The sequence below is a fragment of the Arachis duranensis genome, chromosome 8, assembly GCF_000817695.3.
Source record: "Arachis duranensis cultivar V14167 chromosome 8, aradu.V14167.gnm2.J7QH, whole genome shotgun sequence".
NCBI classification, from domain to species: domain Eukaryota; kingdom Viridiplantae; phylum Streptophyta; class Magnoliopsida; order Fabales; family Fabaceae; genus Arachis; species Arachis duranensis.
In genome coordinates, this window is record NC_029779.3 from 16,673,439 (window position 1) to 16,743,675 (window position 70,237).

The 70,237-nt window shown below is 34.4% G+C and overlaps 7 protein-coding genes across 9 annotated transcripts; 4 read left to right on the plus strand and 3 right to left on the minus strand.

Moving 5' to 3' along the window:
* The first annotated feature begins 2,816 nt into the window (after nt 1-2,816).
* Nucleotides 2,817-3,847, plus strand: LOC107461164 (abscisic acid receptor PYL2). Its single transcript, XM_016079629.3, has one exon. The coding sequence runs from the start codon at nt 3,018-3,020 to the stop codon at nt 3,636-3,638; it is 621 nt and encodes a 206-aa protein (XP_015935115.1). The 5' UTR covers nt 2,817-3,017; the 3' UTR covers nt 3,639-3,847.
* Nucleotides 3,848-24,101: 20,254 nt separating this feature from the next.
* LOC107461187 (ferrochelatase-2, chloroplastic) lies at nt 24,102-27,623 on the minus strand. Its single transcript, XM_016079657.3, has 9 exons — nt 27,320-27,623; nt 26,444-26,774; nt 26,169-26,312; nt 25,906-26,007; nt 25,611-25,714; nt 25,404-25,530; nt 25,087-25,239; nt 24,888-24,988; nt 24,102-24,772 (listed from the first exon to the last, which is right to left on the minus strand). Exons 1-9 carry the CDS (start codon nt 27,394-27,396, stop codon nt 24,463-24,465), a joined length of 1,449 nt encoding a protein of 482 aa, XP_015935143.1. The 5' UTR covers nt 27,397-27,623; the 3' UTR covers nt 24,102-24,462.
* A 207-nt stretch (nt 27,624-27,830) lies between these two features.
* On the plus strand, nt 27,831-29,533 carry LOC107461188 (uncharacterized). The gene is made up of 3 exons (XM_016079658.3): nt 27,831-28,192; nt 28,485-28,646; nt 28,820-29,533. Exons 1-3 carry the CDS (start codon nt 27,923-27,925, stop codon nt 29,174-29,176), a joined length of 789 nt encoding a protein of 262 aa, XP_015935144.1. The 5' UTR covers nt 27,831-27,922; the 3' UTR covers nt 29,177-29,533.
* A 958-nt stretch (nt 29,534-30,491) lies between these two features.
* LOC107461141 (protein PARTING DANCERS-like) lies at nt 30,492-33,216 on the minus strand. Of its 3 annotated transcripts, none has more exons than XM_052253563.1 (8): nt 33,029-33,216; nt 31,885-32,006; nt 31,716-31,804; nt 31,519-31,614; nt 31,323-31,417; nt 31,208-31,248; nt 31,012-31,095; nt 30,492-30,652 (listed from the first exon to the last, which is right to left on the minus strand). In XM_052253563.1, the coding sequence occupies exons 1-8, from the start codon at nt 33,084-33,086 to the stop codon at nt 30,605-30,607; spliced, it is 633 nt and encodes a 210-aa protein (XP_052109523.1). In that variant the 5' UTR covers nt 33,087-33,216; the 3' UTR covers nt 30,492-30,604. The 3 variants fall into 3 exon arrangements, with proteins under 3 accessions (XP_052109523.1, XP_052109522.1, XP_020984625.1); XM_052253562.1 differs by having other exon boundaries at nt 30,492-30,662; XM_021128966.2 differs by having other exon boundaries at nt 30,492-30,701.
* Nucleotides 33,217-40,935: 7,719 nt separating this feature from the next.
* LOC107461223 (probable protein phosphatase 2C 72) lies at nt 40,936-42,691 on the plus strand. Its single transcript, XM_016079703.3, has 5 exons — nt 40,936-41,197; nt 41,307-41,615; nt 41,705-41,819; nt 41,967-42,190; nt 42,347-42,691. The coding sequence occupies exons 1-5, from the start codon at nt 41,009-41,011 to the stop codon at nt 42,560-42,562; spliced, it is 1,053 nt and encodes a 350-aa protein (XP_015935189.1). The 5' UTR covers nt 40,936-41,008; the 3' UTR covers nt 42,563-42,691.
* Nucleotides 42,692-42,695: 4 nt separating this feature from the next.
* On the minus strand, nt 42,696-46,062 carry LOC107461224 (uncharacterized). Its single transcript, XM_016079704.3, has 5 exons — nt 46,013-46,062; nt 45,534-45,804; nt 45,130-45,235; nt 43,487-43,630; nt 42,696-43,329 (listed from the first exon to the last, which is right to left on the minus strand). Exons 2-5 carry the CDS (start codon nt 45,788-45,790, stop codon nt 43,066-43,068), a joined length of 771 nt encoding a protein of 256 aa, XP_015935190.1. The 5' UTR covers nt 45,791-45,804; nt 46,013-46,062; the 3' UTR covers nt 42,696-43,065.
* A 6,282-nt stretch (nt 46,063-52,344) lies between these two features.
* On the plus strand, nt 52,345-56,930 carry LOC107461196 (vacuolar-processing enzyme). The gene is made up of 9 exons (XM_016079665.3): nt 52,345-52,704; nt 53,300-53,464; nt 53,543-53,699; nt 54,169-54,254; nt 54,353-54,552; nt 54,924-54,972; nt 55,186-55,398; nt 56,116-56,322; nt 56,413-56,930. Exons 1-9 carry the CDS (start codon nt 52,495-52,497, stop codon nt 56,593-56,595), a joined length of 1,470 nt encoding a protein of 489 aa, XP_015935151.1. The 5' UTR covers nt 52,345-52,494; the 3' UTR covers nt 56,596-56,930.
* Nucleotides 56,931-70,237: the final 13,307 nt, after the last annotated feature.

A 70,237-nucleotide genomic window follows, 5' to 3' on the forward strand; every position in this document is an offset into this window, starting at 1 on the left:
ATTGTTGTTTTAAAATTGAACTAACTAACGTACCCGTGGGAAGAAGTGGTTTTGAGCTTCCTTTTATATTATATGGAGGATTGGGGTGAGCGATAACGAATAAGGAGTGGGAGAGAAGCTATCACCATTAAAAAGAATTAGAGTACGTTTTCTAGTAGATTGATTTGAAAAAAAAAATTAGAATTAAATTTTTAATATTTATCAAATTATACATTCACCATTTTTAAATTATTTTTTAATTACAAAATAATTTAACTATAGTTAACATATTATTCAATCATAAAATAACATATCATAGAAAATCATTTATATATTACTTTAAAAAGATACAGAAAAATTTATCTAAAATTAATAATAAAAAATATACTTAATATTTTTATTAAAATTTGGCTAGTATTTAATTAGTAAAAAAAAGTGAATAATATATTTATTTATTTATACATAAATATACCGTTAATAACTTAATGGCTTATTTTTAATATGCACACAAGTTGTTTGTTAAGTTGTCTTGTTTGTACCTCGGACATAATACTCATTTTATATCTATCTAATACTTGCATCTTCTATATCCAACTGTGTTTTAATTAAAAAAATTGAAATTAGTATTATTGTGTGTTTGGTGTCGCATGATGTTGTGTGTCTACAGGGGCGGAGCTAGAAAAAATATTGGAGGGGGGCAAAAAATATTTACACAATAAAATAAGACTAAAATAAAATTTTAAGGGGGGGCTAAACTGAAATTTATATATAATTTACATGTAAAAAATTAAAATTAGGGGGGCCATTGCCCCCTTTGCTTGTACCTAGCTCCGCCCCTGTGTGTCTAGGATAGTGTCCCGGCTAAAAAATGAAAATTATGGAAATGTAACTAGATCCAAAGACTTTTAACACTTGAGACAAAAGTTACGTGACGTCAGAGCAACTTTAGCCTGCATGGCCTTTATCTGGCACCATACATAGTGTAGCTCAAAGTTTTGGTGCATGTATCTTTTTTTTTCGTGGACTGCAAATTAGGTGTATGATAAGATGAATACAGCCCAAAACTTGTGATAGACAAAAGTTTCGACCTAGCGAGAAATTGTCCGCAGCCGTTTCCTCCATTTTTAGAGAGCATAGAGCTAAGGAAAATGCTTTGAGGAGAGCTGTTCTGTTTGTTTTAAAATTAGGAAGATGAATATCAGTTGAGATTGATGAAGGACCGAGTCTTTTTTTTTTTTTTGTGTTTTTGTCAGATATGTTGTACAATCTCCAATCCTAAATACCACAACACGCGTATTAAAAGGCATAAGATCTTACCAATTGAACTAGGTTTCAGCTGCAGCATGCAGGACCGAGTCTGATTAGGACTATTAATATTAGTAGCTGGGTTAGGGTGTTGGGTGTGGGTTGGATTTATCCGAGCCATACCATGTCAAAAACAAAAAATTAAGGCTGCGTTTATTTTTAAAAACAGGATAGGATAAGACACTGAAAATAGGACAGGACAAGACATTGATATATAGAGACACAAAATTTTGTGTTCTTATATTCTGTTTAGTGATAAACTAGAACAAATTATGAAAATTCAATTTATTCTCATTTTTTTTCATTCAAAAAATTTAAAATGAAAAATATAACAATAAAAAATATAATTATGAAAAATTAACAAGAACAATGAAAGAAAAAATAAAAAATAAGTTGTGTCCCTTGTTAGTTTCGTCGCGTCCTTCCTATTGGGATAGACACAAAATACACTAATTCAGTGTCTCTGCACATAATATCTAAGGGATTAATTTGAACTTTAAGCCCAGATTTAGTTTATTAACATATGCGCCACTACACAGGCTGTACCAGTGAATAAGATTGAGAGTGTTCATATATTGCTATCTTTTACCAAAACGGGTGTAAATTATAGGCCCTAATGGGAATTGTAATTTGGTGCGTAGTGGTAAGTGGTAACTGGAATATAATGAGGCGACTCAGATATCAATGTGAAAGCATCAATGACAAAATCTTGTCCAACTTTGATTGGAAGAAGCAAAGGTTGTCTCATTTGTAAACTTCAAAACAAGGCTCATGTCTCTGTCTCCTCCTCATCGCAGGATTTCCTCCAATCCTAAATTTGGAACGTTTTGACTTTGGCTTTTTTGTTGGATGAGCTTTGTTTAGTTTATGGTTTAGAGTTTTGATTAAGATATAAATGGTTTAAGTAGAAAGAAACGAAGATAAAGACAAACACAAAACAATGCAACTCAGTCCTCCAATGAAGGGCTATTACTACTATGTCAGTGACAGTGTCGGTTTTGAATTTTGAATAACGTTGGAACCAAATATGTCACGCAAATATATCTTAATTAAGAAGAAATAAAGGTGCACATTATATACGTGTTGCAAGAGGATCGTATTATTATCTTGGTTCTAAGTTCTAGGTTCTAACACACATATTAATATTTAGTTAACACTTGAAAACAGTCAAAAGCAAGAGAATCTATCAAAGTATGATGGATTTGACCATCATCATCAAAATGACATTATCACATGATTATTCATATAACAGTCAATATATCACAGGCAAAGAAAAAGAAAATAATAATTACAGAGGCAACAAGCAAGCTAAGAAATAATGGTGGGTCAAGGGTCAAGGGAGATAGAGTCATGAGAAGAAGAGTTTCGAGTTTAGATGAGCAAGCATAGACAAGTTTGTTAGAGAAATCACATGATCCACGAATCTCCAGTTTATGTTTTTTCTTTTCAACAATTGCGACCACTCCTCTCAAAATTGCGTTCCCATATATAGAGCACATACATATCTATCCAAAAAATATTAAAAATAAAAACTCTAATCAAACGCACTTGTGGTAAGGTAGGGTACACTCCAAGCGTGTGTGTTCATGTGATTCTTCTTCACTATATATTATTATTCGTCATCTCTTTTTATATCCATATATATAAATAAATATGAACACAACAAATTGAACTTCGTTCTTACCTCCTCCATTACCCTCGAAACCAAAACAAGAAACAACTAAAGAATTAAAATGGCATCATCATCTTCTTCTTCTTCTTCATCATCATCAGCAGCTGCAGCACAACATGCTCCTCTTCTGCAGGGTCTAACACCAGAGGAACACGCAGAACTTGCACAAATCATCAACACATACCACAAGTTCGACCCTTCTCCGAACACCTGCAGCTCCATTATAACGCAGCGGATCGACGCACCAGCGCAGAGGGTGTGGCCACTCGTTCGAAGCTTCGAGAACCCTCAGAAGTACAAGCACTTCATCAAGAGCTGCAACATGATGAAGGGAGACGGCGGCGTCGGCAGCGTCCGCGAGGTCACCGTTGTTTCAGGCCTTCCGGCATCCACGAGCACCGAGAGGCTGGAGATTCTAGACGACGAGAAGCACCTTCTGAGCTTCCGCGTGGTCGGCGGCGAGCACCGTCTTCAAAACTATCGATCAGTGACTTCGGTGAATGAGTTCAAGGAGAAGAATGATGAGAAGGTTTACACGATAGTGTTGGAGTCTTATGTGGTGGACATACCCGAAGGGAACACTGGTGAGGATACTAAGATGTTTGTGGACACTGTGGTGAAGCTCAATCTTCAGAAGCTTGGGGTGGTAGCCACTTCTACTACACTGCATGCACATCAATGATTCTTAATCGCGTGAAAACTTAGATACAATCAACTTCACTTAAAATTAATAACCGAAAGTTATTATATGAAAATTTAATAAAATAAATTAAATCATCTAACAGCTCTCACGTATTAATTTTAAGTGAAGTCAACTTAAATTTTTACATTTTAAATTATTATTAGGATCGAAGAGTATTAGACTCATATATATCATCTTTCTTTTATCTTATAAAGACTTATATTAATTAATTAATTATTTTTTAGTTCACTGCTAATTAATAATCATTGCTTTATTTTGCATTTAGCAATGCAAGCTTAATTAATAATATATATTCTTGTTCCAACCTTCTATTGTTTTGTCCTCTCTCATCTTCTTCCTCATACAATATATCGAAAACATGATCATGATGATGATAATCATAACTTGTATAACTTGCTGGAATAACGTTGGAATTATTTCATTTGTACGCCTAGTATGGTTGTAAATTTTTTTAGATTTAATTATTCTATTAGTCTTTATAATTTTATAAAATTTACTATTAAATTTTTATATTTTTTTTAATTGAATCTCTACATTATTTTTAATTTTATAATTAGACTTTTTTTTGTGTCAAAAATATTAAAATTAATAGAATATTTCTCTTAAAGAACATGTGGTTAAACATTCAAAAAATATGTGATCAATGATCTAATTATATTTTTAATTGTGGGTGTCTTTAATTTACAAAAAAATATTTCGTTAATTTTAACATTTTTTACATTAACATTAATCTAATTACAAAATTAAAAATAGTGTAAAGATTCAATTAAAAAAATATAAAAATTTAATTGTAAATTTTGTAAATTATAAAACCAACAAAAGTAATTAATTTTTTTTTACTAGATTGTGTGGTGTCCGAGATTTCCATATCAACTAGCCAGTTATCATGGGCAAATTTTTACCATTAATAAACTCATCATTAGACACATAATAGAGTTTAACTTATTAACTAATAATTTTCATTTTCAAATTTTGGTGCTATGTGGTGGGAATGTTTATTTTAATACATAATACATACATACCCTAAGCTACTGGTACTAAAGTTATTTTTTATATAAATTTGATTAGTTACTTATTGTTTAATTAATTAGTAAATTAAAGGTGACTCCTATAGTCATCACCTTATAAAATTGAATGTATTAATAGTTTACAAAAAGTTATCATGAATTGAATATGATGGACACGACATATTTTGTTCAGTAGAAATAGCAACACAGCACGTCGAATTCGAATATAGAATGAATTATGTTAGGCGAAGAAGTTGAATAAATGTTATAAATATTAATGAGCTCTGATATATATAGGTACTCCAGTATAATTCATATATGAAACATTTGAAGTAATAATTAGTGCTCCAATGCAATTAATATATACATTCGTAATTAGTCTCTTATTCTTTATTATTGATGCTTAATTCAACCAATTACACGAGTTTGCTAACCAAAGAAAATCAACTAAAAATAGTCATAATTTATTTTATTTAGTATTTATTAATTGTTGTGACAATTAATGAATACTAAATAAGATAAGTTCTGACTGTTTTTTTTATCTCTCTAATATTATCCTATTTTTAAGTGAAGTTAATTATTAAAAATTATTAAATAATAATTTAATTGAATATAATAACTTTAAATGATCAATTTTATATAAAAATAATTACATGTTATATGTATATTAAAATTAGTTATTAAAATCAGCTACTAGTATAAAATATATGTCAGGAATATAAATACATCTTAAAAATAAATTAAATCGTATATGTATATAAATATATTGGTGATTGATTTTAGTCACCGATTCTGTTGCCGAATAGCATCTTTGTTGAATGAATTAATAAAGAAGCTGTTTCGAAGTTGTCTTAATTACTGAGATGACGATGCTGAATAGTGTTATGCATGGTTGAGAATATGCTTGACAATTTGACATCATGCATGCGAATTTTTTGGGGCTTTGGCTTTCGTGTACTCAAATATGGAAAAAGAGGGAGCCATACATGGAAAAACGGCAAATAAACGATAAATAGATGGTGAGATTTCAGCTTGGTAGCATTAGGAAGTATGAATAATATTAAATAAACAATTTAATGAGAGATTGATTGGTGGAAAAAGGTGGCTGGTAGTTGAGTTTAACACCTTTTCGTGCGGCTTACATGTTAACCCTGAATTCAACGGCAAGGACAGAAAAAGTGAGAAGCCCTTGTGATCATCACTTGTGACCAACCTTCATCAACATGTGACTATCAACTATCATCCGTATATCATATCTCTGTCACCCACATCAAAGTTCTAATACAACCGCGATTATATATACTATATAGTTGACTGATAATAGGATCTTTTACATAAAAAAGTTAAGAAAAAGACAAAACCATATTAAAAAAAAAACTAATTTTGGTTACGTTTAAATTTGTGTCTTATTTGATCATATATAAGTCATGATTACGCACAATGATTTCTAGGTGAAGCAAACAAACGATTTACAATAAAGATAGGATGGTAAATTACGATTGTATCAAGGAAAAGGAAAAAGAAAAGTATATGAACCAACTCTATGAAATAACTTAATTAATTATAAATATAGTAATTAATTTTATTTATTTATAATTTAAAATATTGATTATTAAATGTTTCATCATATTTAAATTAGGAGGAGATACGTTTAGTATCATTGCAATGTGAATTACAGAAACTGATTCAATTAACTTCCATCTTTTCACCTTCATTTTCTCTCCAAATACTTAAAATATGATAAATCAGAAAACAGATTCAGAATCATCCAATTTACAAAGAAAAGAAATATCCTAATGCCTAACATAAACACCATCCACGTAAAGGTTTTAGATTCACCTAGAGACATTTGACTAGTTTTTTGCTGGAACCATCTTGGTTCCCTAGTATTATTGCAAGGAAAATACTATTTGTACACTAAAATCAGTTACTAAAATCAATCACCAATGTATTTATGTATAAATACATGTGTGGTTTAATTTATTTTCAATGTGTATTTCTATTCTAGCATGTATTTTATACTAGTGACTAACTTTGGTGGCTGATTTTGATATACACGTAGCATAACTCTTGTATCAATGATTTAAATGTAAATGAAAAAAGATAAATCATGGTTATCAAGTCAATCATAAACAATCTACCTATTTACTTTAAGTTTGTATAAGATGCCGAATATAGTTGCGAAAAAGATAATCTCATTGTAAAGGAGGTTCTTTTGAAAAAAGAAAGATGGATGATCTGGACTGGCTCTTGTAAAGTGGGAGATATGGTACAAGTATCGAAGAAGCTAGGAGGTTTGGGAGTAGGAGATGTGGTGGTTCGTGATACCACTTTACTGTTTAAATGGTGGTGGAGATTCTCTAAAGAAGACTGTCCGTTATGGAAGAATGTTGTGTGCTCGTGCAATAACTTGAATCCTAGCCAGCTGCTGTCAACTCAAATGTTACCAGTAAAAGGGAGTCCGTAAAGAGAGATATGTCAACTGCAGATAAATGAGCAACATGTGAAACAGAAGATGATTGATGGACTTGCTATAGAGGTAGGAGATGGAAGATTAACCATATTTTGAGGGGATACATGGCTACAAGCGGAAAAGCTGAAAGACTCCTTTTCGAGACTTTTCTTAATTTCAAACAAAAAAGAATATGTAATTGAGGATTGTGATTTTTGGAATAGGTTAGAGTGGGTTTGGAACTTCCAATGGAAGAGAAAATTCCGCCAATGGGAGGCAGAAAGCTTGAATCAACTGCTTGAGGTCTTGCAATCTGTAAGATTGATAGTAGAAGTATAAGATAGATTGGTGTGAAAATTTGACAAGGAAGGCATTTATTCTACTAACTCATTTGTGTAGATTTTGCAGGAAGAGACTCTGAAGGATGACATTGTTGGTTACAGATTCGCAAATGAAATTTGGAAAGGACTTGTCCCGCCTCATGTCGAGTTGTTTATGTGGTTTGTGCTAGTAGGTCAAGTTAATACTAAGGATCGACTTAGTAGATTGGGTATCATTGAACAGAGGGATACTGTCTGTGTATTGTGCAACAAAAACGTTGAAACTGTACAACACTTGTTTGTTACGTGTGAGTTTTCTTGGTTGGTGTGGTGTGCTTGGATTACTCATTTTGGTCGTCATTGGACTATCTCGAATACTATCAAAGAACACTGAGAGTTGGAGGACTTTGCTTTTGAGAGAAGAGTTGCGCAAAAAATAGTTAGTTAGTTTCTTTTCAGTTATATGAAATGTCTGGCTACATAAGAATGATGTCATATTCTAGAATAAGACAACAGATGTGAGGAATTGTGTTGCTAGCACCTTTGACTGTTCAATAAAGTGGTGTGATAGTTTATCGATGTTGTTGATAATTATGCCGGAAATGACATAGAAGTTGTTTTAGTTTTATATACTTTATTTCATTGCTTGTTGTTTATATGCTCCACTTTATGTGTTGAGTTTCTACTTTTTTCAAACAAAAAAAAAGAGATAAATCATGGTTCTTATATTCATGATTTGTGTGGAATATTTTCTTATTCATGATTTACAACCAATTTTTTTTCACCAAATTCGTAGTTTTCTTCGTGACTCAATTTTCGCAACCAACTAAATGATGCGTGAGCATCTTATCTATCTTTTCCTAGTGAATTTGCATCTAATTTGTTGAGTTTAATTAAGAATTAATTATATTTTAGCCACTATGGATGCTATTTTGAGTTTTGGGCAATTTTATTTATTTAAGGTAGCATTCGGAGGGATTTGATGAAGTTTCTGCAGAGAAAAAGAAGAAACCAAGGAGATGACCAGCGAAGACCGACGCGGACGCATGGCTCACACGACCGCGCGGAATGGAGAAATCGCAATGATGCGTTCGCGTCAGGAATCTGCACAAATGATGCGAGCGCATGGATGACGCGGACACGTCACATGCGCGATCTGCAATAATACAGAAAACGCTGGTTACGATTTCTGGGCTGTTTTTGATCCAGTTTTCAGCCCAGAAAACACAGATTAGAAGCTGCAGAATGGACAAAGCAGGTGGTCCCCACCCATCAGCTGAAGACTTGTTAATTAATTCGAATTTAAATTCAAATCTTATCTTTTAGGAAAAGATTATTATTTTTAGTTTTAGATAATTAGATTTTAAATTTATTAGGATTAGTAATATAATAGGACTCTGTACATTTAGACAGGGACACACAGAGAGACACTTTTACCAGAACCCTTATTTTTCTTCTCTGAACCATGAGCAACTAATCCTCCATTGTTAAGGTTAGGAGCTCTGTCTATTTGTATGGATTTATTCGTTTGATCTTTCGAATTTAATCCATGTTTAGATTTATATTTTAATAATTGTTTTCACTTTTTATTTTATAAATATGGGTGGAACGGAAGTATGACCCATGTTCTAATTGAGTTCTTGTGAAACTTGGAAAAGCTTTTTACTTGAACAACAGCTTGAAAACATATTATACTGAATTTTTAATTGTTTGTATTTAATGGGATACGTGACATATAATCCTCTTAATTGTGGATAATTAGGATTCTTTTGGCATATAAACTAGAAATTGATCATCACCCTCTAATTGGAATTAATTGACCAAGGAATTGGCAATTAATGAATTTTAGAGGAGACTAGGAAGGTCTAAGGAATTAAGGTCTAGTCACATATAGTTTGCCATGAAATTAAATCTTGCATGATTAAAATAGTTAGTAAGAAAAATAAATCCGAAAAAATAGACAACTTTGAAACCTTAACTGCTTTCTCAAATATTTTATTTCCAACTCATTGCTGCTTGCTTTCTGAAATTCTTAAAGTACTATTTAATGCTCTTTGAATATCTCAAAACTATTTTCTACTTGCCTAACTAATCCTATCAAAAGCTCTTGTTGATTGATCCATCAATCCTCGTGGGATCGACCCTTACTCACGTAAGGTATTACTTGGTACGACCCGGTGCACTTGCCGGTTAGTAGTGTGGGTTGTGAAATTCCGCACCACTAAACCTATAACATTTAAATAATAGTTTATATACAAATAAAAAGAGCATGGAGGTAACCAAATCATATAATTATATATTTATTTTAATTTATTTAAATAAAAATTTATTAATAATTATTCCGACGAGGAATAACTCCGAGCGAGGTATAACTTGTCATTATCGGGATATGCCTTTCGTTCTTCTCTTTCCTGAATAGGCGTGCTGTGAACTTCTCAGAATTTCAAACCGTATGTAAAGTTTGTAAAAAGAACTCTGACGCTCAAGTCAGTACTTATCTTTAGAATATTCTAAGTACACTAAGAGTGTCAGGATAGTTCTCCTATTAGTGATCTTGATATCCTAGCGTATCTCCCTATTTATTGTTATTAATGATAACCGACTTATGGTTATCTCACCCGAGATTTGGGTGGGCGCTACAAAAGTGTGAGACGGTTATTTGATGAGATCATCAGGTTTAGATATTTCAAATGAGATTTTGAGGTATAACGTTATGTTGCCCAAATTTTTAGGGATAAACAGTCCACAAGCTTAACTTGCTCTCCTTTTTATGTAAACAAGTTGAGCTTTTGTCTGAATAATATTTTAACGTTATACTTTGGAATGAAGTTGTCCTGTTAATCTCCAAGCTCAACACACAGTCGTTTTGTTAGTAGGGGAAAAGCTTTGGTTTTCCAGCTAGAATAATACGAAAAATGATTGTTTGAAATAGTGTGATGTAATAACTATTGTTGCACAATTACTTCGAGGAAATTACTGCTATTTATTGGAATAGTAAGTGAACAGTCTATAATCAAACGGTTACTAATTGAGTGTAGGAAAGATCGTGTGCTAGTGCTTATGTTGGTCTCTTTATTACTCTCTATTCGGATTTTGAAAAATGACACAATTATCTACATCATCTAGTCAAGCAATAAAAGAAATGAGTTCAAAAGGTTAGTAGTTTTCTTTTTATTTGTTTGCTTGTTGCGTTCTGCTGATGGCTAGAAAAAAGATTGTAGAAGTGAAGGATAATTTTTATGAGTGGGTGTATGTGGATGTAAAGTGCCATGCTTTCTTTTCAAGAATGCAGAAACTTTGTCCGAACTCAGTGCTGTGAAATGGTAAGAGATGGTATGTCTGTTAGTATGGAATTTCTCCCTTGTAATGGTGAAGAGAGGGTTTGCAAAAAAAAGAGGGAATTGGGCTTATTTTTATTCGTATACTTGGTATTAACAGAGTTGAAAGTTATGTTTTCTTTTTCAAAATTTGAGTGCAATGTTTAGACACAAATAAATTATGCACCTTCGCAATTACATCTAAATTCACGGGCTTTCCTTCGAGCCAATGAATGTCTGATGGAGTTTCTCGAACTTCCTCCTTCATTGAACATATTTTTTCTTTATTCCAATCTAAAGGCATGCGAAAAGGTCTCTGGGTGAACCTTATTAGTCACACAGGCCAGTCACTATTTGTTTTGTACAAGTCTTCTTTTAAAGACTTCAAAAAAATGCTTGTGAAAAATTTGCTCATCGGAGACTGAGTATCCCTTCTTTCTAGATGAGGAATTAGGTGAGAATTTTTTTTCTATACTGGTATCCAGAACCCATGCAAATATTAGATGCTGATATGAGAAGTGGTGAAGAAAAGTATTTTATGTATAGCTATATTGTTTTTATATTGATTTAATGTGAACCATTGTCTACGTAGGTGATTGGTACAAGATTGTTATGTATGGGTCGGACAACAGAATTACTGGGAGCTAAGGAGAGAAAGGAAATAGAAAGAGTGCCAAAAATAGAGAAATCTTTGAAAGAAATGGATGAGGTTATTGTCGATGTGAAAGCAAAAATGAAGAGCAAAGAAGAAGAAGTGGTGAAGTTACAAGATCAGATCACATTTCGCACGATCAAATTAGAGAGGCTGATAATGAAAAAGTAAAAATGACCTCCATGATTCATGAGCCCAAAAATGAGGTTTTAGAGATGTTTTCCAATGGCTTTGATCGTGCTGTGAGTCAAGTGGTGGTCTTCTCGCCCGAGTTTGATGTCGACAATATTGATGTTACCAAGATTGTAGTAAATGGAAAACTTATTGATGATGAAGCTGGGGGAGATGAAAACATGGCAGCTGGTGAAAAAGATAGTTGATATTTCATTTGTGTTAATTTGTATGTTATTGTATTGTCATAGTATGAAACCTTTTTGTGAATATGTTGATGTGTTGTTGGATGATTGCTGATCTTGAGTATTGGTGTTGTATGATATAATACCCTTATTATCAGAATGCCACGCTTCCTGCTGCGCGACTCTGATAGCGAGGAGTATCACGATGACTTCATATATTTAATAATAAAATAAGAGCCTTTGACTTGAAACCGTATCTTTGAAAAATCTGAAAAATATTTTATCTTGAAAACAAACAAGCACATACATATAAACAAAACTTCTTACATATGTAGCTTATAAATATAGTATACATACAAAGCATACAACTCCTATCCTTCTTACAAGATTATAATAATAAAGGAGAGAAAAATCTATAACATATGTATACAAACAGAAATAACATATCTAAGAACTTAGCAAAAACTTCGCAACCTTCCTCGTCCGTCCTGAAAAGAGAAGTCTGTAGAGGGTGAGAACATCGTCCTCGCTGGTTTTCAGTAGAGGGTTTAAGAATTGTTATAAAAGGATACATATAAAAAAGAATAATGAATTTTGAAAACAGAGATCTTCATTCGTCTTATGAATCCTTTTTAAACCACAGCGATTGATAGTATAAGAAAAACCAACTTCGTATCTTTTCTTATAAAAAGTTCAAATCTCGACAATTCGCATAACATTTCAATACATACAAAAGGGTTAATCATTCTAAAAACTCACCAATCACAGCCTCTGGCCCAAACATAACCAATCGCGGCCTCTGGCCCAATATATAATCAAATATCGGCCTTCGGCCCAAATCAAATCAAATTACCATCACCAATATCATCAATCCACCACCAAATACTCAAAATAGAAAATGAAACACAAACACAAACAAATACAAGGCAAACACATTTAAATAACAATTACAACAAGTATCGCAGTTATCAGTTAAACATAATTTATCAGATAGGAAAACTAAAACAATTAAGAACACCCAAACAATAGCAAACAAATGCAGTATGATGCATGCCTGTCCTATTGGCCATGAGCTCATGGGTTGGTTACTTTGCCAGAACCTGACACATTCGGTAGCTAACCCGGATATCGTCCTCTTGAAAATCGGTGAGCGGTACACCACCACGATTCCCACTTGGTGAGCGGTACACCACCACGATCTCCACCATTGCGAGTGGTACACTACCATGATCCTTGCAAGATTTTTAATTGGAAAATACACACCCGTGGGCGGTAAATAACTACGATCATCACCATCTGTGAGCGGTATACTACCACGATCCTCACTAACATTGCGACACTGGACAAGTGGTAGCTAGGGGTGTTCGCGGTGCGGTTTGGTTCGGTTTTTGAGAGAAAAGTCATCCGATCCAATCTTTTAATTGAACTGCGGTTCGGTTTGGTTCGGTTTTTTTATCGAAATCATCCGAACCAAACCAAACCAATTAAAATCGGTTTGGTTTGGATCGGTTTGTTCGGTTTTTTCAATCAATTGGAAAAAAAGACTAACATACTATTTCACAAAGTCATAACATTGAAATCGACTAACACAAATACACAATAGCTAACAAAGTCTTGATCAAATGAAATTTAACGACAAAAGGAATTTAAATATGACAATTAAAGAAGTTTAAAAGTTCAATAGTCAACATAATTGAAAATGAATATAAATTTTCATCAAAAGATAGCCAAGTTATGGTGTCTTCTCCAATAAAATAGCTAAACTTCTCTACATAAACCAACTTGAAATCAAAATGCAGTTACATAATAAGAACAATAGTAATAATAAAAGTGTTTCCATGTTTGATTGCTACTGTACAACACAACTTGCTAACCCTGACTGTGTTACTCGTCAACAAAAGTGTTTGTATCCCAGCTATCCCAATCTTATCAAGATATTCATATTCAAAGAAAACCACATCAATTCATTTAAAGATGAAAAACGACACTGAGAAGCACTTAATCAACTCCAGATAATATATCCATACTCTAACATAAGCGCATGTGATGCCTAACAGGGCAGTAACTGTTAGCCTTGCGGCCTTCACTAACAAACATCAGTCATATACCTCATACTAAATTACTAAATACTAATAATGCTTGCAATTGCAAAGCCTAGAAAATTTCAAGCACCAAATCATTGTACTACTATTGTACATATGTCTATAACCCCATCAATTCTCTAGAAAATGACACCTTATGATTTATGAGTAGTTACTAACTTACTATTCATATATCTCATAGTCTTCCAAGTTGCAGTGTTTTTCATCATCTAAATTATAAGAGCAAAATACATTTTATGAGGGAAAATACATTCAACAAATATATTCAACAAATCCATTCAACCAATATATTCAATAATCAATAAGCCAATAACTATTTCACAGTCATAACATTGCAGATTAAATAATAATCAAGTATATTGAACAATAATCAAATATAGATGGAACAATAATCAATCTGAATTGAATTTTGTAGCAAAAACAGCAGAAACAGAGGGAACAATAATCAACCTGAATTGAATAAAGAGGAATCAAGAAATACAACCAAACTAATTCAAAAAAATTTGCAAAAATGGTTCACCAATTGCAAACTGAATCAAAAAATAGAACCATACAAAATCAGTAATACAACCAAATTAATTCCACAGATTCTTCCTCTTTCACCTTTCCCTTTCCTGCATTAACATTGAATAAACAAAAAGTGAATCAACCGTAAACCAGAATTACCTTAAATCAAATAGAACAAAAAGTTCAGAATTAAGAAACAAAATCAGAATCAACAACTCAACCATAGAATCAAAAACAAGCCTTGTTCATTATAAATTAGAATCAATTAGAAAATTAAACCAAAACAAAAAAATCAACCTGAGACTTAGGCTCCATTACAGAGGACAATGGAGGTGCAGGATGGTGAGACAGCGTTGCATCTGGTGCGTGCTGTTGCGGTTTGTCGAGGACGACGACGTCTGCTGGTTCGTGGAGGAGATGGCTGCTGGAGACATGGTGTGTGGAGCCGTCGAGGATGAGGGAGAGAGAGAAGCGCTGCGAGCCTACGAGGAAGGGAGAGGGAGAGGAAAGGGCCACGCCGCAGTGATGGTGTTGTTCGGCGGCGTGGATGGCGGAGATGAAGGAGGAGGTTCGGGTTCTGAGATTCGGCGCTAGAGGCTCAGAGAGGGCTTGAGGGAGTTAGGGTTCCTGGTAGGGGTGGCTGCGGCTAGCTTGGGAGAATTGTGAAGGGAGGCTGTTTTTATATTAGGGTTTTTTTATAAAACCAGTTCGGTTCGGTTCGGTTAGGTTTTTTTATCAAAACCGAAAACCAAACCGAACCGCAAAAAAACTACAAAAATTCAAAATTTTCGGTTTATTCGGTTTTCGGTTTATTTGGTTATCAGTTTTTTTGGTTCGGTTAGTCGGTTTTGTTCAGATTGGATCGGTTTTGAACATCCCTAAGTGGTACACTACCAAAATCCTTGCCAAGTCAAAACTCATATTCAAAATCGCAACTTTCTTAAAATCTTGACCCAGAGCAAGTGGGACTAAGCCATAACCCTTGCGTACTGCCCACGTATTTCAAATATCAAAATCTTTCTTTAAAAACAATTCAAATTCATTTCTCTTTCATAAAACTCCTTTTCACTAAAACAAAAATCTCAAATCAACTTCAACAATCTATTTTTTTAATTCCATTTAAAAACTCCAAAGTATATAACTCTCAAAGTTTTATAAAAATTTTGGCAGCATCTCCTCTAAAACTGAGACTTTGCCACCCTTTTCGGGTCCTAACCAAACCATTTATCAAACTCTTCTCAACAATTTTCAGTATCAAATCCTTTCAAAATTAAATCAATTCCAATATTAAATCTTTTTCTAAAACTAACCAACTCTAATAGCAAATGGGAAAGGCATGCGTCGCGACACATTGCGCATTAAGCGCTACGTGTCACGTTTTTTAGCTGATGAGTCAGCGAGGTTAAATTTTTAAATATCTTGAAAGGTAATTAAGGTAATTGGACATGGTAAAAACTCAAATAATGATCTCAAGTGATGGTATTTACTTAGAATAAAGATTCGGCAAATTACTAATGTAAATGACATTAGTAAAGCCGAGTTTTTTAAATCTTTCAGACCCAATATCAATTGATCGTCCTTCGTCAAATAAAATTAAATAATAACATAATTTTTATATTACATTATTATTCATTTTATTTAAAGATTATAGAAAAACTTATCATAGACGTTACGCAAACAAAATGTAAAACTCGTATACTCAACTTTAACGCAAAAATAAATAAATAAATAAAATCAAGATGTTTACAAGTTAAACTTTAATAATCATAAAATCAATTTTATTATTCTTAGTAAATTAGTTTCTAAAAATAAGGAGGTCCAATTAATAGAATAAATTATAACTTATTTATATTTAGATTTTTCGAAAATGTGAATCGTTATATATGAACTTTTAGACTTTCACTTAGAATGGTGAAATTTTATTGCATTTAGCTATCATGATATTGCTAGCTTCCAACTTTTGTAAGTTGGTTAGATACAGGTAGAAAAGGATGTTAAATATTGTTTGCATTGATGATACCTTCCTTTGTAGAAGGTGCAGAGTGATCGGCCTCGTTAAAACCTCTCCAAGTAAAATCCGGTGTTGGAAAAAAGCTCGTGAGTAGGAAAAAGAATATCTTTCGGCTCTGACTTTTACAAAGAACTGACTATAATATAGGCGTAATTATGATATATTCCAAGTGTTAGGAGGCTTGGTTCCTACCAAAGTTTGTAGAGAGTATGCTCCTTTTCTGTGAACTTTTGATATTTTGAAAGGACCCTCCCAAGTCGCAGTGAGATTTCCTGCTTTGGTGGCTTTCTCGCATCTTCTAGTTTGTGAAGAACTAAGTCCCCTTGCTATAATACTCTTGGAATCACTTTTTTGTTGTACTTTCTTTGTATGGTAATTTGCAAAGACTACTGCCTGAGTCTAGCTTAATCGCGTTCTTCATCCAATGTATCCAGCTCGGCAAACCGTGCTTGTGAATTAGTTTCTTTGTCCAAGAAGTCAGTTCAAAGCGATCCTTGAGAAATTTCTAATGGTATCATGGAGTTTGCGCCATAAACTAGTCGGAATGATGTCTCTTTTGTTGTGGAGTGTGATGTCATGTTATAACTTCATAGAATTTCAGGGATTAGTGATAAACCCCATTTTTAGGGTTTATCTAGTAGTGAATTTAGGGTATTTTGATGACCTTTTCTTGCATTTAACCTATGAATTAGCATGGTTTTATAATCTCTCCCGTATTTGTGCTTAAGTGTAAAAACATTCTTTTTAAGCCTTATTTTGATGAATTCTAATTCCTCTTTGATTCCATAAGATGCCTTGATGTGTTTGCTAGTAATTCCAGGATTGAAATAGGCTAGGCATGGATCAAAGGGAGCAAGGAAGGAAGCATACAAGTGGAGAGAAGCATGAAAAGTCAAAGAAGTGAAATCAGCCAAGCACGCACACGCGCACAAGGCGCTCGCGCACACATTGCAGAATCGGCCAGGGGCGCGCACGCGTCGCAGTCCGCACATGACTTCTTTAAAGCAACACGTGCCTGGCGATTTGGAAGGGTTTCTGAACCCATTTTGGCGCCAATTGCTGATAGAAAGGAATAAAAGGATCAAGGATTGAAGGGATAATAAGTCAGTTCATTACCATTAGTCATAGTTTTAGTTTTAGAGTAGTTTTTAGAGAAAGAAGCTCTCACTTCTCTCTAGAATTAGGATTAGGTTTAGGTTAATCTCTCTTCTTAGATCTAGGTTTAATTCATGCTTTGATTCACTTCTCTTTTATCAATTCTTAATCTTCTCATCTTCCTCTTCCTAGTTATGTACTTTAATAATTGTAATTTTTCACTTTGTTTTGATAGATTGTTGTTTCTTTGTTTTCTTCCAATAATGCAATTTTAGGTAATTCATGATAATTGTGGTTTCCTCGAATTATTGTTGTTAATTCTTTTCAATAATTGTTGTTAGATTTCATTCTTGTTGTCAATTTATTATGCCTTTCTTTTGTGCCTTCCAAGTGTTTGATGAAATGCTTGGTTAGATTTTAGTGTAGGTTTTGTTCCTCTTGGCCTAGGTAGAGTAATTAGTGACTCTTGAGTTATCTAATTCCTTTGTTGATTGATAATTAGAAGTTGCTAATTGATTTGAATGCCTCTAAAGCTAGTCTTTCCTTTAGAAGTTGATTAGGACTTGAGGAATCAAATTTATTCATCCACTTGACTTTCCTCCATGGTTAGAGGTTAACTAAGTGGGAGCAATGGACAATTTGTCATCACAATTGAGGAGAATACCTAGGATAGGACTTCTAGTTCTCATATCTTGCCAAGAGCTTTGCTAGTTGTTAGTTTATTTTCTTTGCCATTTATATTTCTTGTCTAAAATCTTAAAAACCCCAAATATAACTCACAACCAATAACAAGACACTTCATTACAATTCCTAGGGAGAACGACCCGAGGTCCAATACTTCGGTTTATAAATTTTAGGGGTTTGTACTAGTGACAAACAACTTTTTGCATGAAAGGATTGTTGTTTGGTTTAGAAACTATACTTTACAATGAGATTTCATTAGTGAAATTCTAAACCGTCAAAAATTCAATCATCAATTAGCTCAGCCAACATCCTTTTTCCTCTGCTAGTGTTTTGCGTAAAGCCTGCAAGATAATTTTGTTAGCGGCCTCTGCAAGCCTATTAGTCTGTTGCTCTACAAAAGAAAAATAGTGCTTTACATGAAGATTTTATAAGAAGGATGCAATTTTCTTATCAGTAAATTGGTTATTGTTATCAGTAATAATTTCTTTGGGTAATCCGTATTTACATATAAGAAATTTTCAAATAAAAGATCTTACCTTATCCGAAATTATTTTGGCAAGTGGTTGTGCTTATATCTATTTTGTAAAGTAGTCTATTGCTACAAGTAAGAATTTTACCTGCCCTTGTGACGCGGGGAATGCTCCGAGAATATCGAGCCCCCATTTATGAAAAGGCCACCTGATTTTCAAAGTGTGCAACAACTTGGCTGAGCTATGGATGGTTGGTGCGCATTTCTGATAATTGTTATAGCGTTGAACTTTTTCCATGCAATCCTTTTTAAGTAAAGGCCAGAAGTATCCTACTTTTAAAAGTTTTGAAGTTAAGCTTCGAACACCTATGTGTGTACCACCACATACTCCTTCGTAGACTTCTGAGATCACTAGATCAGATTATGCAATCATGAGACACTTGAGTAACGACCTAGAGAACCCCTTTTTATATAGGTCATCTCCAATGAGGGTAAAGTAGCTTGCTCTCTTTTTAAATAATATTGGGTTTTCTTCTGATGCTGGCACCTGACCAGTTTTCAAAACATGTTTGCTATATATACTTGGTTCCCTAAGGGTTAGTTGTGATAAAGCTGGTGCTATATCTTGTGTTCTAGAGGTGGCTAACTTAGATAAAATGTTTGCTCTACTTTTTTGTTCCCTAGGGACATGCATGATTTCAAAATATTGAAAATATATTGTATGAAATGCTTTACTGCATTCAGATATTGTTCTAGAAAGGAATCTCGTACCTAGAAATTACCATTTACCTGTTGAATGACCAATAAAGAATCGCAGTGAACTTTGAGATAATGAATATTTGCCTCTCTTGCAAGTCGCAATCCGGCAAGCAACGCTTCGTACTCAAATTGGTTGTTGCCTTCCTGAAATGAGAATTTGATTGATTGCTCGGTGAAGACTCCAATGTTGTCTTTAAGAATTATTCTGACTCCACAACCTTCGTCATTGGAAGCTCCATCGGCATATAGGTCCAAGGGGTAACCACTTAGTGAGTGGTGGTAAACTCGTTGATGTCGGCATCGTCATTGGATTTGAGCCTTCAATGATCCTTTTGATTGGTATGAGATGTCGATTTCTGAAAGTTCCACTGACCATTTGATAAGTCGGCCAACAAGATTTGGTCGTGTTAGAATTTGGCACAATGGTTGATTTGTCCGAACTACAATCTTGTGACTTTGAAAATAATGGTGAGATGCCGAGCTATGATTATTAAAGCAAATGCTAACTTTTCGATAGTTGGGTATCATGTCTCTGCATTCTGTAGAACCTTACTGACAAAATAGAATTGGTGTTGCTCGTTACCTGTTTCTGTAATAAGCACAGAGCTAATTGGATAAGGTGAAACAAAAAGATATAAATAAAAAGGTTTACCGTGTGTTGGCTTATGCAGTATTGGCGGGGAGTTGAGAATATTTTTAAAATTGGTGAATGCTTGTTCACAGTCTTATGTCCATATAAAGTTTTTGGCTTTTCGCAAGCTATAGAAAAAGTGGTAGGACTTTGCAACCGCCACTGGTAAGAACCTCGATAGAGTTGTGAGGCGCTCGATGAGTTGTTGGACTTCTTTGATGGTATTAAATGATTTCATTTGGATTATAGCACAGCACTTATCAGGATTCGCCTCTATTCCTCTTTGTGTTAACATAAAATCGAAGAATTTGGCTCCTTGAACCTAAAATGCACACTTCTCAGGGTTCAATCGCAAATTATATTTCCTCAGTTGTTGGAAGACTTCTAAAAGGTCAGCTTGGTGAGCTTCTTTGGATTTTGATTTTACCACCATATTGTCGACGTATACTTCTATATTCCGGCCAATCTGATTTTGGAAAACCTTGTCCATTAACCTCTGGTATGTTGCACCTGCATTCTTAAGGCCAAAGGGCATCACTTTGTAACAAAAATTACCATGGTCAGTTATAAACGTAGTATGTTCTTGATCTACGAGATGCATTAGTATCTAATTATAGCTAGAATAAGCATCCATAAAATTAAAACTTTAAAACCTGAAGTGTTGTCAACCAATTTATCAATGCATGGCCAAGGATATAAATCTTTCGGGACAAGCCTTGTTCAAATATGTAAAGTCTACACACATGCGCCATTTACCCACCCTCTTTTTCACGATAACTACATTTACTAACCATGATGTAAACCGAATTTCACGTATGAATCCTGTGCTAAGTAGTTTTTGAGTTTCCATGACGACCGTTTCCTTTCCTTCATTTCTGAGGTTTTGCTTCTTCTGTCGCATTGGTTAGACTTTTGGGTCTTTGGCGAGTCTATGGCACATAACACTTGGGTCAATTTCGGGCATATCCACAGGAGTCCATGCGAACAAATCGGCATATGCTTGAAGCAGTGTGATGAGTTTTTCCGTTTCATATGCAAACAAAGAATATTCAACGTTAGTTTATTGAAATTCATTTTTGGTGGGGTTTACCTTCTGGAGTTCATCCATTGGTGTTGGTCGGCTGGAAATATTGTCTCGAGGGTTAAGCTCGGCTAACGTTGGTATATCGTCGGTGTTATAAACAGTGTTGACCTGTTGGATTGGCTTTGATGTTGGTGGCTTCACTTTCAACCCTACATTGTAATATTGCCTTGCTTTTTTATGGTCAACATGCACAGTTGCAATGACGTTGTCCTGTTCATGAAACTTAACACACAAGTGAATTGTAGAAATAATAGCTCCAAAAGAATTTAGGGATGGTCGCCTTAATATTATATTATAGGGGCTAACATAATCAACTATCAAATATTGAATATCTAAACTTTTTGAATGTAGATACTCCCCTAAGGTTGTTCTCAACCAAACATAACCTATCATGGGAACCCTTTCTCCAGAGAACCCTACCAACTATCCGGATGATGGTTGCAATGCTTTTTTGCTTAACTGCATCTTTTGGAAAATTGAAAAGAACAAAACGTCAGCGCTACTTCTTGGATCAAGTATAACTTTAACCATCAAATCCCCCATGGTCATGGAGATCACCATTGGGTCATCAAGGTTTGGACATTGGGATTGCAGATCTGATGCGTTGAAAGTAATGTTGGGGGTGGAAGAGGTTGGCTACTGTAATAGCGAACCTCCCTCCATGGTTAACATAGTTGAGTAACTTCTTTTTCTAGCCGAGTTGGTAATACCTCCACCTGCGAAGCCTCCTGAAATATAATTAATGACTCTCCTTGGTACAGGAGGTTGATTTGAAATGAGCCATTTCTCTTTGTCTTTAGAGGTTGAAGTGAAGTTTGGCTGTTTTGGTGCTGTTGGGGGATTTGTAGTCTCTCTTTGAATTCATTTGTTGACATACTTATCAAGCAACCCCTGTCGTGCTAGTCGCTCCAATAGATCTTTTGCCATCACGCATTTATTGGTCGTGTGACCGAACTTTTGATGAAAGACACAGTGTTTTTGTCCACATACCTCTGGTCTTGATAAGTCCCTGCCTTACTGGGCAGTGTTATGATCTTAGCATGAAGAATTTCTTTGATTATGTCTTCTCGCTTAGTATTGAATTGAGTATATGAGTCAAACTTGGGTGTGAGTTTGAACAGCTTGCAGTTGTCTCTTCTGCCTTGAGCTCTGCTCGATCTTTCCTCGTCTCGCCGGGTTGGTTGTTTTTCATCTTTTCGAGCTTCGCAGAGCTCATCAATTTCGATTTGCCCCATTGCTTTTCTCTAAACTCAGTGAGCGTCTTTGGCTTGGCTATTTCTATTGTTTCCTGAAACTTTCCCGAGGAGTCCGCTTTTGAGCGCATGCAGATGAAAATCGGGGTTGAGATTTGGTATCTCCATGGCAACCTTTGTTCAAACCTCATCATGTAATCCTTTAAAATCTTATGCTGACCCTACTTGATTGTGCTAAGGTAATCGGAATCATGCATGTAGATCTTTGATGCGGCAAAATTATTGGTGAATAGGTCGGCCAGATCATGAAAAGTGATAACAGATCCTGCAAGCAAATTAGAAAATTAAATTAAGGTTGAGCCATCCAAAAAACTAGGAAAAGACCAACATAAAATAGGATGAGAAGCTCCGTTCAAAAGCATCATAGAGCAAAATTTTGTGACATGTAAGTTTGGGTCGCCGAGGCTCTCATTAGGTTCAAGTGTTGTAGGAAGAGTAAAATTCGCAGGCATGTAGAAACTCATGATGTCATCCAAGAACAGGTTGGACGGTTTTATGGTTTCTTGGGCTAAGGTCACACCTTTATTTGGAGAATTCAAGATATGATCGTCGTCCACTTGGACTTCAGTATTGGTCTTAGCACCGCTATTCTGCTGAGCTAATTGCTTTGCCATCCTTTTATTTTTTGATTGTAGGTTAGCGATCATGTCCATCATTTCCTCGTTTGACATCAGTGAAGGTGGTAATGCACCATTCATTCTATTCCTGCAAAATAAAGAAGAGATCTAGCAAAAAAAAATGTGGGGTTATAAATGTTCGGCCCTACTGTGAGCGCCAAATGTTCTGGCAAGGAATAACACTCCAAGGTATAGCTCGACGTTATCGGGATATGTCGTTCATTCTTCTATTTCCAAATAGGTGTGTTGTGGACTCCTCGGAATTCCGACCCATACATGGAACCTGCGAAAAAGACTCCGACGCTCAAGTCAATACTTATCTTTAGAATATTCTAAGTAAACTAAGAGGGTCAGGATAGTTCTCCTATTGGTGATCCTGATCTCCTAAGCCCTGCATATCTCCCTATTTATTGTTATTAATGATAACCGACTTATGATTATCTCACCCAAGATTTGAGCGGGCACTACAGAAATGTGAGACAGTTATTTGATAAAATCAGGTTTAGATCTTTCAAATGAGATTTCGAGGTATAACGTTATGTTGCCCAAATTTAGGGGTAAGGATCAATAATAATATAACCACTCAATAAGAATTATATTATGTAAATATACATTTAATCTGCTACTTCTTTTATTTTTATATTGACAGCAAGTGCTCGGTGTAGTAAAATTCCCAAAATTATTTTCTTTTACTACACAGAAGTTTAAGTTGATTTTAGTAAAATTACACATACAGAAAAGCATATAAGAATATTCATTTTTTATAAACTTACGTGCATTTATCTTTATGTAAAGTTAACAATTGAGAATTGTTACATGAGAATTTAATCAAACCTGTCAAATTATCTAACAATGATAAACTATTAACTTCATGTGAAGACATCTGTATATGAATTTTTATCTTTATTTTTTTGTCAAATAAATATGAATTGGACAACTCCCAATTCTAAACATCACAAACTCATCTACACTACACTCACAACACTTAAAAATTCCACCCACTACTTATCTTGGCCTAATTTTGAACCCAAGTACACCTAATGCAACGCATTGGTGATAACCACTTAAACAAAGTCTTACGTGCACAGAAAATGCTTCCTCGGTAGCAACAGCATTGGACATGTAATTGCGATTTGAGACGAAAGAGAGAGCAGAAGATCCATGTCAGAGTCTAACCCAATAGCCAATAAGTATTGTTGCATATACATATTTCTCATTTATGAGGCTTAGGCTAATAGGGAATGCTCTAATTGCAGCCTTTTTCATTTCGGTTGTATGACCAATTTGTAAAATATAATCAGAAACCTATAAACAATAATGAAATATTAGATACGATCCATATTCATTACAGAGACAAGTTATTTTGAGGTATCCATATTACTCTGCTGTTCAACGATGTGTAAGAAACAGTCATGATCAAAGTACAAAAATCATTGCTTCATTTCTGTGTGTTGGCATGCGAATTCAGCATGCGGTTTGTAACACTTCTAGATTAGATTCCTGAATGCCGTTATCATTCTAGGTGACAGAAACAAGATGAATGCCAATATCGAACCAAAGAACATCTTGACCAAGTATCTAAGTGGGTCATGCTCTTCTTCAGAAGTGCTGGTAGATGCATACAATGCTTTTGCAGATGGAAGAGCTTCTATCACTGCATCTGCCAGGTCTGTAATGAAGGAAGGGGTGAGACCAAGAGCAGGAACACGCGCCCAATTCTTGATGCCAGATTCAAGAGCCAACTCCCTGTACTCCATGTCAATTTCTTCAAGGGTCTCTATGTGCTCACTCACAAAACTGAGATACAAGGAGGAGGAGGAGTGTCTTTTACTCAAGGCTATTTCACAACTTTCAACAGTGTCTAATGCAAAACACAATTAAAAACAAGGGCAAAAGTCCAAAAACAATGTACCTCACTGGAACAGCTAAAAGACTCCTCACACCTTTCTGACCAAGCTCAACGAGAGTTTCATCTGTATATGGTTTCAACCACTGTACCGGGCCCACTCGACTCTGGAAATTCATCCAACAATGCCATAAGAAACAGAGGCTCGAAAAGCTAAGCCAACAATTCAGCAATTAAAAAGCAAGTTGATGAGGTCCAAACTAACCTGATAAGCAAGAGTGTGCTCATTGTTAATTCCTCTAGCTTTCAACTCCTGCATGATCAAGTAGATGCACTCCTCCATTTGATCGCGGTATGGATCACCAGCATCCTCAACATAACTGACAGGTACACCATGGGCGCTAAAAAATATCATTGCCTGATATTTACAAAAACAAGATACAGTAGGGTTCAGATTGCATGAAAATAAACTACATAGCCTTCAAATTTTTTAACCCTAATAACAGGCCTGTAGTGAAATATTTTCATTAATTGCATGAAAATAACTTTGTTCACACCAATCAAAACAAGAATGAAAGTCACCTCCTTCGGTTCAGAAAAGCTCTGTAGCTCCTTCTCGATTAAATCAGCCATTGACTTGATGTAACCTTGTCGTTGATACCAAGAACTTATAATGGAAACAGGAAGCTTGGACAAAGAGGCATCTTCCCTGAAATTACATAATATCAATTAATAATAATCTTAAAATCACTTCAGAGGTTTGACAAATCAGAATACTACAAAAAGTACCGGAACATATGCTGTAGAACGCGGATGCTAGACCCAGTAGTGGAAATAGAGAACTGGGGATAAAGCGGTAGCACCACAAGCCTTGTTATTCCATCTCTCTTAATCTATAATGCATGACAGGTATTTAATTAGATTCAACTCAAAGATGATAAAATTGATCTTGGAATAAATAATCTAACTTGGGACTATTCACCCTGTATATCATTTAACAATTGAAGGAAATACCAGTACATGATGAATTGATCACTAACATAATAACAACATGGACAATACAAAAAGAGGACTCTTCATTTACTTGATGAACTGCTTCCTCAGTGAATGGATACCAGTACCGCATCCCAATGTAGACATTTGAGGAGAGGCCCTTTGCGTCCAAAGCATCTTTAAGTGCAAGTGCCTGCACAATTGCAAACCATAAAGGCTTTGTAAGTTTCAATATAAATTTAAACCAGAAATAAGCAGAATGTTTATCAAACATTAAACACCAAAATGGTATTCCTCTTGCAAAATAGTAATAAAAAGCACCAAGGAAGGCACAAAAGGGAATCGAGAGTCCACCTGATCATCAGTGATTTTGCGTAAAGGAGAGCCCCCACCAATTGCAGCATATCCTTCCTTGGATTTAGGAGCCCGAAGTACAGAAATCAATTTTGCAAGTGGTCGCTGAAGAAACTGAAACAGCCTTGGAAGACGGATGATATCCTATCACAAAACATGCAACATATTAGTAAAGATTATATTAAAGTGTACTATTGCTACTATGCATGTTCATTTAACAGAATGAAACTTCATAATCAAACACTATCATAAGTACAAAAAGAAAATTAACTTACAGGATCAGCAAAGAGATTGAACAGAAAAGGCTGAACATCATTCAGCGTCTCTGGTCCTCCTAGATTGAGAAGCAGTACCCCAACTTTTTCTTCTGCAATATGAGAAGGAGATTCTATAGCAACCCCTCCATATGTGGTTGTACTCACAGAATAAGAAGTTTGACCAATTAGGTTCCTCCTGGGAAGGGTATCCCAAGAAGAAGTTCCACCAAGCATGACCTTCCATCCATTATTTGAGCTACGACACAAAAGTAAGGATGCTTGTGATGTAGACTTGTTACAATCCGAATGACAAGTGACACGAATAAGACTTGGGATACCAGAAGATGACCTGCCAATAAAGAAAGCCATTGAAGCAGAGCACTCTATTTAGCAAATACTAATTGTGAGCATAGTGATGAATTGTTCACAAGAAGAATAACTTAGATAACATATCGAATTTGAAAGGGAAAACCAAAATGGATGTCTCTGCTATCACTACCGTGTAAATAATGGCACAGTTTCACTACATATAATAATTCAGAAGGAAATATGCAAAACCCTGAATAGTTCAATCAACCCAAATTTAAGCTGGAAATTCAAGAGAGAAAAAAATAATAATAAAAGCAGCTCACTTTGCTAAATATATAGAGTTGTTTCAACAATGATAGTCCAGAAAATCGATTTGAGAAATGAAAGATACATAATTTGCAATGAAGAACAGGCGCAGAAAACAAATATAGGGCTATGTCAGGGTTTTATTGAAATTCCGGAGAATGGATCACCCTACACAATTGATAATCAAGCATTGTTTGTCTTTGGGATAAACTTAATATTAGAAAATGAACAAACACAGAAGCGAAAATATCAGTTATGATTAGATGAATGGGAGCTTACGGAGAAAGCTTGGTATCCAAACTTCGGAAAGCAGAATGCGAAACAACGGAAGAATAAGAGGCGGCGTTCATGGTCATAGAATATAAATTGCGGATCCAGAACACTTGTGAGTTAGGCGAAGCACGAAAAGAATAATGAATTGGGGAAAAGCTTTTATGATATATTTTATTTTATTGTAGTATTGTTGATATTTTCCTTTGTCTTGTGGGGGTTGAAGGAGTAGTTGTATTGAAAATGAAGCGGAACAAAAATTTAGGAAGAAGAAGGAGCAGGTGGTGAACAACTGAAAAGTCAATACCAAACTTAAAAAATACGGAATAAGTCACCAGTCCTACACCTTTTAGAATTTTGGAACGAAAGCTACGTCCACGTGTTCCAATTCAGGACGCCAAACAGCACCGACCTTTCCATCCTGGGCTGGACCAGCCCAATTCCTCTTCTTCAAAGTGTTAAGTTATTGGGCTTACTACGGCCCAAATTTCTGAACACATCCCATCCAAAGAAAGGGGGCAGAAGACGGTGGTGAGTGGTGACTGGTTTTGTGTTGAGCTGAAATTCCGCTCCAATTTTGAGAAGAAAAAAAAGGAGTAATTGGTGATCGGAATGGAAGGGGTAGAAGGAGAAGGGAGCGGCGGCGGTGGTGGTCAGAGGTACAGTTTGAAAGCGTCGCGAATCAACAACGAAGATATTCTGATGTGCGTGGATGTGGATCCTCAGTGCCTGGTTGAGATGAAGTTTTCCGGCGCCAATGGCAGGCCCCTCACCCGATTGGACTCTATTAGACAAGCCATCGTTCTCTTCGTCAACGCCAAGCTCGCCATCAACCCCGAACACCGCTTTGCTTTCGCCACTCTCTCTAATTCCATCTCTTGGGTACAGTACCACTCCTATTCTCCATAACGTTTATTTAAATCCCAAATTACTGCTCTTAATCTTAGATTTTCATTCTTGAGCAAACTTTATAATATGAATACTTTTGTTATAGGCAAATGCAGATGTTGTTTCTGTAACGATAACCTTTACTTATCTGCTACCTGTTGTAATCAAAGTTTTTGGGGTTTCCCCTGTCTTAGATGTGGCTCTTTCGAATGTTCCATTTTTTTTCTTTGCCTGTGTTGGTATTATTTGAAGCACATTAATGTTGAATGCTCTTTAATGATTACAGCTTAGAAAAGAGTTTAGCAGTGAAATTGAGTCAACAATTGCAGCAGTGAGGGCGCTTTCGGCTACTTCCTCAACCACTTCTCAACCGGATCTTACTAACTTGTTCCGACTTGCTGCTCATGAAGCTAAGAAATCCCGCATGCAGGGTCGCATTCTAAGAGTGGTAAGCAGTGGCTGCCTCCACTGATTTCATAAGCTATCATGTGCACTTGCTTGCAAGTCATTAGCATTTTTGTTGGTTACTACTAATTAGTTACATCCATGAGCTATCTAATTATAGAACAAAATAGTCGAAACATGAATCCTAATTTGCAATAATATCCTGTTCCATTGTAGATTCTATTCTACTGCAGATCAAATATACGGCCGCAGCATCAATGGCCGGTGAACCAGAAGGTCTTCACTTTGGATGTGATGTACCTTCATGACAAACCAGGACCAGACAACTGCCCCCAGGAGGTGTATGATACACTGGTGGAAGCTCTTGAACATGTTAGTGAATATGAGGGTTACATATTGGAGAGTGGGCAAGGCTTGGCGCGCGTTCTTTTCCGGCACGTTTTGGTACTTTTGTCACATCCGCAGCAGCGCTGCATCCAAGAGTATCTTGACATACCTAAGTCACTTACAAAGAAGGCTCCTCAGCCAGAGCCTATGGCTACTGAAGATAGTGTACCAGGATCCAGTCAGTGAGAATGGCATTCAACAACTTGGTTCTATCATGTCACTTATTCTAGTTATTTATTGCCTTTGTGTAAAGGTTTCTTGTATCTCCAAAAAAGATATTTGATTTTGTTAGAGTAACATGGACATGTATGACTCTGGTAACTTTCTGTAAAATATGCATTTTAATTACCTGAAAATTTTCATGGATTGTAAGTTACCTAGTTGCACTTTCCTTGTGAAAATTTCTCCCCAGGGCATGACTAAGTCTTGGCTTGGCTTCTGGAGGTGCAAATTTTTTGCCTTAGTCACTGATGTAAATAAATTTGCTTTATTCTGTATTTACCTCTTCTAAAACAGATCCTAGTGCTTGAGAATTATTTAGTATTTACAGTATTCCACGGGTTTCCCACATTTTCCCTCTAATTGCTCACATCTAGGTACAATTCTTCTGAATCTAGTTAAGCAAATTTTCTCCTCATTCTTTTTCCCAAACACCACACACAATTACTTTCTACGGTCCTCAAATTGATGATAAAGTAATGAATAACAATAAACGCATTGAGTAGGGTAATTTACTTAAAAGAAACCAAATGAAAGTAAAAATTATGAGATTGTTCTAAATGAAAAAGGATAATATTTTTGTCCTCCCAATTTTTTTTAAATGTTGTTTTTATACTAATTTAAAAGAGTAAATTATCATTTCTACATATAAAAAAATGAAATTATAATTGTATCCATAAAAAATGGATTTAGTATGATAAAATTGTCCAAACATTGAAAAAAAATGTAGAACCTGGATAAAAACAACGATTCATGGCTAAATTCATTGAACAAATCGTGGTCAAAAAAGAAGAGGGAAACCTTGTTGGCAAGGTGAGCATAAAGTGTAGGTAAAAAGGTGGTTTTAAGCATAAAAGAATAAAATATATGAAGATTCCATAATTTATGTAGTTCTAGGCCAAAACCCATAAGAATCTCATGATTTATATAGTTTTAGACTAAAATACATGAGGATCCCATGATTTATGTGTGTTCTTTAATTAACATAACTATTCTTTATTTCAATTATCAAATACAGATTAAATATCAGAAATTCAGAATTACTAAATATAATTTAGCTATTAGGTTTTACCTGTAAATTGTTTTCAGCCTTTATATTTTAAGAAGAATTACAAGTGTTTTAGTATTTAATCATGTCAGGTATATAATGAGATTTGAATACTGTTTAACTAGAAGGTTTCTAGGTGATTATCTATTTCTCGGTCGCATTTGAAACTACGAATACGAGAACTATTTTATAGTGAAGCTAACCAGGTAAAGGAATTAAAAGGAGATACTCACTTCTTATTATTATTTATTGTTGTCGGAGAAAAACAAAAGATTCCAACTTGTTATTGCGCCATCAGGTTATCTTGGGAGAAGAGTAAAATTTGGGGTCCCTCAGAAACCTTGAAATCATCTCCGCCTTCTCAGCTGAAAGGTCTGTGTTCTCCAGAATTTGGTCTTTTGATGCCTTGGCAATTGCTTGGACAGAACCAATAGCTTGACTAAGCTGAATTGAGTGACCAGAATGACAAAATAACTCAAGCTATGCCTATATGCATATGCTTATCATGGTTTCATTTCACATTTAAGTCAAATATTAGGTGATATAGGTCTTCTCTAACGAGAAGTAGCACAAGCCTAATATTATATACAGCATCAAAATGTACAAGACCGTATCTGTACTATTGTTAGAGAAAGATACTCCAAAGTTTAAACATCTATATAATTAAGAGTCCTGAGCTTTACCACTGTTAGGTTTAGGCATGAAAAATTACGAAAACTAAATTGAGAAGATGTTTCATAATAAAATGAATTACCGCATTTGCATCGTGATTGTCAACGCCTGGAATCGAAGTAACCACTTTAAGGTAAAAGTTCATTCCTTGCACCAATTGCTTCCTCTTTATAACCATAACAAAAGTTCATGCATTAAATTAATATTTAAGATTTCATTCTTAAACAAGTCCTGGCAGCTAAACTGCTAAACTATTGTATGCTCTTCGCACAACTGACCTCAGCTTTCAGTTTCTCTCCAATTTTCTGCTGCTTGTATACTGCAATTATTTTGAAGATAAGAAATATGAATTGGAACAACACATCACAGTTGGTATCAAGTTTAAGTTTCTACCTCCAGATGAATGAGCTATTTTTACCATCTTTTCAAACCCCATCTCTATGTCCTGAACTGGAACAAACGTAGGCTTGCCAATCACCATCTCAAATCTATTGGTGAAACATAAACATGGATCTTGCTTTCTCACTATTGAAGTTGTACATAGCAAATGATCAATTAGAACAAAACAAAAGTAACGTATTTAACTCACTTGAAGTATGACTGAATAAATGAATCGATTTGCTGTTTAGCTGGGAGTGTGATGATTACATAAAAGCGTGCAAATTGTGTTCTCAATTTCTGAACTCTGCAGGAGAAGATTTGAATCTGACATACGACTCGAAAAGCTCTTTATTCAATAGATGACAAAGTCCCAACTAAAGACTTGAAAATCAACAGCTCGGTTACCTGCTGAAGATCAGAGATACATTGTTGCAATCCCAGTTAGTCACAAAAACAAAGGCTACAGACAAACCCCCACAATTGAAAATGAAGTCCTGCAAATAAACTCCTCGAAGTTCAGTAGAGAGCAAGTACATGAAATAAACATTAAGAGGACACAGAATCTGTCAATTACTGGAGCAATAGGGACAAAGTTAAGGCGAAAAGAATTTGCAGAGAGGAAACTGGAGATAAAGTTGATAACAGATGGATGTTCCCCTTTCCATGCATTTCTCATCAAACAGACTCCCCCTGTGCCTGAAGTAAGACATAATTGCAGCCTCGTTATAAAGTGTTGGATGCAATTTCCTGTAGTTAAACATTTAAGCACGAAAAATAAATATAAAAACAAACATGCGATGCTATAATTGCCTGCATCAAGCTGTAATTACTCAGTACAGGGTTAAGACAGTGCAATAGTGCATACTTAAGAAGCTAAAACAAATAGATAATGATGGGAATTCAGAAGCATTATAATATACTTTTTAATCTACAGTTGCAGGTTAACAAGCAGCTCTACCAGTACATATTATGGAGCATTCTCTTGAAAAGGCCATTACTTACCTAAAATATTCTCATATGCCACAAATCAATCCATGCTACAGCTAGATTTGTTACACCATAATTAATTTATGATAATTACGAATTGTTTGTTTCATACAAGCTAGTTAGGCAGTTATTAAGGGAAGTTAAACTTGTCACTCTGTTATTCCCATGGATTCTGTGGTTACAAACCAGATTCTGATTATTCAATGAATTGTAGCGCTGATTTAATCAAAATCTTACTTCGAAAAATGTTTATGGTATTCGAACTGTGAAAAAAGATCAATGAATAAAAGCAATAGATTCCTAAAACACGAAATTCAAATTGATTTTGAAATTTTCTTCTGCCGATACACTATGAAGTTGTTCCTACACCGAAATCAGATCAAACCAAAAAGAAGAGAAAGAGAATCGCATGAGCCTACTCTTCTCGTTTCATCTTGTTATTAGTAAATCAAAGCCTTATTATTACTAATTTTACTACTGTATCAACTAGCATTAGATCGATTCCATGTCCTCGATTTATAGGATTCGTAACGCTAACAAACGGAATCCAACCAAAACAAAACACGATTAGTTTTCTCGCGGAACAAACATAATCGCTAAGGAAAAAAAACTAATATTCAATAGAAAATTAAAATAAAATAAAATCGATAAGCAAAGAGCATTCGTTCTGGAAACGAAAGTGTGACTGTAACAGTGTTTTTCAGGTGATTAAGAAAACAAAAGATCGGTACCAGATAATGTGGCATGCGATGGAGCTGAAGTACTTGAATCACTGAGGTGCATATCCATGAGAACTGAGAACTGAGCATCAGAAATGAGAAGAAAGAAGAAGCGGTTTGCTAGACGGATCTCGAACTCGAAGTTCGTTCTCTTTCAGTATTGCAGAGAACGAAGAACGGAAATAGAAGATGGAACGTGATTCCCGTCTTAGCCTCTTCGGTACACACACAAAAAAAGTGTTTCCCGCCAAGTTTTGAACCAATTTAATGAATTTATACTTCTCTGATCTTTTTTTAAAAAAAATAAAAAATAAGAATTTTATACTTCAAGCAGTTTTCTTTTATTTTTTAAATTTTATTTATTTAATTTTTTTGGGTATTATCTATTAATCTATAATATATAATATATAATACGAGAATAATAGTAAATTCGTTGATCGATAAGTGTATAGATTTGTTGAACAACAAATGTATGGGATCAATATTTAACAAGTGGCAAAGTAACAAAAATTATTATGTAAGCTGGAATTCAAAGTTTTATAACACCGAAAAGTATTAAATTCAAAACTATTTTGTTCTAACTTTATTCCAGCTGTAGATCACTTTTAAAATCATTCTTTCTCTCTTATCCTCATATATGGATTTGTTTGTTCATCTTAATCATAAAAAGAAACAAAAAACTGAAAAGACAAATTTAAAAAATGAGAAGAGAGGAACAGCGACAGAACTACAATTCTTAATAAGGAGGAGTAGGTATCGTGGACAGGGAAAAGACTTTCTCAGCGACGTTGAAGAGAAAAGAGAGTTAAGGGTGAGAGAGAGAAAAACAGAACGAAGCAGAGAATACGAAAACACGAACGGAAGAAGGAGAAGAAGGTGCGGAAGAACTGGGGTTCGCTGCAGAACAATGTCGCAACTGCTCCTTCACCGACAGCGACAGGTGATGCGAATGTGAAGAACCACTTTATTACAAGGTTGCTGTACGTCGGAGATTTAGACTCTGTTATCGACGAGAGGCACTGTCACTATTTGTTCATCCAGGTCTGATAAGGGGTTTCAATTTAATCCGAAATAAGGTATTTAAAATCTTTTATGTTTTTTTTTTTATTTTTTTTATTAAAAATCAATTTTATTTTAAATTATTATCAAATTATGATAATATTACATCTTTTTTATAACCTTTGAATAGGATTGAATATTCACGAGTTAAGAACAGGTAGAGTTAGAATTAGGATATTTTCAATTTGTGGATAAAATATAATTGAGTTTATATAAAAAATTGTACCCATAGATAAAATCAGAATTAGATCCAAATCTTATCCTACTCTATTCATTATTATCCCTATATTTATGTCAATGTGTTGTGTGTTAGGCTATTAGCATATGAAGTGGATTTGAGTAACAATAAAAAGAACAACGGTCTGAATAAAAATAAGAGATATCAAAGAATGTTACATGTATTAGAACTACATAAATATTGGGTTCTTCTGCTTTACTTTTTTATGTATAAAATTATCTTTTTGTCCATAATTTATGATTTTATGCTCATTCGCTAATAAGGTTTTTCTCTTTTTATAGTTTTCACTTTTATTTGGCTTCTTTGAGTATATTATCCCATTGCGTAGCTTTAATTATTTTTGACCTTACACATTATATTGTTGGATTTTGGACTCTCTTTATATATGAAAAAAAAGCCCATATATTGGTGTTACGGTGGGTAACCGGAAATTAATGGGTTGGATGGTCGTTGGTTGGCCCAAACGTATGAAGAAGGAGGCTTCAAGTGGATCTGCAACTCGGGAACTTCCGTCCGACTTGTGTGTGAAAGAATGGGGGGTGGTACCTGCAAAGACACTCCGATGCCTAAGTCATCAAAGGATTAAGCAGGTTTTTGAATGTATTGGAACTTAGAGATACCTGAGGGGTGTCAGTGTATTTATAGTGGTGAACCAATAACCACCGTTGGAGTAGTGCCACCTTTTTAGGGTGTTAACCATCTCATTATCTTAGGGAGGTTAGGATATGGCTCTTGGAAGTGGTTAGAGAGATTCTAGGGGCAGTTACTCATTTGAATGAGTGTTTATCTGCCAGTTAACCCTTGTACCCGACTTCTTTAGAACAAGTCGTGGTGAGAACCGACTTCATAGGACGAAGGTTGGTATTGGGTGAGACTCAATCCGTGGGATTAGGCCTTTTATTTGGACCTGGGCCTTTACTGTTGGGCTAGGGTATGAACAGTGCCCCTACTCGAGCCCAATTTTCTTTTCAAGATTTGGGTTCGAGTATTCTACTCGAGGTCGTAGCCGACTTGTAGGAGGACCGACGTGATAGTCTGAAACCGAGGTGACTTTTCGTAGCCTTTTGGTTCTGACAGTTACGTCTAATCAAGCGTCGTGTCTATTAGGGATGTGCGTAGGGATTGATGGTCTTGGTAACGGTGCATTCTCATTAATGACTGCCCCATTTTTACCATTGTGCCCCCCACGTACTTATAAATACTTTCCATCTCTTTCATTGTTTCGTTTTTGCGATTTTTCAAATTTCCCCTTCATTCGTTCGTGCTGCATTCTTGTGTTTTCGAAGGCTTTTTCTTCCTCCAACCCTCATTTTCAGATAAAGGTTAGCTCTTTCTGTAACATGCTTTTCTATTTGCATGCCTTTATTTTGTAGATAGGTTGGTTTGTAGACTTTAGTTCCGTATTCCTTCCCTTTAGAGACCGTATTTTTTATTTTTCTTTTCTTTTTCTCTTGTAGGTTTTTGTTACCTTTTTAAGAAAAAGAAATGGCTTCCGTAGATGTTCTTTCTCAGTGGGTTGATGTCACGGTCTTAGGGGAGAAACCCTTGGTCGATACTGAGTTTATCACCCACCTTCGTACTCGCCACAGAATTTGTACTTCTGAGGAGGATGAGCCAAAGTACGAGTTGGTAGTCCCGGGTCCAGAAGACCGGGTTTGCTTTGGGAGGGATTCCGAGGAGGTCCCTCATTTTTTCTATATGTATGAGGGCATGATTACCCGTTTTGGTGTTTTTCTTCCGTTTTCTGAATTTGAAATGGCTGTTTTGTGCCACTGTTGTGTTGCCCCTACCCAACTTCACCCCAACTCTTGGGGTTTTTTGAAAATTTATCAATTTATAAGTCACGCTTTGGACTTTCCGACTTCTTTGAGGATTTTCTTCTATATTTTCCACATGACTAAGCCCTTCAGTGGGTTAAATAACAAGCAGCAATGGGTGTCTTTCCGAGCCATACAAGGTCGGAGAATCTTCACCCTTTTTGACGAATCCTTCTATGACTTCAAAAATTATTTTTTCAAAGTGCTTCTGTAGAGGGTCACCACCCCTTTTTCTTAGATGAGAATTCTTCCCCTCGTTTTCCCCTCTATTGGTTGGAGGCCTCCCCCTGTAAGAAGTATGGTCTGGACGACCTAGACGAGGTGGAGGCGGCCATTGTGGGGTTTTTCCGAGAAGTGTGGGGGAGGGCCCCATACTTGGATACTAGAAAATTCCTCCAGGGATCGCCAACTTTTGTTCGGTCGCAACTAGGTAGTTTTTATACACGTATATACGTTTCTTATTTTCAACTTGTATCTGCCGACTTAAGGTTTGTCGACTTGTTGTTTTTGCTAATTGTTTCTTTTGCAGATATGGCAAGGAAGAATGCTCAAGAATCTTACCAAAGAGTTCAGGAGGCTAAGGCAAGATCTCGGGCTAGGACTGGTGGCACCAGGGCGATCGTCTCTCCTCCTCCTCCTCCTCAGAACGTGGGGACTCCTTCCTAGCCCATTGTGATTTCTTCTTCAGCTTTGTCTCGGCCACTCCCCTCCGCCCGACTTCTTTCTAAGCCAGAGAAGAAGAAGCGCAAGACTTTAAAGTCTGGCTCTACTTTTGATGGTGTGGTTAAGGCGGATGCTCTTGCATTCGTCCGAAAGAACATCTATCCTCATATAAGTATGGATGAAGTCTCTGTTCGGAACCACCTTACCACTCTGGCTGAGGAGAGTTTTAGGACGGCAGGTGTTTGTGGCAAGCTCTTGGATATTTTTTAGAAGACTCCTCTCAACTCTTTGGGGTTAACCTCGAAGGTTGAGGAGCTGGAAGGAAGGCTTCTTGCTTATCAAGAGCATGAGAGGGAGTTGAAGGAAGAGGTCGCTAAGCTGAAGGAGGAGAGAGATACCCTTCAGGAGAAGGAGAGTAAGTTGCAGGCCCAATGCAACATGGAGGCGGGTTTGAGGAAGGTAGCACAGGAGAGTTACCAGAGTTTATTTCAAGATCTTGTGTCTGTGAGGAAGGACTTGTTGAACTCTCGGAATGCATATGCTGAGTTGGAGGACTCTATTGTTGATGGCGCCGAGGAGGCTTGGAGGATCTTTAAGGAGCAGGTCGGAGTCATCGCTCCTGACTTGGATCTTTCTCCTTTGGACCCTGACAAAGTTGTTATCGACGGTGCCATAGTGGATCCCCCTGCTCCCGTGATCGTTTTCGAGTCAGAATTGAAGACTCGGGGGTAGAGGATTATTGAGTCCCCTCCTCGCTCGAAGGACGCTTCGGGTTCTTCCCAAGTTCCTCTGACTTCCTCTTCATCTCCTCTGGATGCCTCTCTTCCCGGTCCTGGTGGCGCTCCTCCTGACCCTGGTGGTGGTGATCCGTCTACTCCTCTGCAGAAATAACTTTATATGGCTATATGGGGGCTTGGCTTGTGAGTCCCCCCTTTTTTAAACTCTTTATATATTGTTTGTTGGTGGTGTTTGAACAATTTCTTTTGGCCTTTTAAGGCTGTTAACAAAATATTTAAAAAATACCCTTTTTTAATAAGAGTTTTAGGTTAACAAAATACCCTTTTTTGGATAAGGGTTTAAGTTACCTTATGCGTGCATGCTTTTCTAATTTTGATTTTTCGAAATCCCCTTGATCTTTTCCTGAAAACCTTTTCCCTTGGCTTGTCTGTTTTTTTTAGCCTTTTTGTTTTAGGACAGCCTTTGAACTTTTTCCTAGGTTTTTTCAATCTCTTTTTTGTTATTCCTTATACTCAACTTTGCTTTATTGAGTTCTTATGACTTAGGTTATTTTTGCGATGCGTTTTTCTTCTACTCGGTTTTTCATTCCGATTTACGGGTCGAAGTGTTTCCGAGTTTCTTACGATCAACTTTTACAACCTCTTTACACCGACTTGTACCTCGTCGTTTTATCCTGACGACCATCTAGGTCGGTTCATGGGATTTTCACGTTTTGTCGAGTTTAAGTCGGCACGTTTCGTAGAAAGAAAGAGAAAACAAAGAAGGAATTTATAAGAGATATTTGTAAGATGAAAAAGATCTTTATTAATTGGGGGAGGTACTCTATTGTTACTAAGGGTTTTTGACAATCTATTTCCCTTAGTCCCTACTATGATGCCTCGTTAAAAACCCTTCTCCAGAAAAAAACCCTTTTATTTTGGGAAAAAATCATGAAGTTGGGAAAAAGGGAGTTGACTATAATGAAATCTTTTCACCGGTTGTGAGAAGATCTTCTATTAAAACTGTTTTGAATTTGGCTGCAAGTCTTGATTTAGAGATATAGCAAATGGATGTGAAAACTGATTTTCTTCGTGGTAATCTTAAAAATGAAATTTACAAGCAACAAACTGAAGGTTTCATAGTAAAAGGTAAAGAGGATCATGTTTGCAAACTGAAGAAGAGTTTATATGGCTTGAAACAAGTTTCGAGACAATGGTACAAGAAGTTCGAGTCTGGTATGATAGACAAGGCTAAAGAAGACTACTTCTAATAATTGTGTATTTATTAAATAGTTTGCTAGTAATAATTTTATTATCCTTTTGATAGATGTTGATGACATGCTTATTGTTGGTCAAAATACTTCTATGATTAACACGTTGAAAAGACAACTTGCGATGTCATTTGCAATAAAGGATCTTGGGCTGATAAAGGTTATTCTTGGTATAAGAATCTAGTGTGATAGAGAGGAGAATAACTTTGGTTATCACAGGAGAAATATATTGAGACAATGTTGCATAGGTTCAACAAAGGCGTTAGTACTCTTTTTACTACAAATTTCAAATTGAGTTGCAAGCAAAATTCATCTAAAGAAGAGAAGAAAGATATAGAAAAAGTTTTATATGCATCAACCATGGGTGGTTTATTGTATGGTGTAGTGTGCACAAGGCCGAATATACCTTATGCTGTTGGTTGTATTAGCCGTTTTATTTTAAACTCAGGAAGATAGCATTAGAATACTGTAAAATGGATAATGAGATATTTTTGTAGAACTTCTAGCATGAAGTTGTATTATGAAAGTGAGAAGCCTATTCCATTTGGTTATACTGACTCAAACATAGCAGAATATATTAATTTTAGAAGGTCCATTTTAGGCTTCTTGATCAACTTTGAAGGTAGAGCTGTGTCTTGGCAATTTAGATTGTAAAAATATGTTGTTTTGTCCACTATCGAGGCCGAGTTTATTGTCATTACTGAAGCGTGCAAGGAGATGTTTTGGATTAAAAATTTTTTGAAAGAACTTGGATTTGCTCAAAAGAGGTACGTGTTATTTTGTGATAGTTAAAATGCTATATATCTTGGTAAAAACTCTATTTTTCATTCTCGGTCCAAACATATTGATGTGAGGTGTCATTAAGCATATGATGTTTTGAATGCTGAGTTGTTAGAACTTATGAAGGTTCACACTTATAAGAGTGATTCTGATATGATGACTAAGATCACCAAAGTGAAAGTTTGAAGTTTGTTGCTTAATCGCGGATTGGAGGTTAATTCTACATAGTTGTGAGGGGAAAATTTGTTGGGTTTTGGATTCCTTTCCTACGTGGAGAAAGACCCAAATGTTGGTATCAGGCCCATAGATAGTTGAAATTGCTAAGAATGTGCTAGGGTTGAAATGAGAGGTCTCATTTTTTAAAAAACACAAGCATTAAGAGAGAAAGGGAAGCGAGAATACTATCTACGTTTTTTAGCAGAGTAACAAACTTTAAACTTTCGTTTCTCGCTTATTCACCGTTGAATTCGCGTGAAATTTAGACTGCATATTCACTATATTTTGTTCTTCATTCTAAATAGTGGAGATTTCGATTGGAGGTCTACAGTTGAAAAAATCGAGCTCGGACAGAGGCTCTATTTTGTAATATCTTCGGCTTTTTGGTTCTTGTTTATGAGCTTTGAAGTTTGGGTTGTTATGGGTTGTTAGTAAGAAATTTAAAACTTAATAATAACAGTAAAAGTATTTAAGATATTAAAGCTCTCCTCTCTTTTTTTCTTTGGTGACACATCGTAACCATTGAGTTCTCCCTTTTTAATTTTTATTTATCTCATACTTTCATTATTATATTTCAATTGAACGCATCATATAATTGAATGATCATGAGAGAAGTTTGCCCTTTCATGCGAACCTAAAGTTCTTCCACTCTAGATTTATATTTATTGCCGTATAAGTAATCCTCAACATCCATCTATATTTCATTGTTAGAATTAGAATTGGTTTGACCTTCCAAAGTAAGTAAACCACGCATCTTACGAGAAAATTGATAAGAACTACCAATAATTGGTCTTGTAGGATTAATTCCCAGTTAATTGTATCCACATTCTATGGAATAGTGATATAGCATCAAACATGTATGAATTGTTCAAATAATGGAACACTAATTTTGCATAACCTTGCTAATAATTAGAATATAACATGATGTAAGTGAACTTAATTTAAAATAGAAAGTCATACCCTTTGATGACTATAATATGGTAGAAATACGACGTACATGTCCCTTAAAGCCACTGTTGGGACATCCTAGTTTAATAAAAAGACATTAAAAAATATAAAATAGTCAATCATAAAGATCTTAATAACTTTTAAGCTCTCTACGTATGCACGCTTCTTGTAAAATGGCTATATATTTAGTTCCTCAACTTCTTGAGGAATGAGGATTAGGACTTATTTGATTCTTTGACCGTAAATAAAAGGAAATTAGAAAAAGAAAAGCTTCCTCAATTGAAATGGGTATCTGCATATCCGCTGAATCTTCAGAGATTCATCACGAATCATCTAACTTAGCTACTGAAGAGAATGTAACAGTGTATGAATCTAGCAAGAATGTTAATTTAAGTAAGATTCACAGACTTTCTTCTATTCACTCTAAAAAGGGTAGCAAAGGACTTAACCAAGATGCTGCCACTCTTTGCCAGGTAATGGTTTATTATGTCGAACAAAATTTTTGCTTGATATATGTTCATTATTACAAGGCATTATAATAAAATCGTTGAAGATTTCTCTCTTTCTTTTTTCATCCTTAAGGGTTATGGCATGGAGGATGCAGCATTTTGCGGTGTTTTTGATGGGCACGGAAGGAATGGTCGCATAGTGAGCCAAATAGTAAACAAGCGTTTGTCTTCACTCATTCTGGACCAAAAGAATATGATAACTCATGCCAAGAATGATAACAATACCATATTGGAAGATGATGACTCGTGCACAAACAAGAATTTTCAAGAGTGGAAAGAAGCTATTCTTTGTGCTTTCAGGGTGATGGACATGGAGGTGAATCAACTAGAGAATCTAGATTTCTCTTGCAGTGGAACTACAGCTATAGTTGCTATAAGACAGGTAAACCATGAAACTATTGCAATATTTGCACTGCCTCTGTGGTCTCTTCTCTTGTACCTCAAAATTTGCTAATCATAACAACAAAACAGAGTGAAGATCTTATCATGGCTAACCTTGGTGACTCAAGAGCTGTCTTGGGGACAATTTGTGATGGTGAAATCATTCCCATTCAACTGACCACAGATATGAAGCCTGGATTACCTCGTAAGAGAGACTAATACTATGACCACTTTTTCCCATTCAAGCCTTAACCATACTAACAAGGATATCAAACATTCAAGTTTATGAGTATAATGAGTTCTCAAACTTGATAATTTTGCATACTAAGTATGTTATATTGACCCAATGCAGGTGAAGCAGATAGAATAAGAAGTTGTAATGGTCGTGTATTTGCTCTACATGAGGAACCACACATCCAAAGAGTATGGTTACCCAATGAGAACTCCCCAGGCCTAGCAATGTCTCGTGCTTTTGGAGATTTCATTCTTAAGGACCACGGTATCATTGCTATTCCGGAGATTTCGTTTCGCCCTCTAACATCAAGTGACCAATTTGTTGTGCTTGCAAGTGATGGGGTATGTGTTGTGTGACTAATGGTTTCTTGTGTGTATGAAGATTTAGAAAGGAAAAATAAAAGGGGGAGGGGGGAGGGAAAGAAAATCTATGGATGTTGATTTTCATTTTCATTTCACATTAGCATTATGGTTCAGAGGTTTCTTATCTTGTTGTAGGTGTGGGATGTGCTAAGCAACATCGAGGTTTGCTCGATCGTGTGGACGACAGAGAATGAAGCAGCGGCAGCTAAGGCAGTGGTGGAAGCAGCTACAGCTGCATGGAAAAGCAAATATCCTTCCTCCAAGGTAGACGACTGCACCGCAGTTTGCCTCTTCCTGCAGAAGAAACAAAGGAGCCTAGTATATGTAAAAACTGGAAATAATGTTAACTAACTTGCGCTATTGACAAAGGCCTTGCTATGATATAATGTGGAATCGCAAGCCTAGTTCAATGTGATATATTTATATACATGATACATCACTTAATGATAATAGTATGGAAAAGAAATTCAAACTCTGAAAGTGATTAGTACATCCTCAAAAAGTCCTCCAGTTCTTAGTTCATTATTTTTAATAGACCTCTTCGGAGACAAGGTTTCATATTAGACAAATGCAGCGTTTCATATTAGAGAATTGAAATCACTATACACCCAACATTTTTTTTAATTAAAAAAAGGGGAAAAAAAGAAAAGAGAATACTTAGCACGATTCTCTTTGAAGAAAAAAGGAATATACAAACGCTGCTCAATCTCTTGTAAGTTGTATAGCAAAAAGAAGTTGGGGAGGGGTGAAAAGCAGAACACAGAATGTAGTAGCAGTCCAAAAGGGGTATGAAAAAGAGGTGAAGTAGATCTCCAAAAACTTGCCATGTGATAAAGGGCTATTTACTTCCATAATCAGGTTGCATCTTTTTCTGGATCCTCTCCAAGCAGATCATCATCATACGAAACAGGGGTCCTTAACCTATCATGAATAATAGGGATAGGTTTCACTTCAGAAGTTGCTGCTGGTTCATGTTGATCTTGCATTTGGGAAGCAGGAAAGGCACTGCCTAAAACATTTCCCTCATCTCTGTCAGCAATCGGAAGGTTGATCCCTTCCGGAGGATCTATCTTCTTTGGCACAGGTGGTTGCTTAACGTATGGCTGCCTGAATTGCTTCTGCATCATTGTGCATAATGAGGAATGTCACAAATAGAAGTTACTACAAAGCCGATAACAACTTTTAAGAGTCTTGGACCTTGGCTATCAATTACTTTTTTTAAAAGAAAACTTATGAAAAAAGCGTGAGCACTAGAAATAAACATTAATGACACACCTCGAATTCCTTTACTTTTTTCATTATCTCTTTGTACACCTTTGGTTCTCGAACTTTAATGATGTTCCACAGTATGCCACCCCCTGTCCGGAATCGACTGCCATCAGCTGTTTTTTGGCCCCCACAAGCCTGAATTGCATCAACCTGTGACTTTCACATATCATTATGAAGTTTGTGGTGTATTGGTTTGGACAGATTCAAGATAGTAAAATTACAAGTTGGTTCTATAAGTCTGAAATTTAAGTAAGCAATGTCTCAGACAAAAAAAAAAAGAAAAAAAGGGCAGCCCGGTGCACAAACATCCCACGTTAACACACGCTTTGTATCAGTGGATAATTTTATGGGTTAAACCCATGAGATAGTATAAATAGAGGACATTGCCCAGCCATTGCTTGAAAGTACATACCCAATTATAATATAATATAATAATGTATAATGGCACTGTCAAAATATTGGGGGAAAAAAGGGAAGAAGAAGCAGACTAAGTTCATAGGTTATAGTATTCCAAAATTTCTGCCAAGTTTCCAACGCTTGAAGAAGCTAGAGTAGAAAAGACTGCAGACGTTAACCAGGGAGAAAAATACTAGATGACTTGCGATGTAAAAAATGAAATGATATTGAGATAACCATCAATGTGATATGATGTAATTTTTAGAGGAAATCGGATATAAATTTGGCTCTGAACTTCCTGTAAATTTAGGTGAGTAAAAATGATTTAGTTGATTGTCACTAGTTTCCCATCACCTTCACAACAAGGCTCGGTAAATCTTAATTTAGTTTAGACTGAAAAGTAAACGCATTCTCTACAGTCTACATGCATATAGATATCAACATAAATAAATGGATATCGACCTTCAAAATCAGTAAATAATGAAGTGGTTCACTCAAGAACAATGAGGCTCAAGCAGAGGAGAAGAAGGAGCAAACTAGCATCAGGAAGAAAATCTGCAATGTTATGGGAAAATTACACACATCAGAACTATGAATGGTTGTGTGATGCTTGAAAGAGTTGATAAGCATAGCAGCTTAAGACTTTTCCAAATCTGATGGAACCTTAACTCCCACCTTTCCTTGCAACAGGTGAGTAAGTTGCACCTACTCCCAAACATAGCTACATTTCCATTTAAGGAAGGGAGAAATTCAAAGGAAAACAAAACACAAAAATAGTAATTTATTCAAACTTTGAAGAACTTGAAATGCACATTTCAGAGAGTGACTAAAAGAACAGACCATTGTGGAAATCATCAAATAAGCTTGCACATGTGGCCAATACAGGTCAAGACATAAAACAAAGACAATTCTAAACAATATGTAAGATGTTGAAAACCATACACAATTTGGGTCGGAAAAGAAGGATTTAGAAGTATGAAACTAGTGGAAGCAAACAACTACACATGACAAGATTCAGAGAGAGAAATTTTGTGAAGGAGGCTGAAAACTCCAATACAAAGATATCATTAGAAATAAATCCTTGATTAGCTTTTGATGACAGAAAAACAATTGGGTTGGTAGACCCTCTGATTAGATATATCTTCTAGACTTCTAGTTGAATACTACCAAGTCACATGGTGCACTCTTAAGGACAAAAAAAGAAAGAACAAATGAAACTTGCTTTCTAAACCGACATGGAATGCATAACCTACCTCTTTGACGAGATCGCTTAGTGCAGAAACCCCAAGGCAACCTACAGCAGTGTATACCATATATTGTTTTTTCTCTTTCAAATGGCGACACACATCTATCACAAATCTGAAAAGCACACACAAATTCAATCATGTGGACAAGATGGCAGCAAAAACTTGTTAACAGCGATACAAACAAATCAAGCTTATCTACACATTAATTCGATTAAGTTTCAGGGACTATATTGAGGTTGGCATTAAAAAGGAGCAGTGACCAATGCTTCATTCTATAACTAAATGAAAATGAAGAGATGAAATCAAAAGCCTTAAATACATCATAAAACAATCCGAATTCTACTGGGTCATAAAGTTAAAATGAGTTCATGAAGATAATATTAAATTTCGCATTGGAGAAAATGATAAACCTGTTTATATCAATTGCCTTGTTGGACCCTGAAGCTTTCTTCTTTCTCTTATTCCTTTTCTTTTTAGCTCTAAGCCTGTGGTCTTTATTATGAGAGTCTTCATTTGCTTCATTGGTACCTCCAGCTTCACTTTGTCGCAAAGAATTCCGGGAATCAGGTTCCACCAACTCTCCTTCTTCAACATCAACCATTTCAACATCATCACCATCATCATAATCATTGTGAATGATATCTAGAATGTTCTCTCCACCTTCCATATCAAACAGATAACCTACACACAGGGTACCCAAACTGTTACTCATTTGAACATATCAACAAATAGATGGAGCGCAGAACATTCAGGTCAGTGATAACAACATAGGAACAGTAACAGTATTATGATAAGTGAAATAAACAACGAACTAAAATGCGAAAACCATAAAGTTACAGAGATGAAATAACTGAGCAGAGTAAAAAATGGAATGATGAGCTCTGGTCACCTTTGCTTTGCAGAGCGCCACTGTTGAGGAACGAACAGAATAGAAGAGTATTGCCGTAATGGCGTAGGTGCAAGAGTGGGCTAAATATATAATTGGGCTTAAATCATTTAACTTGGGTTGGTCTTCTCAGTTCTTATTTTGGGCTCATGAATATAAAATCACTACATAAAATATATACATACAAAAAGTGGGGCCCATATTTGGTGGTGGAATGTTAAATTTTGAATTTCACTTTAAATCTTTAAAGTGTTATTTCATAGGTAAAACTAAAAAAAATGAGAAAAAAACTATTTAAAGGTGAGATATCATATTTTATCTTTTAAAGTAAAAATTTAAAATTTACAGGATTTAAATTCGTTTCTATCATAAAATAGTATCTTTATATATGAAAAATATTAGAGACATAGAGAATTAAACAAATTTGGGTTAGTTGATTGATCTGTTTACTCATTTATTTAAGTAAATATCAGAAGTTTAAAATTGATAAGAGCTTTGTTGAGTTTAAATTTTAAATTTTTTAAATTAAATTTCAAATATTTTTATTTTTAAAAGTTTTAAATATTTTTTCTTATATTAAATGTTGTTTGCATAATGTTAATTATCAATACTTTTTACTTTTATATTTTATGAATAAATATTATTATAAATCAATTAAAACAGGGTGGAATTAGATAAAATATTAGAGGAGGGCAAAAAATATTTACACAATAAAATAAGACTAAAATAAAATTTTAAAAAAGACTAAACTGAAATTTACATATAATTTACATGTAAAAAATTAAAATTAGGGGTCATTGCCCCTTTTTTATGTATGTAGCTCCGCCCTGAATTAAAAGTGGTATATAGAGTGTTATTTTTAAATTAGTCAAATCTAAATTAAACTATTTTTTATTAGCCAAATTATAATATTTTATCATGAAAAAATCTTGTTCTATTCTATACAAAAAGTTTACCCTTTTTTAGTATGACAAAAAAAGATGAAAAGGCGTCAAAATAAGGATATTTCTAATATGAAAAGATGTTTGTGTGAAGAGAAGGAAAAGTAGTGTGTATAATATATTTTTTTAAAAATTAACAAAATAAAATAATATATTTAAAAAAAAACTTAATTATCTATAAAAATTAATCTTATATCTGGTCCCCATGCACAAAGAAATAAATCTGTTCTACATTAATAACCGTACTTAGTTTTTATTGCTATTGCTTTTAATGATTTGACCGGTAGTTTTTATAGTTTGACTGTTTGGTTAGTTCTTCATAATCAAGCCAAGAGAGTTTAGAAAAACCTTAAACTATAAATATAGTTATCTTAATTGAAAATCTTGAAAAACTCCATAATTTTTTTTGAAAAATAAGTCTGCCGATAGTTTCTTATATTCTCTTAACGTGAATTGAGCTGATAATCTATTTGTTTTATGCTTCGTCCTGTACTGATATACCAACGTATAATATTTTATCTGATTCGTGAAACAACAACCTCAGTCAGATGCGGTATCTTGACAGGACATGTGTTAGTTATCCATCAAGTGTAATTTTAGAATAATTAATTTCTGATATGCAAAGATATGCATTTTTGTGTGTGAGCAATTTGCCTGAATTCTGTTCAAGGATTAATATTTCGTTGTAAATGAGTTTAGAAGCAATCTGAAAAAGCTAAGCGAGGAAAGTATGAAAACTAAGTAAATCTTAATTAACGGAGCAAGTTGAAAATCTCTCACCATCAATATTGATTGCAATAAACTACCAAAAAGAATTGATTACAGTATATTGGATTGGACAGGAAGTAAGGATGAAAAGGGTGGCAGTCTGGCGGATACACAACTGCAACACAAAGTCAAACAAACAAACGTTGTAGATATCAATCGAGTGTATTATTTATATGATCAAATTATTGTAGTTTATCCTACGTTTAAGTCATTCTGTATCATCAAATATGTGTTGCTTTACTACCCATAAAAAAAAAGGTGAAGTCTCTGGTATGGATATATCAAAATATCTATACCTCTGATTCATACGTGTGTGAGTCCAATAAAAGACGCGTGTGTTCGTTTTTTATAACCTGTAAAATCAGTCATTTAAAAAAGTGCCACTGCAATAGCAGTGGGTCAGAAACTTTGTTCAGAAGTGATCTTGTGAGGACAGAAAGATTATTTGCTAATGTGATATTATTAATGGAATGTTGGGATAAAATTTTTTGGGCCATGGATTTCGTGGGCTTAACGAAATTTTAGCCAGATTGTTGGGCGTGAAGAATATAAGAGGAGAATTGTCTATGTTTTGAAACCCATAAGAAAAGGAGAAAAAATATAAAAGAAAAATAAGAGTGGAGTGAAGATCCAATAAGATTGAAAAACAGACATAGTGCTACATTAAAAATATGTGAACATTAAAAAAATAAAAAAATTATTAATTATAAATTTTATGTTTCTTAAGTATTTCATAATGCATTGGTGTCATATTTAAATTTTAATATTTTTATTTATTTTATTGAAAATTGAATGAACTAGAAGGTCAAAAATCTAATTAAATATTTTTCATCAATTAAGAGAGGTAATATATACCATTATACATAACATTCTTATTCTCGGTTAACAGAATTATTAAGAAATATTAACATACAAATAAAAAGTATTTTCAGTTTCATATTATCTATTTATTCTCAATATATTATTCTTGTTCCAATAAAATTTATAAAAAAATAATTCTATTAATTATGCCCATTAACATTGTTATTACAATAACAAATATTTTCGTTATATTCAATCATAAAATTCATTAAATTTGTTGGTAACTCTTAAAGCCTATATTTATTTGAGTAATGCTATAAGATTTTTTATGAATTAAGTCTAACTAACCTAACAATAAAATAAAAAAACGATATATAGCTTATAATATATTTTTGTCGTACTAATTCATATAAATTTATCATCATACCGAAATAAACACCTAATTTCATTATATTACTTCAAAGATTCATTCAAAATGGATGGCATAAATACCATTCAATTATATTTTTTTTACAGCGAATTTTGCTTTCATGTTTCCATAATCATCGCGTTGATTAAAAAATATCTCATTTACAATGAACATTATTTTATTTTAATATTGAATAATGGACCTTAGGAGTTATCAATAAATTTTATTTTATTTTATTATTTAATTTAGTTAGACTTAGTTTATAAAAAGACTTATAATATTACAAAAATAAATATAAATTTTAGGAGTTATTACATAAATAAATATAAATTTTAGGAGTTACCAATAAATTTAATAAACCTTATAATTAAAGAGAACAAAAATATTTGCTACTGTAATAACAATGGTAATGGGCATAATTAATAGAATTATTTTTTTATAAATTTTGTCGGAGGAAGAATAATATATTGAGAATAAATGGATAATACGAAATTAAAAATATTTCTTATTTTGCATGTTAACCGTTGTTAATAATTTTTAATAAAATAAATAAAAATATTAAAATTTAGATATGGCACCAATGCATTATAAAATACTTAAGAAATGTAAAATTTATAATTATTAAAATTTTTTTATTTTCTTAATGTTTACATATTTTCAATGTAGCACTATGCCACTGTTTTTTAATTTTATTGAATCTTCACGTCACTCTTATTTTTCTTTTTTCTTCCTATTTCATTAAAATATTTTTTCTCCTTTCCTTATGGGTTTTAAAACATAGACAGTTCTCTTCCTATATTCTTCACCCCAACAAACTGGCCAAAATTTCCTTAAGCCCACGAAGTCCATGGCCCAAAAAATTTTATCCCTAAAATTCCATTAATAATAACACATTAACAAATAATCCTCCTGCCCTCACAAGACCACTTCTGAACAAAGTTTCTGACCCACTGCTATTGCAGTGGCACTCTTTTAAAGGAGTGATTTTGCAGGTTATCGATAGCGAACACGCGTCTCTTATTAGACTCATACACGTATGATCCAGAGGTATAGATATTTTGATATATCCATACCAGAGACTTCACCAAAAAAAAAGGGTATTGCTTTAACTTTGAAAGTCAGCATGAATCACTTAAAAAACAGGGGGGAAAAGACTAAAGAAAAAGAAAAAAGGGATACAATAATGTTAATTTTATTGAACTCCATATATATGCGATAATTAAAAAGACGTGAAACAATGAAATTAAACTCTTACTAAAAAATGAGAAAATAATATTCAAATCATATTTAAATTAAGAGGTAAATATTAAATTGGTATATGAAATATTAAGATACTGATAAAATGGTATCTGACTTTTTTTATTAACACAATAGTTCTTGAAATATTTTGAAATTTGACAAAATTACTCAACTGCAAAAGAATGATGTCATAATAAACGAAAAACGCTAATGTAGCCATAGAAAAAAAGCTCTAATGATGGCAAAAAACTCAAGTGACATTTCTGACAACCTCCTTCTTCTTCTTCGTATTCGCTACTTTTTCTTTAACACGCCGATGTATCCCCTTTCACCACTGTCATGGCACACCATTATGTCCCTTTCTGCCGTGGCAGTACCTCACCCGCCGTGTTCTCGTGTTCGCTGCTTCTTCTTCTTCAATACGCCATTGCCTACCCTCCGTCATGGCAGTATCTTACTGTTGCACCCATTCCGTCATGGCAAAGAAGAAGAAGAAGTGTCCTCTCCGCCATGACAACACCTCATCCCCTTCCGCCATAGCAAAGAAGAAGAAGACCATAAATGTCTCTGCCATCATCAAAGCTCTCTTCCAACCGTCACATCAACATTTTTCGTTCACTGTGACATCACGGTTGGGTGACTTTGTCAAATTTTAAAATCTTTCGAGGACTATTTTGTCAATAACAAAAGTCAAATGCCATTTTATCATGCCAGAATCATTCAAATACCAATTTAGTATTTATCTCTTAACTTAAAAATAGTTTAAAACGAGAAGCTTGATAAAATAAAAATTTAAGAGTTTAATCATTTTAGAAAAACTTCATTTTAAACATGGAAATTCTAAGATTTTCTTAGTTCCTCAAATCATCTATGTTAAATCATCAAGAAAGAGATACTTGAGAGCGCGAAAATATACTTGAATTCGTGAATATAATTGAGAGAGTTTGATTCTTTGATTTTTCTCAATCAAAGTCTTCTGTATTCCTAGTAAAACTGAATTGCAACTCTTTTGATGGAAAAAGAGCTACGAAGACGGTTATGATGTGTTGGACCAAAATTGTGAAGTCACTATTTATATTTGAGTGTGACACCCATTAAACCCTAAAATTAAAATAAAATAGTATTTTTTATTCTCGTTTAATTTTAAATCAAAAATAATAATGACTTATTTAATTCAACATTTATAACAATAAATGAGATCACCGTTATATAAGTCATTTAATGTAAAATAATTTAATTTGCGATTATAATTAAATATGTATTGCCCATAAATATATTAGAAAATAATAATTTCTTACAAATCTCCTACTTAGGCTATACATATATACTTTTCCGAGATAATCAAATCTTATAAACTTTATGCGTGCATGTTATTTCTTTTATTACTTTAATAATCTGGTCCGTCATATATCAGCTATGAAATTACTGCAACTTTTATCATATTAGTGTCGCAACGAAACTACGATAATCACCATATTAATATAATATACTCAACAAAATAGATCAAATTTAGATGAGAACATTCAGAAATTACATACGAAAATAATCTCATGCATGCTTATTTTTAACTAGTCAAACTTTAATAAATTTTATAAGATCACCGGCTAAAATAAAAACGACAGAAAATATTTATTTTCGTAAATTTATGTAAACCTTATGAGAATTTAAATGCACACTTTCACTGAAATAATATAGAAAAAGTATATTACTCTTTATAAAAAAACTTTTAGATGTTTAAAATATTTAGATTTATATAAAGAAAAAAAAGATGTATCATACTATCATACAGTAACAACACGAATTTATAAATTCAAAAACAGAAAAAATTTATATTTATCTCTATTTTTATTTATTAAGATTTTTAGTAATTAAATATTTATCGTGTTTAACAAATGTAAAAGTGATATTTTTATGATAGATGTAAATACCGAATGATTTCTCTAGGAATGAAAAATATTTTTTTCTGTAAAAAAAAAAAGGCAAAATGCAAGAAAGGTGAAAAAAGTGCGAGTAAGAGAAGGGAAAAAAGTTGGCAAAGGGTTTAATTATAAAACGTAAGCAACAAGGAACCCTTCAAATGTGGCAAGAAGCACTATTGAATAAACAAAAAACAAACCTTGGAANNNNCGAGACGTTACTTCGTCTCTTTCCTTAACAAACACCATCCTCATGATAATAATACACACGACAACATGAAATATTGAATTGGGGGAATAGTAATATATATATGAGGAAAGGGAGTAGTGCTCTCTTTCTTTATTCATCTCCTTCTTCTCCTCTCACCTAATCATCAAACCCCTTTCTCCCTCTCTTTCTTTTCCAGCCCAATGGGCCGTTCTCTCCTCTTTCTGCTCGCGGCCTTCTTCGCCGTCCTTGTCTCCGCCGTTCGAGACCCCATCGGAGAAGTTATCCGCCTTCCTTCCGAAGCTTCCAGATTCTTCAAAGCGCCTTCCGACGACGACGACAACGTGGAGGAAGGAACTCGCTGGGCCATTTTAATCGCTGGTTCCAATGGCTACTGGAATTACAGACATCAGGTACCGTCATTCTTATACTCCCGTTCTTTGAAGCTTCAATTTTTTGTCTTCTTATGATTTCCTTTCCTCAACGCTTTCCCTTGTCAGTATATTGTTCCTTCTTTGTTTGACTGTTTAGTATGAAATTGATGAACTGTTGCTTATCACTGTCCTTCGGTTTTCATATTGCTTTTCCTGTTCCACTGGTTCGTGGGCATCTTGTTTAGTTGACAGCATTTAGAATACTATTTTCTTTTATTTCAGTCTAGGTTAAAATCTGTATTTGATGCAGATTCTGCATTCGCCTCAGCTACTTGCACCTTAGATTCTAAAGATGAATTGTGAATAGTGGCCCTTGGAGGATCTAACGTCTATACTGCACTGAAACAAAAGCCTGCAATAATTGATAATTTGTGTTCCACGTATCAAAAAGAAACTGCTCTCTGTTTTGTTCTGGGTTTGGGTTGTTCAGTTTGGTCAACTTAATCTGTGGTCATTGGTGATTGGTCTATATAACTTGCTGATTCAGTTATTAGTACTAATTTACCATTTGGACTGTATTACTTGGTTTGTTTCACTGATGAGTGATGATTGATGAGGCTTCATCTTTTTTCAGGCTGATGTTTGTCATGCGTATCAATTACTGAGGAAAGGTGGTCTCAAAGAAGAAAACATCATTGTGTTTATGTATGATGACATTGCTTTCAATGAAGAGAACCCACGGCCCGGAGTCATCATTAACAGTCCACATGGAGATGATGTTTACAAAGGAGTCCCAAAGGTTTGAGATCTTGTTATCGCAAATCCTGATTCTGTTTGAAACTTAAAAAGTCTTCTGATATGAACTTTGTTATGATAGGATTATGTTGGTGGAGATGTTACTGTAAACAACTTTTTTGCTGCTATACTTGGAAATAAGTCAGCTCTTACAGGTGGCAGTGGGAAGGTTGTAGATAGTGGTCCCAATGATCATATATTTATATACTATAGTGATCATGGGGGTCCTGGGGTGCTTGGTAAGTAGCTCTGAATTCTTCCAAAGGGACTTTATGACGAAAATCATGGATTGTGTATGTGTTGATTGTATCCTTTTTCAGCATGGTACTATGGGTTGTCTTCTACTGGGGAGTATTACTTGCAAATAGTCTGTTTCCTGTAGCATTTTGGGTTTATTTGCTAACATGGAGTGAAACAGTGAAAGAAGTTATGTTCTGTTATCTGGTTATTTTTACTGTTAAAATTATCTTTTTAGTTTTTTTCTTTTTTTTTTTTTTTGTTTTTAGTGTGTCAGGAATGATAGAGAGAAAACTGAATTGATTGGACGTGATCCCTTTATTCCAGTCAAAATTGTCTTCATTTGTGATCCTTTTACTAAAATTTTGTTTTGCATCCTTACACAACACAACTCTTCTCATAACAATGATATCTGCTCTTTTGAAGCTCTTATATGGTCTAATATTTTGTGGGAACTGGGATGGATTTCAGGGATGCCTACTAGTCCTTACTTATATGCATCTGATCTGATCGAAGTCTTGAAGAAGAAGCATGCTTCTGGAACATATAAAAGCATGGTAAGTTACTTGCATACTAGACGTTGCTTGATTAATGTTTATATCAATCTTTGTTGAGATATTTCCCAATTCTTTGGATTTACATAATGCTGGTGCAGGTATTTTATCTTGAGGCATGTGAATCTGGAAGTATCTTTGAAGGCCTTCTTCCAGAAGGTCTGAATATCTATGCAACAACAGCCGCAAACGCAGAAGAAAGCAGTTGGGGAACATATTGCCCTGGGGAGAATCCTAGTCCTCCACCAGAATTTGGAACCTGTCTAGGTGACCTATACAGTGTTGCTTGGATGGAAGACAGGTATGAAAATAGCATATAGAATAAATAAATCTTTTTCCTGTGTAACTTGCTGACTCTAATTAATTATAAATTATATGAGAGCTATAATTAAATAAGGTTTATTGGGTGTGTTATCTGTTCCCAGACTATCACCATGAAGTGTTGAAAACAATTGATTGCTATGATGAGAGCATGTCAATATTAGGATTTTATATACCTTGTATTTGTAATTTGCTGAACGCATTTTGTTCTAGAAGGAAAAGGCAATCTTTTTCATCCCTCCTTTTTTACTGCACTTGGTCTTAGAAGAACATGTTTACTTTTATATGAGTAATGCTGCAAGTTCTTTTATGGTACTGATTCTTTGTTTTGTTCTCCTTACTCTTGAACAGTGCCATACACAATTTACGTACAGAAACTTTGCACCAACAATACCAATTGGTAAGATCCTATTGCTAGCTTAGTTGTTTTAGATAATCAACTAATATTAACTGGGGAATGTAGATTTATACCTTGGTTTCTTAAATGGAGGGGAGAAAATTTTGTTTGTTTTCACATTGCAAGTATTATTGGCCTAAAGATTTTCTGGTCTCAAAATTGTAGAATGTGTGCATGAATTGAGTGAGAAAAATTTTGTTATTCCTGTGTTCCCAGGTTAAAGAAAGGACTTCCAACGGAAATTCAATGTATGGCTCTCATGTGATGCAATATGGTGATATAGGGATTAGCAGTAATAATCTCTTCCTATATTTGGGCACAAATCCAGCTAATGAAAATTTTACGGTTATGGATAACAACTCCTTGAAGCTACCGTCAAAGACAGCAGTAAACCAACGTGATGCAGATCTTGTCCATTTCTGGGATAAGGTATCATTTTGTGAAATATTTTTACTTTATTCCTGTTCAAATTATTTCTTTGTTTTGTCCTCCTTATGCACCCAAATTTGAAAATGGAGCAGATTGAGTGGTAGATATATTTTTATCATCATACTAGCATTGAAATTTAATGAAGGATAGCATAATTTAGTATTGAACAATGAAGATATATGAGAATGGAAACATGCCAATACTCTTCACAATTTGGTATTGGGAGTTCAAGTCTAGCTTCTTGTCTGATACTTGGATTGTGATCCACCATTACCTGGAATGGGGCTTATCGTTGATTTATTGTAAGTACCAAAAAATTGAATGTTGTTTTGTTCCTGAACTTATGAAGCTTAACGCTGGGAATGGCTATTCCATTTGAGGTTACTCCATAGAATCTAGCACTCCTTGCCCTGAATGTGCCATTAGAGTAGATTCCATTAGCAAGATATTCTATGGCTGATTTAATTTGGTAAACCCTAGGAACTCTATGCTTCAGTTAGAACTTTAGATGAATTCCTGTTCTGTTTATAATGGTTTCCTCTAAACCGAATATGGGTTAGTTATTCGGATGCAGAACTTGAACTAGATTGGGAATGTTGGCATTAGAGTAATGTCTGAGTCTACACGATGAAATAAAGGTCATTATTTGTTGACACTTGACACTTATTTTCTGGTTTATCTACCTGTTGACATCATCATCTGTTTCTCATTTGCCAGTACCTCAAAGCTCCTGAGGGTTCTCCAAGGAAAGCTGCAGCAGAGAAACAAGTTATGGAAGCAATGTCTCACAGAATGCATATAGATAGCAGCGTCAAACTTATTGGAAAGCTCTTATTCGGCATTGAAAAAGGTCAAGAAATACTTAGCAGTGTTAGACCTTCTGGGGAGCCACTTGTTGATGACTGGGACTGCCTGAAATCACTGGTACTGTTTTCAATTATTCATTTTATGATTTTTGTTTTATTATTAATAATTCTATGATTCTTGTTACACCTGAATCTATTGTTGATGCAGGTTACGACTTTTGAGACGCATTGCGGATCGTTGTCTCAGTATGGAATGAAACACATGAGATCCTTTGCAAACTTCTGCAATGCAGGCATAAGGAGGGAGCAATTGGCTGATGCCTCAGCACATGCATGCACAAGTGTTCCATCCAATCCATGGAGTTCACTACACAGGGGTTTCAGTGCATAGTTCCGAGAATTTGCTCCATTAAAGACCACTGTTACAATTAAAATGAATATACAATATATACATTGGTGATGATTTCTCATATGCTAGTTTTGTAAATATACAAATGGGAGGATGGGAAGCGGGGAACCTCCTTTGATTGTGTGTCCGTTGTAATTAAGGCATTTTATTGAAGGAGGAATAGTGGACCATGAAGTTCCATTGGACCCTCCAGTATAATGTCATGCATCGATGCCAAGTTCCAAGATCATACAGTAACTGTTATTTGGTAAAATTTTAGTAGAATCTCCATGGTATGGTAAATATATTATATTTGGTCTAAATATTTTACTTTTGAATCTTTAAAAAATTACAATGCATTTTTTTAAACTTAGCAATGAGCCAATGACCCTTCGGTATTCCTAGTCTTGATAACTCAAATAATACAAACAAAAATAATAAAGTTTTGTCTCACTAAGTGAGGTCGGTTACATGAATCAAACAATGTCATTGAGCTCTATTATATATCATATCTACAGAGAGATCGTTTATATGTAGATCTCGTTTGACTATTTTATAGATGATCTTTTTAGGTTTTTTTTGTCTTTCATCTTTTATCCATCTTTCATCTCATCCACTTTTTTGATTGGGTGTTCTATTGGTCTTAGTCTCATGTCTAAATCAATTGAGACGTGATTTGTAAAATCCGGTTAATCAATGACCAATTAACCTATAAATTATAATTTATTCTAGAAAATTAAAAATATGATTTTTTTTATGGTTTAATATGATAGAGAAAATAAAAACAAGAATTTTGACATAAATTTTAAAAAAAATAACTTAAAATTAGATCGAACGGGTCAAACTGAGCCAACCGAACTCGTATTGGGCCCTTAGCCCAACCCAATCGGTGACTAAATGAAGTGCACAGCCCTTCCTTCCCCACCATAACATCAAACATGCTTAATAGGGGAGAAGGAGCATGAAACCCTTTTCCAAATTCACTTCAATCTTCAATTGATCATAACTTTTGATCCAGAGCTCTAATTGCGGCACCATTTGTGGCCACGCGTCCAGGGTGTCGAACTCTACAAAACCCACAACTTTATTTTTGAGGTAAGCCACGATTTCTTCTCTAAATTTCCAGCCTTTGATTTCAAAAATTTCGGGTAAAAAGTGTTTAGATTTTAAGTTTTTGATGTTATAGGATCCAATTAACTTGAGAGGAAGGTTTAATCTTGCCTCTTTGATCTTTGAGTAAGGTAAGATTTCAACCCTAAGCTAAATACTTGGAATTTTGTGATTTAGTGATTGAGTTATTGTGGTTGGATGTGATATTGTGGTTTAGGTAGTGTATATATGTGTATTGGAGCTTGATTGATGGTTTTAAAAAGATTTGGAGTGGAGCAATAAGCTTGAAAATCTATTGGTGAAGTTTTGGGACCTTGAAAGTGGATTTGGAAGTATTCCGGGTTGAACGGAAATCGGCCAAGATATGGTTTCGGATTCCTGTATCTAAAATGTAATGTAATATGAAAACTTAGACTAGCGACCCTAGGATAGGATTTTGAAATGTTGATGTAGTTGTTGGATGAATTGGATTGAGTTGAATATATGAATAATGGTTGAATGATTGTGAGTGGTGATAATTGTTGGTAAAGCATGTAAAGTTGTATGCGATATGGATTGATATGCTTAATTGTTGGTAAGGTTGAGGCTCTTGTTGGTGAGCATAATTTGGTGTGTGATATTGATATGTATATATATAGTGATTGATGAAATTGAATATTTATTTAGAAATTGAGATATGGAATGTTGATTATGAATTGAATTTATTGAATTGAGATTTGGTTAAAAGTGGAAGAATTGGTGGGTTGAGGATTGAATGAGAAGTTGAAAAGTGTTTGATGTTGAATGGCTGAGTTTTGGTTGGTTTTAAATGAATTTGGAGGTGTGTGTTTTGGAAAATTGGAAGTTTGTGAACTTTTGAAAAAATAAATTTTTGATTAATTTTAACGGATCATATCTTGAGCTACTATTTTTTAAATTTAATGCTTTTTGTATCAAATGAAAGATAATTTGACAAGCTTTAAAATGGTTCAAATTTGGTGGAAATATGAATTCTGTGAAAAGAGATATGATCGTTAAAAGTTGGTGTCTGAAATCTAAATTCTGTAAATGCTGCAAAATTTGTGATTTTTGGTATGTGTGCACACGCACAGCCTTGTACGCACGCACACACAGGGATATGGCTACGTCTGGGAGCGCTAGCACGCTTTGTGCACACATACAACCAACGAAGTTTTGCAAGCTGTACGCACGCACAGCCTTGTGCGCGCGCACACGTTGGGAAGTCTAATCTGTTGAGGGCGTTCGCACGCCTTGTGCGAGCAAACAGAATTGAAAAATTTTACACCTATGCGTATGCACACATTTTGAAAATCCTTCTGGGCATGTGCACACACCCCCCTGTGCGTACGCACGCTGCCCTGTTTTCTTATAAAAAACTTGTTTTTAAATGTTTCACATTCCCAGCAAGCTTGTAATTTTCCGAGACCCTGTTTCAAGCTTCTAAACTCCCATTTTCATCCTTTAAGTCCTAAATCAATATAAAATGCCTAGTAATTGAGAAGAAGCTAGGGAAGGGGGTAATTTGTGGATGAAGAAAAGGGAAATATTGAGGAATTATGACTAATGATGATTGTATGAGTTGTTGAGGAGGATGGTGGGAGTGCTTTGTATGATATGAGTCGAATGGCTGTATGTGATAATGAATTTTTGGCTGGTTATGAATTATGATTTTAAGTCGGATGGCCGAGAAAAATGTTGATTTATGGTTGAGAATGAATGCATATATGCTGATTAATTGATGTTGTGATTATTGCACGTCCACCTATCTGAGATACGAGTTTTCCTGGGTGAAAGCAGTGGCTAGCCACCACGTGCTCCATGTTGAGACTCAATACTCTGCTGACCCTATGTCGTAAGTGTGGCCGGACACTGTGAAAGTTCCGGATGAGCTCGCCCCCGTGGATAAACACCAGTGAGGGTGTTGTATGTGAATTATGATTATGTTAGTGAATAACTCGAGTTGGGGATGTGCGACAGAGGAACAGTCCAATGGTTAGCTACCAGGACTTGTCGGGTTGGCTTTATAACTGACAGATGAGACTCATCAGTCACTAGGACAGGCATGCATCATATGCATTATATGTGATTTGTTTCGAATGCCTACTTGACTGCATAATTGCTTGCTAATTATCTAACTGCCGTATCTGCTTCCTATTTGTGCATTTCTATATTTGCCATAATTGTGTTTGCGATATCAAATTACTGGTGGCAGTTGAGAGGTTCGAAGGACTTAGAAAGGGGAGTTTTAGTTAGACAGAAGGTCCTTAGTTAGTTGCCTATTTTCTTTTCTCATGGTTTAGTTATGTTTATACACTTTGATTATGAATTGGGAGTTCCAGGATTGCCTTTGACTTCTCAGGACATTATATGTTAGATATTTGAGCATTGTTACCATGTTGAGAACCTCCGGTTCTCACCTATACGGATTTTGTGGTTTTCAGATGCAGGACGTGAGGCTCCTCGCTGAGGCATGTTGGAGACTTCTGTTTTAGCGAAGATCCTTAGCTCTCGGGATTTTAATATGTATGTATACTTCTATACTCGGACCGGTTCTCTTCGCAAACCGAGTCTCGAGCTTTGATATCTGTATTTTTGGTACTCTCTTGTATATATTCTCACGTTATCTTACCTTATCTATTTCGTTTACGTTATCGATCGGAGTGTTGCGCTTTTCAATTTAACGGTTTTTTATTTACCCATTTTTCTCTAAAGGCTCCTAGTTATAAACATCTTTCATATTACTATATGTACTAAATTTTATTTTAGAAGTCATACTACCTCGCAACCTCTGTTTTATGACTTAAGCATAAGACTCTGTGTGGTAGGGTGTTATACATTTTACCATCTTTTCCACAATAGGTGCTACCCCAACTCTCTCTCTTATATCTTTTATCCTTATTTTATCCAATCGCGTATGACCATTCATTCATCTCAACATCTTCATCTCTACCACACTTAACTTATGTTCGTGCTCCCTTTTGGCTACCCAACGTTCTATACGATAAAGCATAACTGGTCTGATAACAGTGCGATAAAATTTACTTTTAAGTTTTAAAGGCACTTTTTTTTATCACATATAAAACCAGACGCACTCCACCATTTTGACCAACCTGCTTGGATCCTATGATTTACATCCTGTTCAATCTCTCCATTATCATGAATGATGTACCTAAGATACTTAAAATTATTAACTTTTTGTAGGATGTTTTCTCCAATCTTTACTTCTGTATTAGAGTTTTCCCTTCGGCGGCCAAACTTATATTCCATATATTTCGTCTTGCTACGGCTTATGCGCAAACCATACACATCCAGAACTTTTCTCCATAAATCCAACTTTTTATTTAGGTCTTTTCTTGACTCTCCCGTAAAGACGATATCATCGGCAAAAAACATGCACCATGACACAGGCTCTTGGATATGCTCTGTGAGTCTTTTCAAGTATAATCTTATACCAATAGAAAATTTCTCTATTTCTGATATAAATAAAGAAATAAGTAGTTAACTACGAAAATTATTGAAGTCTCTATAAAAATGTCAAAAAGGGCCGAATTTTAAACGTCTAAATAATATAAATTTTTATAGTTTGATCCCTAAATAAATTTATTTTATTTATTTGTTTTTGTAATAAGTCTTTAGAATAACTCATCATTATAAATTCTACATTGAAAAAAAACAACTCATCATTAGTAAAATATTTATCGTGTGAATATTGAAAAGTTTCATAGTAATTTTTAAAATTGGTCGTTTGTACTGAAAAGTCTTTAAGATCCTAATTGCAATATAAACATTCTTAAGATTGAAAAAATTTCATTCCATTAGTCCCTCATTCTCTTTTTGTTGAGTTATTTCTTATTCTGTGAGTGACCCCTAACACATCATTTTCATGTTGGATTAAACGAAACAACTTTATTTTAGTTCTGATACTAAATACTTGGCAAAATAATGTTGTTTCACCTTAATGGTCATATATTTTCTTGTGGGGAATAAGATGTTTTGTGGTTCTAAAAGTTAAATAAAGTTATTTATCATGCATTTAGCGTCAAAACTAAAGTAATGTCTTTTCATCTAGTCCAATATAAAAGAGTATGTGCCAAATCACTCATAGCATGATGTAACTAACAAAAAGAAAGTAGGGATTAATATTGGTGAAGTTTTTTAATTTTGAGAATTTTTATGATGCAATTAAAATTTTAAAATTTTTTTTGGTGCAAATGGCAAATTTTAAAGATGACTTTAGAGTTTAATTCAAATATTAAGCTTTATGCTTGATATTGCAAGATCGAACTAATAGAGATTACTCCACCTATTTAACTATAAATATTTAATTTAATCAATATACAAATTGGATTAAATTTTTAAACTATAATAAAATTTTTAATAATCATTAAACTAACTATTGGACCTACATATTCATTAAATCGAATTTAAAATACATGTAAGCCCTAAAAATAGTTTAGTGGTGATAAAATTTGATGGGTAATTTTGAAATATGCAAACCTTTTGTTTTATATATATATAGGTTCAAATAATATAGATCTAACCTCGTGAAATTTGTTAAGTCGTGGAACACATAATTTATTGAGAGGAATAAGTATTTTTTTTATTCTCAAAATCTATGTTTAAAATTATATTTTTAATTATTTTTTTAAATTGTCCTTAATATTATAATTATTTTTAAAATAATTATTTTTTATCAAAACATTAATTTTTAAACTGAATTAGCCTTGATAAAAATGAAAAATTCACAACTCCTTTACCTCATCATCATCTTACTCCTTCTCCAAAATTCTATCTCTAACACATATACCACCACCGTCACTCCTCCATAATTATTCTTTCATCTTTGTTCTTCTCTTTTTCATCAACATCACTCTACTTTTTCTTATTACAATTAAGAATCTTGAAACTATAAATACTACCCCCAACAAGAAAAGGTTTCACAAACAGATTCTATTTGTCATATCATAAATGATTAATCAAATTAGGTGTTGAGTTTTCATTGACACATTTCAAAAAATTGATCTTTGTTTTTGTTAAGGTGATCGTTTAGGTAGCGTTTGGTAAGGAATACTAAAATTGAGAATGAGGGACTGCAACTTAATATTGTATTTAATGACTAAAGATTAGAATTAAAATTTTAGTTTCTGTCCCCAAAATTTTAGTTCCTTCAATACCTCCAGAAAGTGGAAACTCAGAAAACTAAAATTTTAAAGACGAAGACTGAAATTTAAATAACAATTTCTACCTAAAATACCCTAATTCCAAACTTGAAAATCCAACTCTACCCCTTTGGCCTTCTCCTTTCTCTGCACAGTGCACCCTCATCCAACTCTCTTCTCCGTCTTTGAAGCTCTACTCTCTCGCGTCCTTGCGCCTTCACTGCCGCTCATCTCTGAGGCTTCGCTGTTGCTCGTCCCTGCGCCTTTCTCGCCGCTCGTCCCTACCCTTTTGTTGCCGCTCGTCACTATACTATTTGAAGAAGAAAAGAGAGAAGGAGAAAGAGAGAATGGAAAAAGGGTATTCAAGTAATTTTGTTTGTTTTCGTCTCTATATTTATCTCAAACCAAACAAGATACTAAGACATAACATAGTCCTTTACACTTTACATCAAACCAATATTGGAATTTATTTCAATTTCTATTTTTTAGTCTTTGTCTCCAGTCTTTATCTCTCAATTTCAGTCTCTTCTCCAAACGCTACCTTATAATTAGAAGATTGCCAGGGAGAACAACAATGAGATAAAGAACTATTGGAATCTTCACATAAGAAGGAAGCTTTTGAGCAGAGGAATTGACCCTGCAACTTACAAGCCTCTCAATGATTCTTCTACAACTCACACGCCCATACTTCCAAACAACAAATAAAAACATTCTCACACTTCTCTTCCCCCATTTTTTCCCTCTACTATTCTCTTCTCTTGTGCTTTTGCAATCGAGAATCAGCAACCATGTCTTCTTTGGTCCTAAGATCCAGCAAGCCCAAGCTCATCTCTTCCAAGAAGTCTTTTCTTTCTAGAACCCTAAATCCATCCCACTGCCTCTCCTCTTCCTCAGATCGAATCCCTCTCTCCCCTCTTCCACCACACCAACTCTTACTCCCGCTTCCCTGGTACTTCCACCACAATTCCCTTGCCCCTTTCCCATTCTCTTTTTCTAATTGATTTTTATTTTGGAGATAACAGAATGATGACAATGAAAAAGAGAGTGAGGATGAAGATGAGAAAATTATGATAGAAGACACTGTTGCTTGGAATGCTAGAAATTAGAATTTATGAGTTGAATTTTTTTATTTTAGAACAACTAAAAATAAATAATTTGAATTCTTTTGAAAATTCTAATTTCCATTTTTTCTCATTTTCAAATTAGACCAAAAGGGTATTTGATTTCTAAATCAATTTTTACACCTTTCAAACAATGTAAAAAAAATCCTTATTTACAATTAATAAAATAACTTTGTCAAAAATAATATTATAAAAGAAAAAATTTAATTCATATAAAAGTTATTCTAAACTAAATAATTCAATTCTATTCTATTAATATATTATAGTAGGTAAAGTATTAAATTAGTCCCCTACGTTTGGGCCTAATCCTGTTTTGGTCTCTAACGTTTAAAGTGTCTTATTTGAATCCAAAAAATTTTTATTTAACTTCAATTTAGTCCTACCGTGAAGTCAATATTAAATAATTAACGTCACCATTCCACCAAACCTTAATGTCCTTCCCTGAAAAATAGGTACAAACTCGAGGGGTACAACATCAACAGCGGATGCATTACTGCGAGCCACTAGCCTTGATTCAAGCACATGGATAACATAGTTAAGAACTCGCCTTCCGCGAGAAAGTTCACCGGTCGCGACAAGGACAAGGTCATCATCACCTCTACTGCGGGGAAACCTTCTCGGTAACCAAAGAGTTTGGTTATATGAGTTTTCCATATCTGAAAATTGAGTTTTGTTAATTATTTAACATTGACTTCACAGCAAGACTATATTGAAATTAAATGAAACTTTTTTAGATTCAAATAGGACACTTTAAACTTTAGAAAACAAAACAAGATTAAGCCCAACATATGGGGCTAATTTAGTACTTTATCCTATTATCATGGTTCTGAAAATTAAACCGGACCGATTGGTTCAACCGGAATAACCGGGAACCGATCACCTAGCCGGTCCGAGTAACGTCAAAAACTGCCTAGCAAAAAACCGGTCGAACCGGTGGTTAACCGGTGAACCGTCAGAACCATCAGTTTTTTAGAAGATTTCCAGTTCAGGAGGGCTCCCTCAAAATTCAAACGGTGCCATTTTAAATTCTAAAAAAAAAATTCATAAAAACTAAAAAAAAAACCCTGATCCCCAACACACCCAACCCCATTCCTCTCTTCTCCTCACCTCTCTGAAACTGAACTGCAAATTTTAAATTGAAAGCACAAAGAACCCTAGCCCTCCAGCCACCGCAGCCACTGCGCCCCGCAGCCCCCAGAGCCTCGCAACCACGCTTCATTGTCATCGACGAACTCGTCTCATCTGGGTAGAGGCGTCGCATTCGGAAGCTCCGTCGCCATCGCAGGAGCTATGTCGCCGTTGTAGGAAGCTCCGTCGCCGTCCTAGGAAGCTGTGTTACCGTCGTAGGAAGCTTCCTCGCCGTCGTGTGGAAGCTCTATCGCCATCGTCTCCTATGTTCGAGCGCTCTCTCTTTCTCTTCGCCAGTGTCACTCCCTTTCCTCCTCGCCGCCGGTAAGCACTGTGGCTTGGATTTTGATAATACTATGTTCGCCGGTGTCGCATCCTCCTCCTCGTCTCCTCTGTTTGCTGGTTTTACTGTTACTAATTGAGTTGCTGATTTAGGGTTTGTCATTCTGAGTTACTGATTTTGTTAATTTGTGCTTATTTTGTTAAATTTTCTGGAAAGAATTTGTTGTCAGATATTGTGTTACTGATTTTGTGAATTTGTTATTTTATTCTGAGTTGCCCATGTTTATGAAACTTGTTCTTATTTTGTTAAATTTACTGGAAAGAATTTGTTATTGATCCTCAGATATTTGTGTTACTGATTCTGTGAATTTGTTATTTTATTCTGAGTTGCCAATGTTTATGAAATTCAACTTGATTATAATGATCCTCAGATTCTGAATTGCCCTTCTGTTGAATTTGGAGTCTGATTTCTGGACAGAACTTTTGTTGCTGTTGCATTTTTTTGGTTGATTGTAACCATTGTGAGTTGCTATTTATTTTATTTTATTTTATTTTTGTTGATTATAATTATTTTGAGTTGTTTATTAGAATGATTTTGGAATAATTTGATATTTTTTGGATTAAGTCTGAGTGGTTGTTAATTATGATTTGTGATGAAGAGTTTCTTTATTTTGGTTTTACAAAGCATGAAACCCAGAACTTCTCAGTTCTATTGGTAAAAAATTATAGGATGAATATATATGTTTAAAATTATATATGATTTTTTAATAATTTTTTTTAATATTTAATTAAACCGGTTGAATCTCGGTTGAACCAGTAAATTATTGAACCAATAACTTCACCGATTTATTGACCGGTCCGGTTCTCGCAACCTTGCCTATTATAGTCATTCTAAATCATAAAATTAAATTTCAAATAAAATGAATTCTTTTCTTAAAAAATATAATTATTTTTTTATATTAAATAATTTCTAAACAAATTTTAAATGTGTGCATGATTTTGGGAAAGAAAATGTCAAATGTAAAAGACGAAGAAAAACAGCAAGATCTCTTTAGTTTTTTAAAGAATATTTTGCTATTTAAAAATTATTGCCTCTAAAATAATGATTTTAATTCGAAATGCAACGTTGAGAATTATTTTAAATAAAAAAATTATAAACAATTTTAATTTTGACTATAAATTTTAGGGACTAAAAAAATATTTATTCTTTTTATTGAACAAAAGTTTTTTACTGTAAATTATATTGTTTTTATGATTAGGTGATATTATATTCAATATCTTTTAATTTGTCTTTTTCATACCAATTTTTTATGTTTATAAAATTATTAAATATCACATTTTCGTAATTATGATTCCATTTAAACTCAAAAAAAAATATAAGAATATTTTCTTTTCTCTGAAAATCAATCCAAACGCACTTTGATCTTATTAACAAAATTATATTTTATCTATTTATATATATTATCTCCTTCAAATATTAAGATTAATTTTTATCCAAATCGTTAGAATATTATTAGGATCAATTAGTAAATATTTATTAATTGATCCTAATCGATCCTAATAATATTCTAACACAAACTACATGGCTTAGGTGTAATGTTCTAATTATTTTTCCCCTCATTTCTATCTCATTCGTATTCTTCATATTTTTCAGTTCATAATTATCTATTTTTACCCAATAATTTTAATTTTTACTTGTAGTTCAACAAACTTACAATTATTATAAGAATTTTAAAATTATAATTACTAATTTATAAAATAAATAATAGAAGGTAATATAATATCTTACCACACAAAACCTTACGCTATAGTCGTAATTTAGAGGTGGTGAGACGTTACAACACTTAAAATAAAAATATGTGTATATATATAGTATTTAAATAAGTATAATGATAACTAAGAGCCTTAAAAAAAAGATAGGCCAAACATATGAATCATGTCGCACTCAAAAGCGTTAAGAATAGAAGTGTCGATACAGAAAACCAAAGATTCAAAATCAACCTCTAAGAGGGATATACAACTTAATATACAAAAATGGAGAATACATATAAACTAGGTACACAATATAACTTCCAAAATAAAATCTTCACTTCCCACAGAGAATCCAGCACGATCAGCGAGGTGCGTCACGTCTTGTATCTGAAAAACAGAGAATTTTCAAAACGGGTGAGAACCAAAAGGTTCCCAACTTGGTAATAGTTCCAAATAAAGATGATGTAAAACCATACGAACTCACTAGATAATCCTAAACTTCGACAAACAAGATCCAAGTCTAGGGTCATACTAATCCAAAATGGGGTAAACATACTACATACTTTTCTATGTTAATGATCCATAATCTCAAGTTCTCTCTAACGCTCCTCTCAGCCTTTCTCTTTTTAATTCAATACCGCAGAATTTCGGTATTGAATTCAGTAAATATTTAGCAGAAACAAACATAAGTAATAGGGTGCAAATACAATCAAGAGCAATTACATCATATATAACAAATAGCAGTTAAGCAGAGATATACTCATAGACAATCCAAGTACAACATGCATACTCAAACAATTTCACATAAATGCACATGATACATGTATGTCTTACTGGCCATGAGCTCACGTGTCAGTTACACTACCAGAACTCGACACATTCGGTAGCTAACTCGGACATCGTCTCTCTGATTGCGCATTTCCATGAGGCATATAATTCAGGGATTAGTGCCCTACCACCTATTATTGGATGCAAACATCTCCAGGGATTAGTGCCCTACCACCTTGCAAAACAGAAAGAACCATCGAACAAGTGGAATCTACCACCATTCTCGTTCTGGTATATCTCAGCTCAGTGTGCAAGCGTGATTTACCACCGTCCTTGTCACATCCTTGCCAAAAGTAAGTATTATTTCAATATGCAAGCGGATTATATCATTGACCTTGCCAGAATATAGTAATTCAGATCGTCATCAATTTTATCATTCATGTCTTTAATCATTTTTGTAATTAGCAGGTTCATTAACCACAATCTTTCATCAATTATCATTAACTTAGATTCTTCAATTCTCTATCTTATCCAAACATATCAGTTTAATCCATTCAATACATTCTCACTCGTTCCAGAGGCTAAAAACTAGTTAACGGACCTTAAACAGGGGTTACAGAGGTGAAAAAGTAGATTTGATAGGCAAAAACAGTTAAAATCAACATTTTCTGAAAAACAGGATAGTCGTGCGTACGCACGAGTTTCCTTTAGCGCATACACACGGAAACACATACGAAAAATATTCAATTCTGTAATGCAAGTCATACGTACGCATGGGTTGTGCATGCGGATGACTTGAAATGAGTAAAGAGCTAAGTTTTACCATTTACACATAAACCGTGGAATCCCTATCACAGTTTATAAAGAGACGGATTTACACATAAACCGTGAAACCCTACTACGGTTTATGAAGAACAACAACTCTATATATACTAACTAAAGCCAATTATTAAGAATAGTATTTTCACAATGTTTAATGAGGAGGAGAGTTTTTTACGCTAGTGCATTACTCTGGAAAAAATTCATAAAACCAAATAAGGTCTAATCCGGTCATGTAGATGCATATTCTGTTGCCCCTAATCTACTGCACCTAGTCTATTGTATCATGCAAAAAAATAATTTAGTTCTAATCAAATTTTAACAGATAAATCACTAAATTGTTAGTTATTTATAAATTAAATAATTGACTAATCAAAGTCTAACACATTAATTAGCGAAAAATTAATTCGATACCAAACAAACGGTACAAACAATCTTGATTTTCCATGATCTCACTCTGCTAGAGTATCATTGTTACCGAATTCTCTCCCAAATCCTCTCAATTCCAACTATTCACGCACTCAAGAATATAATCCATCCTTGGTCTCGTGATTTATGTACAAATTTAGCTATTCATAAACCATGATAGAGGTTTCACGATTCATGTGTAAATGATAAAATGTAATAGAAATTTTGTAGTTCAACCTAAAACACACATATAATGAGTTTAAAATGGTTGTATTTGCATAAATATAAATTTCAAATGTTTTATTTAAATATATTATTCTTAAAACAACTTATGAATTTATGAGAAAAAAATTGGAAATAAACCACGCACTTAACAAAAAGAAATATTAAAATAGTGTTTCTATATCAGAATATTATGTATAAGATATTAAAGATTTAAAATTTTACATATACGATAATAAACTAATATATTTTATAGTCATACTAAATAATATTTATTATTTTTAACTTGCACGGTAAAATGCAAATAAATGGGGAGGTGAAGATCTGGTCAATCCGTAGTTGCTTGCTAGATTCAAGTTAAGCTTTCATTATTTATACTATACCCATTCCAAGTCCCATCCACGTACACCCAACATCACAAACACAACTGTCTTCGAACCATACCCACAGTTACTAGGTCTAAGTCTTACATAACCGGTTCCTAGGTTCCAGTTTACCCCCAAAACAGGGTTAACTAACCCTAGTTAAGTTAAACATCCTGCACCCAGCCCAATAAATATCACTTCTGGTTCTGGGCGCGGTAATGGACTCATCTACTCAACTCAACTGAGACCCAAACAAGAAAAGAAAAGAAAATGAAATAAAATAATGTACAAAAATAAGTTGCAATTAATAATTGGGATCTGACGACTGAACTGATTCCGTCAAAGTACTTAACGCCGTAAGGAAACTCAAACATTAACTAACGGCGTTAAGGGGTGAGGGGAAGTATTGAAGTAACGGGTTTGAAATAGGGTGAACCGTGAATGGTTTAGGGTTGTGATAGATATGAGCCGTGAGATCGTTGATCTACGGTCACAAGTTGTGGGAGTGGAC

What these genes read in the sequence shown, in the direction of transcription:
- LOC107461224 (XM_016079704.3), bottom strand. Translation starts at nt 45,790, where the DNA reads ATGGAAGGTGGAGAGAACATTCTAGATATCATTCACAATGATTATGAT. An exon ending in AAGGCAATTGATATAAACAG is followed by an intron (nt 45,236 to 45,533) that starts GTTTATCATTTT and finishes TGTGCTTTTCAG; the next exon opens with ATTTGTGATAGATGTGTGTC. An exon ending in TAAGCGATCTCGTCAAAGAG is followed by an intron (nt 43,631 to 45,129) that starts GTAGGTTATGCA and finishes TGAAAGTCACAG; the next exon opens with GTTGATGCAATTCAGGCTTG.
- LOC107461196 (XM_016079665.3), top strand. Translation starts at nt 52,495, where the DNA reads ATGGGCCGTTCTCTCCTCTTTCTGCTCGCGGCCTTCTTCGCCGTCCTT. An exon ending in TTTACAAAGGAGTCCCAAAG is followed by an intron (nt 53,465 to 53,542) that starts GTTTGAGATCTT and finishes TTGTTATGATAG; the next exon opens with GATTATGTTGGTGGAGATGT. An exon ending in TGGGGGTCCTGGGGTGCTTG is followed by an intron (nt 53,700 to 54,168) that starts GTAAGTAGCTCT and finishes GATGGATTTCAG; the next exon opens with GGATGCCTACTAGTCCTTAC.
- LOC107461164 (XM_016079629.3), top strand. Translation starts at nt 3,018, where the DNA reads ATGGCATCATCATCTTCTTCTTCTTCTTCATCATCATCAGCAGCTGCA.
- LOC107461223 (XM_016079703.3), top strand. Translation starts at nt 41,009, where the DNA reads ATGGGTATCTGCATATCCGCTGAATCTTCAGAGATTCATCACGAATCA. An exon ending in CTATAGTTGCTATAAGACAG is followed by an intron (nt 41,616 to 41,704) that starts GTAAACCATGAA and finishes ACAACAAAACAG; the next exon opens with AGTGAAGATCTTATCATGGC. An exon ending in TATGAAGCCTGGATTACCTC is followed by an intron (nt 41,820 to 41,966) that starts GTAAGAGAGACT and finishes GACCCAATGCAG; the next exon opens with GTGAAGCAGATAGAATAAGA.
- LOC107461187 (XM_016079657.3), bottom strand. Translation starts at nt 27,396, where the DNA reads ATGACCATGAACGCCGCCTCTTATTCTTCCGTTGTTTCGCATTCTGCT. An exon ending in GCAAAATCACTGATGATCAG is followed by an intron (nt 26,008 to 26,168) that starts GTGGACTCTCGA and finishes GCAATTGTGCAG; the next exon opens with GCACTTGCACTTAAAGATGC. An exon ending in AGCACACTCTTGCTTATCAG is followed by an intron (nt 24,989 to 25,086) that starts GTTAGTTTGGAC and finishes ATGAATTTCCAG; the next exon opens with AGTCGAGTGGGCCCGGTACA.
- LOC107461188 (XM_016079658.3), top strand. Translation starts at nt 27,923, where the DNA reads ATGGAAGGGGTAGAAGGAGAAGGGAGCGGCGGCGGTGGTGGTCAGAGG. An exon ending in TCTCTAATTCCATCTCTTGG is followed by an intron (nt 28,193 to 28,484) that starts GTACAGTACCAC and finishes TAATGATTACAG; the next exon opens with CTTAGAAAAGAGTTTAGCAG. An exon ending in AGGGTCGCATTCTAAGAGTG is followed by an intron (nt 28,647 to 28,819) that starts GTAAGCAGTGGC and finishes GTTCCATTGTAG; the next exon opens with ATTCTATTCTACTGCAGATC.
- LOC107461141 (XM_021128966.2), bottom strand. Translation starts at nt 33,086, where the DNA reads ATGGATATGCACCTCAGTGATTCAAGTACTTCAGCTCCATCGCATGCC. An exon ending in ACTTTGTCCCTATTGCTCCA is followed by an intron (nt 31,805 to 31,884) that starts GTAATTGACAGA and finishes GTTTATTTGCAG; the next exon opens with GACTTCATTTTCAATTGTGG. An exon ending in AATAGCTCATTCATCTGGAG is followed by an intron (nt 31,249 to 31,322) that starts GTAGAAACTTAA and finishes AAATAATTGCAG; the next exon opens with TATACAAGCAGCAGAAAATT.